Source organism: Cibotium barometz, chromosome 49, assembly GCF_041138505.1.
Source record: "Cibotium barometz isolate CiBa-2024 chromosome 49, ASM4113850v1, whole genome shotgun sequence".
NCBI lineage: Eukaryota > Viridiplantae > Streptophyta > Polypodiopsida > Cyatheales > Cibotiaceae > Cibotium > Cibotium barometz.
The window spans coordinates 642,253-714,341 of record NC_141094.1 but is presented as its reverse complement, the minus strand read 5'-3'; the positions used below and the strand labels follow the sequence as shown (position 1 = coordinate 714,341).

General features: G+C 41.3%; 2 protein-coding genes across 2 annotated transcripts; both read right to left on the bottom strand.

The window, feature by feature from the left end:
- Nucleotides 1-42,361: 42,361 nt before the first annotated feature.
- Nucleotides 42,362-44,861, bottom strand: LOC147610171 (uncharacterized). Its single transcript, XM_086786232.1, has 7 exons — nucleotides 44,641-44,861; nucleotides 44,338-44,543; nucleotides 43,910-44,245; nucleotides 43,735-43,807; nucleotides 43,503-43,651; nucleotides 43,177-43,411; nucleotides 42,362-42,791 (listed from the first exon to the last, which is right to left on the bottom strand). The coding sequence occupies exons 1-7, from the start codon at nucleotides 44,859-44,861 to the stop codon at nucleotides 42,515-42,517; spliced, it is 1,497 nt and encodes a 498-aa protein (XP_086642358.1). The 3' UTR covers nucleotides 42,362-42,514.
- Nucleotides 44,862-65,170: 20,309 nt separating this feature from the next.
- Nucleotides 65,171-65,569, bottom strand: LOC147610170 (uncharacterized). Its single transcript, XM_086786231.1, has one exon. It carries the CDS (start codon nucleotides 65,567-65,569, stop codon nucleotides 65,171-65,173), a length of 399 nt encoding a protein of 132 aa, XP_086642357.1.
- Nucleotides 65,570-72,089: the final 6,520 nt, after the last annotated feature.

Below are 72,089 nucleotides of genomic sequence, written 5' to 3'. Positions count from 1 at the left end.
CCTCCAAGAAGCCCCAGTCCACTCTTCTGTCATAGGCCTTCTCAAAGTCGAGCAAGAGAATCACCAAGTCATCCTCCCATAGGCGAGCCAGGGAGACAGGCTCCCAAAAGGTGAAGATATTGTCAAGGATGCTATTACCCTTGACAAAGCCAGTTTGGGTGGGATGGATCAGAGTCTCCAATAAAGGATGCAACCTCAAACTCAAAGCCTTCGCCAGGATATTGTAGTTTGAGTTTAACATTATGATGGGCCGCCACTGTCGCACCTCCTCCGAGTTCCCACCCTCCTCGGGGATCAAGAAAATCAACCCCTCAGAGAGCAACTCTGTAAGAGATCCAGTATCCATAACCTCCTGAAAAGCCTACCGCATGCTCGGCCCAATAGTCTCCAAGTACCAAAGAAAGAGGGCGTAAAACCGTTCTCACTAGGGCAACTGTCCCGAGGGAGTGCTCTTAATGCCTCATAAAGATCACCCTCTGAAAAAGGGGCCAGCAATCTAGTGTGCATCTCCTCTGTCACAACCCTCCCGATATGCATCCACACTGCCTGTCGACAATCCTCTCACTAGGAAGAAAGCTCCTTGACAGAGAGCAGAGTACAATAAAAGTCTATTGCAATCCCCTGAATCTCCTCTGGCGGCTCAATTGCACAAGAGCCATCAGGCCTCCGAAGTCGTATGTCCCCTAACCTGGCATGGTGAGGGCCAGTGATCGCAAAGAACTCGCATGTGACTCTATCCCCTACGTGGGTCCATCCAATGGGATGACTGTCTGTGAAAAGAGAACTCATGGTGCCTCTCCTCAACCTGGCTGAGCCTACTCAACTCCCAACCCACATGCTATCGGGATGAGTCTCCAACTGCCGGCTGATGAAGCGAGGCCTCACTTCGATGCAAGCCGCGCTCTCTGTCCTTTGCCTGGGCTAGGCGCTCCTGTGACTCCTCCCTGAAAGCGGTACTCAACTCAAAAATAGCTCCTGAAATAGAATCAGCAACAACTCCATCGATCTTTTGGGTGTGGAAGCCCAAATAGTCTCTACTATAGCTAACAAGTCCTCATCTAGCAAAACACTCTTAGGGATTCGAACAGAATGAGAGGTGGTACGCATCTCATCAGTAATGGTACATGATCAGACATTGTAGTACAAGCAAGAATCCCAGTGGATCTGCCATGAGTCCCAAGCCAATCACTGACATAACATCGGTCAATTTGGGAGAGGTTATCACCTCCAATGCGCTGGTCATATCAAGAGAACAAGAGACTATCTTTCTCCCTACCAAAACTCACATGGTGCCATACATCGCCAATCCGTAGAGTCATACAAAACCTCTCCCAGACTACCATCTTAGCTCCCTGCACTGTGGCATGACTGCCTCCCAGATGGTTAGAAGGTGCCTCAATCATGTTGGAGTCACCCCCTACACACCAATGCTCCATAGCCAACAATGCATCCACAATTTGATCCCAAAAAATGACTCTCCCACTAGCAAAGTTTGGGGCATAGAGATTCAGGACCCCCATAATGATCTCCCCCCAATGCAATACAATCCATTGTGCACACCCAGGAACTATAATGCCCCGATCTACAATGGCATCCCGCCATAGCTCCGCAATGGACAACATATAAGATCTTTTATTATTCTGAAAAGGGGATTGATTACATGGGAAGAAACTGGACATCTTGAGGGGCTGGGGAGGAATTCTACATCGTCATATTTGTTTGCTTTTGTATTCATTGTTGTATTGATCCTAGCCAGCATGCCTCCACAAACTGCACACAGTCTCATGTGCTACATCCTGACATATCTCATCCGCACGAATATACATGTAGCATGGGTCAATCTATGTGTCCAAAAACAAGTGCCACTCTTCCATCCCTTGGGAGGCAGCCAGAAAAGAAAAGTTGGCTAGCTTCCAAAGTCTAGAGAGAATATTCGGGACCTCTGCATTACTCAGATGATGTGAGAACTCAATGACCTATGATCTCAAAAAATGCATAGCGGACTCAAGAGTCCACTCCACATCTCAGTCCCCACAAAGTGAGAAAGATAAGGCAACTGCTGAGTCTAGTGCCTCCCCCCCCACGGGAAGAAAGAAATCATAGTGTGAACCCAAAGGTGGGAAGCTGCAGCATCTGCTTCCTGGTCCCCAAAGTATCTGGTGAACTCATATCCAAACCTCTCCCCCCTGTGAAGATAATCAAAACTCACCAAGCCAGGAGGAATGACCGAGAGAGGGTAGGTGCAAATCTCCAGGCGAGGGTGAAGACCCTCCCTGGGCACTCAGAGAGCGTGGCTTGTTGTAAAAGTCACTTTGAAGTGAGCAGTGCATTCCCCCAAAAGAAGATCAAGTAGGCATAGAGGCAGGGGAACAGAAGGTGGATGGGAAGTAGGAGGGGTGGAAGGGGATAGTGAGGCAGGCGGCAATGAGGCAGGTGGCGACAAAGGCAGATGGCGAGGAGAAGCAAGATCAGAAGGGTGGGCGGAGGGAGGAGGAGCAGAAGAGGTGGAGGTAGAAGGGGGAGTGGGAGTGGGAGTGTGAGTGTGAGTGGGAGTGGAAGGGGTAGCGAGAGCAAGAGCGGGAGCGAGAGCAGGGGGGCATTTGAGGAGGAGGGGCGGATCTGCACCAAATCAGGAGGTGAAGAGGGTGAAAAAGTCAAGCAAGGGATGGGCCCCTGGCCCTTGAGGTGTTGGCCACTGGATCCTCCTACCAAACACTGAACCGGTTCCCCATAAGAACCCACTGCTGAGCTGAGGCAAGAGGACGGCCCCTGGGAGCTGATGGACGTCCCTCAGCCTCAACTCTGTGTCTTACAGTGACATGATGCCACTCAGCCACCACCGGATGCTACTGAGTCTCTGAGTCTTGGGCAGCCGTCCCACTAGTGGAAGCTTGAGTCCGGGAGACTGCTATTGGGTAGGTTGGTGTTTCTGAGTCCTGGCAGCCATCCCACTAGTAGATGTTGGAATTAGGGTTGCATGAATGCACACAAAGCTTGAAGAAGAAGAAGCTCAAGACCACACAACAAGAATTAGTATTACTTAGTGTGCAAGTACAAAGATAAGATGCCCTAGAAATAAGAGTGGGCATATATACAATGCCTGGGGGAAAAAACCTCCCAGAGAGGGAAAAAGTGCCCCGGTTGTCCTAAGTGTGCTCACACACATCACTACCGTATCATCTCAACAAATCCCCCCTGGAAGTGATGCGGTCAACAAGAGCTGGCACTCAATGTATAGGGAAGTGCCAAGCCCTATGAAATGTGATCAATCCACAAAGGGAAGTAATCCCAAAGATTTGTGAAAAGCTTTGAACTTCTCACGAGGCAAAGCCTTTGTGAATAGATCGATGACGTTGTCCTGTGTTGGCACATAAGCCAAGCTGATCTCTCTTACAGAGAGTCTCTCCCTGACATAATGATAATGCACCTCAATGTGCTTTGTGCGAGCATGAAAGAGTGAATTTCTCGCAACTGCCAACGCACTCTGACTGTTAGTGTAGATAGTGGTGGTAGAGACTGTTGTCCGACACCCAAATCAGCTGCAAGGCATCTGAGCGAAACACACTCAACCGTAGCTGTGAAAGCTGCCCTGTACTCAACCTCACAACTAGAAGTGGCCATGGTAGGCTGCTTCTTGCTTAACCATGATATGCATGAGTTGCCAAGCATGAAGCAAAAACCACTTGTGGACATGTGTGTGTCATAGCAACCAACCCAGTCAAAATCTGAAAAAGCATGCAAATCTGGCGGCAATGATGTCCCCTTGGATAAAACAATCCAAGGTACTTAGTGCCACTCAAGTAGCGAAAGATCCGCTTAACTGCCTGCCAATGCTTAATGCCTGGGCTATGCATAAATCTACTCATCTGTGAGACTGCAAACTAAATATCCGGCCTTGTAATACATACATAAATAAGAAATCCAACACCCTGCTAATAGAGGATAACATCAAAGTAGTCTCCGGCATCATGAACACTAAGATGTAAACCTGTCTCCATAGGTGTAGCAATAGGTTTACAATCCTCAAGGCCGAATCTATGTAGCAATGTCTCAATGTACTTTGTCTAACACAAAGCAATATCTCCATCACATTGCTTAAACTGAATGCCCAAAATAATGATGCACGAGGCCCAAATCTGACATCTCAAAAGCTGAATTTAATTCAACCTTAAAATCAGCAATATGCATCTCATTAGGTCCATTAAGCAGCATGTCATCCACATATAGGACAATGATCAGAAGTACATCACCCTCACATTTAACATACAAGGTGCTTTTAGTTGGACTGTTACAGAAACCATGCACAGTCAAGTATGCATGTATTTTCTCATACCAAGCACGAGGCGCTTTCTTTAAGCCATACAATGCTTTCCGCAACCTATGCACCTTGTTTTCTTGCCCTTTCTAAACAAAACCATGAGGCTGCGATACATACACTTCCTCATGCAAGTCACCATTCAAAAATGTGGTTTTAATATCTAACTGATGTACATTCCAACCATGATGTGCTGCCAATGCACAAAATGCTACGAATCGTTGTCATACGGCAAGTGGGGGCAAAAGTTTCATCAAAGTCAATGCCCTTTTCCCGAGCATAACCTTTTGCAACTAATCTAGTCTTGTAGCGATCAATGCTACCATCCAACTTACGTTCTAGCTTGTATACCCACTTTGTACCAATTGCCCTTTTTCCAGGAGGCAAATCACATAGGTACCATGTCACAAATCCCTATATTCTAGGGACATGCGGATGCGTGTAAGGCCTAGAAACATGCGGATGCATGTATGTATTATACCTGGGCATGTATATGGATCATATGAGTGGATGCATATGAGTCCAAGGACATGGCAGGACATTTGTGGACTTTCGGGCGGTGCCCGTGTGGATTCCGGCCATGCACACATGGTGTGTTACGATGGCAGGCGGAATATTTTCAAGTACAAGAATGATGATAGGTGGTTCTCCAAGTTTACATGTGCACAATGCATAAATGATGCATGCCATAACTTTATTTTACTTTGTGTGACATTGTCTTGCTGCCTGGACAATGCTTGTTATTTTGGCTTGTGAAGTCCGAGGGACCGGGGACGCCCGGGCACCTTGTGGACACGTGTGTGCACTCCTGTTTGGGCCTAAAACTGTGGGCTTATGGGTTTTGCAAGTGGTAAGTGCGTCCACACTCAATTTACATCTTATTTCATTTACTACTAAAGTTTATTGGTTTGCAGGTCCACACTCATTAATAAGTGGCCGGACAACTTATAATGCGTTCGCATTTGGTTGGACCAAAATTAATGAAGTCCGGACAGCTTATGGCCATTTCCCATTTGGTTGGACCTAAACTTATACAAACAGGACAAATGGAGCACTATGGGCTGGACACCTACCTGGACACCTTATGGGGACACATGTCAGCCAGTATGTGTACCCACCAAGCCCATAGTGCTCCACCTAAACTTATACAAACAGGACAAATGGAGCACTATGGACTGGACACCTTATGGGGACACATGTCAGCCAGTATGTGTACCCACCAAGCCCCTTAGGTGGCACTGGAAAAAGGCGCCTCCCTCAAGAGGCCTTTTGGGCTGTTTTATTCATTATTCAACACATTGGAGAGCTGGTTGGAGCTTTGGGAGTTGCTACAGGGCTGGTTGCTTGCTTCCCGGACTCACACAAGCTTGGACAACGATCCCCACACTCTTCTAAAGGGCTGGTTGGTAAATTTCAGACCTGAAATTTCTGGTTATTGCGAGTTTTGGGCTGGTTACAGGTGTCCAAAGTCAACTTGGACAGTACAGGACAGCTCTAGGGACCTCCACAGGGCTGTAGGACCCTTTACAGGTGGATTTCTCGCGATAGAAAGTTGCTGTTTTGGACTGGTTATTGCACAAAACAGGCCGGACAGCAATGGAATATGTGAGCATGGATGTGTCTCAAGGATTCCTGGTATAGCAGGTGCTTAGGGCAAGCATTGGGGATACTTGCTCGCGGAGAACACAGGTTTTCTGGATCAGTTTCTCGCGTGGAAACAGGGCCTAAAGATCCATTTACATCTTGTGCAGGGCGGAGTACCTGTGAGGATTGTGATACTCTTGTGCGCAGGGCGGATGTACCTGTGAAGAGGCTTGTGCAGGGCGGATGTACCTACAGATTCTCTTGTTTGAAATGTATTCATTCATGATGTATTTGGAAGAATCAGGTGCAGGCTGGTGGTGAATCCCCAGGCACCCGTAATCTTGTACTTTGCAGACTCTTTTGGTAATATAACCTAAAGGGGGGGGTCAGCCTATCATCGGCCCCTTTATGTGGTGTACTGTCATTTTTCAGCTTTGTGGTTGTAATGCTCAAGTGTTAAGTGCTCAGAATCTTGTTCACATTTATACGATTCCAATACACGCGTCCGCCTCCCGTTACATACCATGTGCCATTCTTGACAATAGCATCATATTCAACTTGCAAAGCAACCATCCAATTTTCTGAATTTTGTGCCTCATTAAATGAAATAGGCTCTTCTTCATCACACATACTCAAAACAACCAATGCATAACAATTCGGTGCATATGATTCATGCTAAGAACCATAACGAGTGCGACTAGACAAAGGTGGATCCAATTTATTGTCACGCAAAGTCTGTACAAGCCATTTAGGCATTGTTCTACACTCCTCAATTTCTGTTCTCTCCTCATGAAGTGCATCATGGATATCAGCATCAGTACTGGGCTGATCTGTGGATTCATTAGAAACCTACGTAGGCTGCACATGTGCCTCATTTGGTTCTACATTTGACTATCCACCAGAAAATAGAGGCAACAAAGTATCATACATGTCTTGTGAGCGTATATTTGTCTCCTTGGTACATGAAAGCAAAGGCTGCATAGCATCTTCCACAAATACTACATCTCGACTGACCAAGATACGTTTGGTTTGTGGATTATATAACCTATAACCCTTACTTTCAGAGTTGTAACCAACAAAAATATATTTTACAGCCTTATCATCCAATTTCCTACGATGTTGCGGCGACACAAGAGCGTAAGCCAGGCAACCAAAAACAGGCAAGTGAGCAACGGACGGCTTTCTGCCATGCCAAGCCTCATATGGAGTGATAGACTGCAATGCTTTGGTGGGACACCTATTCAGCACATAGGGGAATAAGGGTCAAATGTGAATTATTTTGACTTTGATATTTTCTGCAGGAAGCTTTTGTTTTTTGGCGTCTGCCATCGTTTTCACATATACCTAATATGCTATGTAGTGTGCCTAGCTTGATGGTTTTGTTTCTGGCACATGGCTGAGGAAATTTTCAAGCTTGTGGCATATGATTTTATGCTACTGCTACGGTACAATCCTATGTAATGGTTGCTTAGGTTTGGGTTGTGTAGTATCATCATGTGCCTTATGGGAGTGGTGCTGTAGACTGTGGCTCACGATGACTTGACTGTGGACATTGTTTGCTGTAGTGAGACCTCATGACATAGTCATGCTTCTACATAGCTCTCGGTACATGGATGTATCATTATTAGATGTCAGTGTATGCAATGTGCTCCATTAGGCTAATAGGTTTTGAACCTACGACTGGTTTTATTGGTTATTACTGCTGATATGGCTCTGTTGGAAGTACAATTATTTCTAAATGATTTGTGTCAAAAGTTGACACCATATGCTTATGAATTTGATGGATGTTTGGCTTTAGGCCCATCTTTTGATTATTCTGTTGCAGCTTTTTTCACTATGTTTGATAATTATTGTAGAGCTTGGTTTTTGGGCTATTAGGCTGCTACGTGATTTATTATATACATTTTCCTATGCTAAAATTGCGATGAGGTTTTGCTTTAGTAGAGCTTTTGATATGGACTTTTTGGGCCTAGTGCTTTCTGATAGATAATCATGTTGATGTAGGTTGAGGGCTTGTGGCTGAATTTTTGGTTGCTCAACACTTGGATATCAATAGAGATATCTATATGGTATATTTGTCCAAGATTTTATTTACTCTGGAATTTTCTTATTTGGTTTGGGCCCATCTCACGTATGTTCTATCCCTATCTTTGACAAAGAGGTGTATATATAAAGCTCTCGCTTGTTGCTGCTGCTTTTCCCCCGCCTGCTTGCCCTTCGTGCCACCCATCTTCCCTTGCAGCCCTGCCGTCCCCCCCTCTGCTTCTCTTGCCCACCCCCCCCCCCTTTTCGCGTTTTGTCCCAGCCCCCTCCCCTCCCCCATCGCACTGCTCTTTTCCCCCCGCCGCTTCCTCCCTCGCGGCACTTCCTTCCCCTGCCCTCTGCCATGTTTCTACCCCCTTCGTCCCTACTGAGTCATTTTCTGTTTTCCCCCAGTTTCTTTGGTTTTTGTTCTTCTCTTTGTGTGTGAGTTTTTTCTTTCTCTCTGTAGTTTTTAGCTTTCTCTCCTTCTTTTTTGCTCCTGCCTTTTAGAGTTTTGTTGAGTTTTGTGATTAGTGGCCTTCTTGCGTGGGTTGGTCTCTGCGGGTGCGCCCACTCCTGGGTATTTTGGGTCCTTGGATGTGGGTGTGTGTGTTTGTTGTCAATTTGTGGGTGTGTTGGTCTGTGTGCGTGTGTCTTGGTCTATGTGTTTGTGTCTAGGTCTTTGTGTTTGTGTCTAGGTATCTATGTTTTTCCTCCTGCTCCTTGTGTCGTTGAGTCTCCCTCAAGTATGCTCCCCCCCTCTTCCTTGCTGTCCCTCCCCCTTCTTTTCTATAGCCTCCACTCTGCTCATAGTAGCAGTAGACATGAATGGATTCGACAGCTGCCCCACACAAGGACACTCCAACAATCCCCTTGACTGCCCTTGCTGATGACTCCATTCGACTTTCTCTATCGGATGCAGAGAAAGCGAGCCTCGCCACTGAGGTTGATCGAGTACAGGCCACTTCAGTGGTCTACAAGGTAGTTGGCATCTGTTCGAGTAGTGGGGAGATTAGTGACCTCCTCTAGGCCAGCATGACAAGATAGCAAACATACAGACATTGGGCAGAGGCTTCTATCAGATTGAGTTCGAGGCTCCTCAGATGGTACCTCAGGGCGCTCTAGCAGAGTCCTTTATCTCTCTGGGCTGTGTGCGCGTACTTTTGTCCTTGGTAGCATGGCTTTGATCCTATGATAGAGGTGGTAAAGGAGGCCGTATTTCCAATGTCGGTGTGTCTCCTTGGTCTACGGAGGGAGTAATTGCATCTTTTACCACAGATTGGTGGGGCTCTCGGGACCATTCTCAAGACCTCACAGAATGTAGCCTTGATAGCCACAGAGACGGCAGGTCTTCCTTCGGTGCGAGTCCACTTGTCTGATCCTTCCTCTTTACGGAAGGAGATCCTTCTCCCCACTGTCTTGGGGGGATGGGTTTGACAGCGATTGGGGTATTTGGGGCTCCCAAACTAGTATTTTATTTGTTGCAAGGTTGGCCACTTTGTGCGCGCTTGTCCCCGATGATAGACTTCTTAGGCTCATCAACCAACGATCAACATTCTCAGGCTGACTAGGGACACTGACCTACCCAGCACTAGCCGCCAGGGGTAGTCCCTAGACTCAAGCTTGTACTGTTCATATGATACGGTAGTGATGTGTGTGAACACACTTAGGACCGTCGAGGCACTTTTTCCCTCGTGCATTGTATATATGTCCACTCTTATTTCTAGGGCATCTTATCTTTGTACTTGCACACTAAGTAATACTACTTCTTGTTGTGTGCTCTTGAGCTTCTTCTTTTTAAGCTTTGTGTGCATTCTTGCAACCCTAATTCCAACAATTGGTATCAGAGCAGGCTTCTTTACCTTGTGCAAGGTTGCCTCTACACCGCCTCGGAGCAGGTCTATCTTCATCATCTTGAGGAGTCCTCTTTGGTGAAGGTAGATCTAGGTACTGTAGTAAACATCACACAGTAAACACAGTAAACATGTTTACTCTGTGATGTTTACATTGTAAACATCACACAGTTCATCGTAAACAATGTTTACCACGTAAACATAGTAAATAATTTTTTTGTAGTTTTCGGGCCGTTTCGAGCGCGTTTTGGGGGTCGTTTGCACACTACAAGGTTTCTGTAGAGCTTTTCAGAGCTCTCGATTTTCTCTGTTCTTCACCGCAAACATTAGATTTCTTAGAGTTTTGCTATTTTGGGACTGTGTGTGTCCCTACAGGTTACGTCAGTGCTTTTTGTCTTCTTGGCAGGTCATTGCTTTATTCATTACAGGCTTTCATCGAAAATGTCTGATAATGAGGTATTTCGCATGTTGTCTTCTGATGACAAACTTGATGGCACTAATTATCCATTATGGGCATATATGATGCGTCATGTATTGGGCTTTTGGAATATTGTGCAAGGTTTTGATGCACATCCAGTATCTGCGGTTGATTCTGGTACAGTTGAGGATGTTGCAGGTCCTAGCACATCCAGTGCTCGAGTAGTCTTACCCACTACTGAATAGATTTGTTGGGATGGTAGAGATGCACAGGCCCATGCCTTGATTGCATTATCTATTAAACGCACCATGGTCCCACACATTCGTTCAGCAAAGACAACGAAGCAGACTTGGGGCATTCTTGCTCATTTGTATGCAGGGCGCAATGAGGCACATGTTGCGTATCTTCAAAAACAGTTAGAGTCTAAGCATATGGAGGAAGGAGACTCTATGGAAAATTTCCTTATGAGATTAAAGATCTCAATAAGCAATTAATTTCTGCAGATGAGATCATCGCTGACAGTTCACTTGTGCAGACAATTCTTGATGGCTTGCCAGATTCTTATCAGAGTTCTGCTTCTACTTTCAGACTTGTGATGAAGGAAAATTCGGATGCTATCAAATTTGATGATCTTGTTGCTATACTCTTACAGGAAGATCAATCTAGGCAAAACAAGTCTAAACAACGTGTTGCAGATCAAGCCCTTTGTGGCTACTCAAAGAGGCAATCCAAATTTCTCTACGAGTAATAGGCCAAAAGCTGCATTTTCCAAGAGTAATGCTAAGTCTGAGAAGGTTGCTAAAAAGTCCAAGGAGAAGCTGTGATGTAACTAATGTAAGGCAAATGATCATCTCATTAAGGATTGTCCTAAGTTGAACCAGAAGGAGGTCGATATGACTATTCCAGATTCCTCTCCTTCTAATTTTGAATTTGCAAAAGTAGTGCAGGATGTAGAATGGGCTTTCAGTGTACACTACAGTGATAACCCATCGTTGCATGATGCATGTATGTCTATTGCGGATTCTCATGTGTGGTACTTTGATAGTGGTGCCACAAAGCATATTACTTTGCAACGTGATATGTTCACATCACTTGAATCTACCCCTACAACAAATGTTGTCACATGTGCCAACAACACCTCTTATCCCCAGTAGGAGGAGTTGGTATAGTACTTTCATACTTAAAGATACCTTGTATGTTCCTGGGATCAAAAAGAACTTATTGTCAGTTTCTACGCTTACTAGGTTTGGCCTAGTTGTAAAATTTGTGGATGACAAATGTACACTTCATGATCTCAGTTGTGGCATTTGGGTTCATTATGTCGTGGGCTATATAAGCTCAATTATTATGACAAATGTATGGAAGATGTGGCATGTGCAATTTCAGATTTGCAGGCAATTTCAGATGCAAAAAGTGTGCCTCTTTATCATGCACCAAAAAAGAACCATATGTCTTAAAAATGAACAAAGCAAGCCCCAATGTAGGGTTATCAAGCTATCATTTTCATAGCACTGTTTATAATGATCAAATTATTGTGCTTTAAGCTACGCCAGTTCTCTAAAGGCTCTCATATCAAAGGCGGCTGGAAGCAGTGCATTTTCCAAATGTGCTAAGAGACGCACTAAGGAGTCTCCTCTGTTGTTGTTCTGTCACCTCTTTACTGAGTGATAACACTTTCCATCTGCATCGGCTTCTAGTACTCCTCCTATCAATTCCGTCGCCATCTCTTTCAAAATCAATACTGTAGGGACCTTTGCTCTCTGAAGCATTATGTCTGGAATCCTCTACACGCTACATCTTTACGCTGAAATGCATCCATGTACTGCAACAGATTTGTGCACCTTTTTTTTCTACGACTCTGTATTTTTTGGCAAATCTGATTTTTTTAAATCTAAGGCATATGCGACGTATCTCCACTAAGGATCGACGTGAAGGTGCATGTGCATCAACCTGCAGTTTCTGTAATATTTTTGGCTCTTTTTTTTTGTCAGAAGGCTGCCCTTAGCCGCGTTTCTTCTACCTTCTCGAGTTCAACAAGCTTTTCGCGAGAGATTCTTCTGTGAGTCTCTCTTGTACTGCAACACGCGGACTAGGTAGTAGATATTCCATTGGCATCACTGCCTCCATACCGAATGCAAGGCTAAAAGGTGTGCAATTCGTAGAAACCTTGTACGCAATGTGGTAGGCCAAAAGAGCTACAGTCAGCTTATGCTCCCAGTCATTCCAACTGGCCTCCACGATATGGGTCAAGATGTTACATATGACTTTGTTAGTGCTCTCAGCTTGCCAGTTTGCATGTGGGTAGTAGGGGGTCGATTTCCTATGAATGATGAGAAATTCACTCAACAGGGTGGCAATGGTCTCATTGATGAAATGTGATCCCCTATCACTCACCAATTGAAGTGGCAACCATGTGATGACTTGTTCATATAAGAATTTTGCGGTGGATCTAGCATCGACCTTCCTTGTTGCTCGTGCTTCTGCCCATTTTTTTGAAGGGTTGATCTACTATTACCCCTGTTAGTGTCATCCTATTCTTTTGGTGTGGAATTTTGGCCCGTTGATAAGGATCACACCGTTTCACAAATTTGGCGGCATCTCCAAATAGCATCAGCCACCATAAGCATGCTTGTAATACCTTCCTAGATGTTATGTCAGTATTCAAAGGCCATTGAAGGCTGGTTCCTCAGGCGGTTCATGTTATGTGGATTGTACCCAAAAGGCTGGCTCTACTTCTGCTGATGCATGTTTACAGAAATTTATATATTTATTGTTTCTTAGAGGGGTCATCATGGCAATGTATTCCATAATTGCCTATCTATTGCTGCAATTGTTTACTAGTCCTTGAAGCCTTGTTTTGTTGAAGATCTGTCGCACTTTCTCAGGGAGGGATGCCCCTATTCCACCCAGGCACTTTATATCGTCGCTTGGTTTGCAGGAGGCAGTTTAATAGTTGCAGGAGCAATCTGTTGAAGGCTAAAAAAATGACTTGCAGTCCACATCATTGCGAGGATCTTCATCAACATGAGCTAGCTTCCATTTTTTTCTTTGAGTTGGGTTCTCTGCCAAAGATGTTCCCCAAAATGATTGTAATGCCTTGAGCAAGGGGGGTTTGGTTTGTTTGGTTAGCCTTTTACTTTTGACAGACTGTCGTTTTGAGTAGAAGTGCCTTTGTAAGAAACCCCTCTCTTTGTTTTGTGAGGGTGATTTCATTTGAGCACTCATACTCTTTGATCTTTTTGATTCTGACTTTGAGTAGGGAAACTCTCTTATTTTGAGTATTCACTGTTTGTCCCATTTTGATAGTATAGTCATTTTATGTAAACCCCTATCTTTGGTTTGAGGGGGGATTGTTGGGTACTCAAACCGTTGATAGGTGCGTGGTTGGAGTTGATAGAGCTTGGCTCTTCTTGGTAGGTGTGATGGAGTGATCCAAAGAGAGATTTATGGATCTCGATGCTCTACCATCGAGCTCATATCTGATGTCATTTCGTTGTATCTTTTGCCTACTTAAGGATTCATCCTCATGAATAAAGATATCTTGCATTTTGTGTATATCAACTTATCACAATGCTGCTCCACCTTCACCCTTCATAGTTGCACATACTCCAACAGTTGAGAAAGAGATCCATCGCGAAGGAAGGAGTTTTTTGCCTCTTGAAGCACTCCGGTTCGTAGATCTCTTGGTGCTGGTTTTGCTGTGATATTTCAGCAAGTAAAAGAATCAGATCTTGGGACGGGATGGCCAAGTCAGTGGCCTCTTCTTCTACTGCTAGTCCCCCCCCTTCTTCTTCTTATGTCCCCACTTCTTTCATCCCCAACTATCCCCTGTGGAAGTTAAAGATCCAAAGCCACTTGGTGGCCCGGAAGTTGTGGAGACTTGTGACAGGGGCAGGGCATCCACAACCAGTGGACACTGTGGATGCGAAGGGCAGGTGATTGGTGCCTGTCGACAGAGATGAACTCGAGGCGTGGGAGGATCGCGATGCTCATGCATTAGCGATGATCATTGGGACTACGGTTGATGCGGTGATTCCACATATCCAGATGGTAGAGACCTCGGTGGAGGCATGGGCCACTCTGAAGGATCTGTATGAGACAGATAACACTGCACGGATCCTCACGCTTCAACACCAGCTCTACAATCTGGACATGGCTTAAGGTGACGGAGTGCACGACCACCTTACGAAGATCAAGGTGGTGAGAGATCAGCTGGCGGCAGTTGGTCAAAAGGTAGACTCGAGTCAGCTTGCGCACCCAAGAGTTTCAAAAGCTTTGTCACGACAGTGACTGCAGGACAGCAGTCGACACCATTGACGTTTGACGAGCTGGGCCCCTTGCTGTTACAAGAGGAGGCTTGTGAGAAACTCTACAATGGGGAGGACGACAAAGCTCTCATTGCGAAGGACAAGCCTGGGAAGGGCAAGTCCAAGGATTCCAAATCAGAGACTGAGGCGGCAGGGAAGAAAAAGATCAAGTGCTTCTACTGCGACAAGCATGGTCACATGGCCAAGGACTACCGGAAAAAGGAGGTAGACTTGAAACGGAAAAAGGAGTCCAAGGGCAAGGAGGAGGCAACGTCAGATCGACGAGTCAGAAGCCGATGCTAATGTGGTAGAAGAACTGTTCTTGGTGACATCTCCGAGTGTTGTTGAGATTGGGTATGCTGACCCTGGGATGATTGTGAGCATGTTTGATATTGAGATGTGGGCTGATGAGGAGTCAGAACCAGTAGTGGCAGTGATGGATAGAAACGAGTGCCTAGAGACGTCTGGGGACCTATGTGATGTTGCTGACACACGAGATGGTGATGCCTCTTCGACGGATGCTTAGTCTTTGGAGTTAGACGGATGCTATAATTCAGAGGGGGACAGTTCAGGCCTACACATTGTTGGAGCTACCGGTCCAGGTATTCTGGAGTTTTGCTTGAGATGTGATTTTTTGAGCACGTTGGTTGGTTGCTCACGCTGCCAGGCGGAGGATGGGTTGAAACAAATCCTCGGAGCATGGTGCTTGGTGGACCCCAAGTTGTTCACTCATGGAGAGGGGGATAGTTGGTGGATGCCGGTATCTGGAATGCTTGTGACCAGAGGCGGTGATGTGAATGACAGAGGTGGCGCCTTTGGGTGCTACTAGAGACGGACCTGCATACCAGGATGGCATGCTTATGCGGAGCTGGACCTGGCGGAGCAGGAGTCAGACAGGGGGACTTGTGTACTAGGATGGCATGCGAATGCGGAGCTGGACCTGGCAGAGCAGGAACCTGATTGGGGAGGTGCCATTCGGTGCTACCGATGCTGTATTTGTGTGCCAGGATGGTGTGTTGATACGGAACTGGACTTGGCGGAACGAGCGGACATGGAGATCCGGGCTGTATCTACCAGCCATTGTGGAAGACGAAGGCTCTTCCTCGAGAGCAGCTGAAGCATCTCATTCAGCGCATGGGTATTGGCCCTCCAATGGGTCTTTGAGAGGGGGTGTTAGAACTTAGGGTCACTGCCCCATTTGTCGGGCTCCCATATGAGGCAGGCGCGGGTAGGGTTTTGTGGGGGAGGAAAGGGGGGCTAAGATTCAGCCGGCCCCAGCCCCAATCATGGGGAGTGTCGGCCATAAGTTGGCCAGGGGCCGACCAGATGTCGGCCACCATATTTGGCCGACCAGGGTCAGCCATTATGGCCAACCCAGGCAGCCATGGGGCTGCCTATTTGGCCGAGACCATATGGTGGGTAGTCTGTCCCAAAAGTAGGGGGTGCTGACACCTATTTATAGGGGCTGGCCTCCCCCTCCATTTCATCCAACTCCTCAGCCCCTCAGTCCCCCTCCCTCACCTCACTAGTGCGCCCTATCCTCAGCCCTCTGGCCCTATCTTCAGACGTCCTACCGGCAGTGTGGAGTGCTCCTCCTTTTGTACCTGTTTGTAGGCAGCTTTTGCCCTACTGTTTGCCCACGATTGTGGAGGATCTACCGGAGTATCGTTGCACTCTACCTCAACTTTCCTTTGCTGTACTATTTCTGATTATATTCCAGCACCTTTGCACATCCAATGGCTGCATTCGGGACTTGAATAATGAGCATAAAAACGTGAAAACCCTCTTCTTTCCTCCTACCCTCCCCCCACTATCCTCAATTATACTGTTCTTCAGTATGTTAAGAAGATTAAAAGAACATACAGCAAATTTGCACCAATACTTACTACATCCTGCACACATCCAATGCCATGGCACTGCTGATTAATTCCTGGCTCTCACAAACTGTAAACATATGAAGTAATTAAGGGAACCTCTATAGCTACCGAACACTTCAGTACCTTCGGTGAGTCCATAAAAAAAATGTAAGTTCTGCTCTACATATATATACCTAGATGAATCCCAAATTCACCTTTTATGAACGTGCATGTTATATACTCATGGTAGTCAACCACAAGACTCTATAACTATCAACTTCATTATGCATAGTATGGACTAGATACTATGTAACGGCATCAGTGCCCAATAGTGGGTGTAGACCTCTGTATCTAGATATGCTCTCACACGGTTATGCCATTAGAAACGTTTCACGGTTACGCCATGGTTGTTTGTAGGCCTTTGCGCTTTAGGCTTTTGCTGTGGTATCTGTGATGCACAATTAGATTTCCCTTTTACAGTCTTTATCTGTCTGGTTCCAATCAAGAGTCATTGAGCTGAATGTTTGTGCATCATTCAGTTCATTGACCTCTGTATCTAGATATGTGCATCATTCAGTTCATTGACCTCTGTATCTAGATATGCTCTCACACGGTTACGCCCACGGTTAGCGGCATTTTGGGGGGGAAAGGGGGGGGGGGGGGTTGTTTCTAATGGCGTAACCGTGAAACGTTTCAGCCCCCAAAACGCTTCATGTCGAAACCGTGTTCAAAATGCCGGAACGTTTGGTGCATACTGAAATGCCACACCGAAGCGCCCACATACATTCATACATAAATGTATGTATGTATGTAAACATTCATACATAAATGCCATACATACATAAATGTATGTATGCATACATACATACATAAATGTATGTATGTATGTATGTATGTGCATACATACATACATGTGTGTGTATGTGTGTGTGTGTGTGTGTGTGTCTCACTGAAACTTTAGGTGTTTCAACATTTCACCAAAACATTTTAGGGCCGAAACATTTCATGTCGAAAAAGGGACCGAAACGCATCTCACGGTTATGTTGGTTTCTAGTTTCTCTGAATTCCTAGCTTCACTAAAACTGTCCTCAAACCCTCCAAAACACAAATTGGCTGAGTAAAGAAGCTCAAATATGCACAAGCAAACAAGGGCACACTATGTCGAATGCAAGAGACCGTAACAAGCACTGAAATAAACACCACAAACTTACATATTTACAAGTTGGATGGCATTTCCAGTTCGCTTGGCAAGCCTACAAAAGACATCAACTGCCATCCCCAGCGCTTCCTCTTTCTCCTACAAACAAGAGCGATCATATATGCAAAACTCTCTCTCTCTCTCTCTCTCTCTCTCTCTCTCTCTACATACACAAACGCGCACATGCATACAAAGATGTACATGTGCACACACACACACATATATATATGAGACAAGGATACAGCTTGTAGTTTGGAACTGCAATGGAGCACTACGATTGGATCCAAGGAGGACAGTGGAGACACCCCAAAGGGAAGCATCATCCTCTTTACAGAGACACCCCAAAGCCCACACAGGGGATTGCCGCAGGGGAAGGGATACCAGTAGGAGTCCGCTTACAGAAGGAGCACTCGTAGAGATGAAGGATAAGGCGGTGTTGCTATTCTTTTCAGGAGAGGACTCACGGCGAGGATGAATTTAAGTGGTAGTAAGACGTGAAGAACTTCTTGGGGACTAGTTCACAGAAGGTGTGTTACTCTTCATCTTCGATGAAACTCATTTATACTCGCACCTACCACAAGAAGTTTTCAATATAATTCCCACTTTGCGGATTACGACAACATCATGGGCTTCTAGAGGCGAGGCGTAGCATACCTAGCTAGGTGCGGCGGGGGGCAGGGGCTGCCGGCCCTGCCTCCCACCGCACTAGCTAGGTATGTGGAGACTCGTCTGCAGAAGCTCATGATGTTGAACACTATAGGGAAACATAAGGGAAAGGAAAAACTTCTTGTGTACCAGCCTCTAGGATAGCTCGCAGGGTCAGAGTGTACAAGGGGGACGTGGGCATGATGACTGGGAATCGCCCACCACCCCCACTGTTCCAAGACATAGCCTCGCCTGTTCCGGCCCGGAACAGTGAGGGCGGTGGCGATTCCCCACCTCTTCCCCCATACAATTGGGACCCGGAATTTGGAAAGGGTAGTTGGCAGCTGAGAAAAATGACTTGCCCCTGGCACAATGAATACAAAATTGCATGCCATAGAACACAAAATCTGAGAAATGTTTTCGAACGCTTTTACTTTTTATTTTAAAATACTACTCCTAGCTAATGCAGCCATACATCTACCTGCAACTCTGGTAAAGGAAACGACATTACATAAATACCAGCTTTGTTTTCAAACACACAAGAAGACCCCAAGGTTTGATGGATTACTGGCTGGCCTTTTTATCATCTGGTGCTCTCGTAGAAGAATGCTTGCTCATCTCAGTGACAACAAAAGCGAAAACTGTCGTCAAAAAAATGCACCCACAAGTTTAGATATCTCCCTTTCCCCTGTTCTTCCCTACAGTGTTCAACATCATGAGAGGAGGCACCGCATAACCCCGGGGGCCGGCAGCCCCTGCCCCAACCGCACCAAGCTAGGGATGTGTTGCCTCCTCTGCAGAAGCTCATGATGTTGGAAACTATAGGGGGAAAGGGAAAGGGCCCAATGAACTACGTAGACCCACCTTCAACTAGTTTCAGCCTTTGATTTCAATAACCCAGGTTACACCAATTCCTAAGAGACTAGGAGTTAAAACACCAGAAATACAGCTCCGATGTAGCAGTACCAACAAAAAGACACAGCACACTCTATGCTGCAAATGAAAACATTTCGACAAGAACACACAGACCAAATGCAAAAAGCAAGCAAACAACACAGCCATGGGATGGCATGGGTAAACCTTCTCTTAGTCCCTCCTCTGCTATTGTGAGCTCGTGCTCTAAGAGTCTAACTGCTCGGTAAGGTACAATCTCCATTATCACCGTGACCTCATTTAACACATCTCGCAATCAATTTTACAGCCTACAACACATATTACTATGAGCAAGACCACAAAGGAAGAACAAACGTACAAAATCCGATTGAGCAAGGTATCACAGATTACATGTAGGGAACACCGACCCTTCTACAAACTTCCAACAGAACACGCAGGAATTACTATCGTTCTCATCTTTGTGCATCTACAGTCAAGCAAAATTACGCTTCCTTCTCTCCTCTCTATTGCTCTTGAAAACCTCTTCCATGCTTGTCTCTCTCGTCGACACATTGCAAACATCCTTTTCACAAATGTGCTTCCTCACATACAGTGCTGAAGTCCGTAAAAATGTTTCATTTAGTGAGCAGACTAGCTTTGACAAACACAAGAGACACGTGAAAGTAGTGATAGCAGCACAGCCGGGGCTTGTATCAACTTACACTAGAGAACTATAATTCCACAAGAAATTTTGGGTATCTTCCCACTATAAACCCCCCCTTTGTGGATTACAACAACATCATGAGCTTCTGCAGGCGAGGCGTAGCATACCTAGCTAGGTGCAGTGGGGGGCAGGGCTGCCGGCCCTGGGAGGCAGTCCCCCCACCACACCTAGCTAGGTATGCGGAGCCTTGTCTGCAGAAGCTCATGATGTTGAACACTATAGGGAAAAACATAAGGGAAAGGGGGCCTCTTTCCCACAAGGGAAACGTCCAAAACTTCTAGTGTCTAAGCGACTCAAACACATGCCCCTTTCCCTTGAGATCATGTATGATAGGTGCCTCAACAAGTACGAAGCTAGGTTTTAACTCACACACACCCCATTAAACACGCACACGCGCAAACCAATTATGACCCATTCATCCACCTCCCAACTCACATGCATACATGTGCTCAAAAGACAAATTCCAAAGCGGAATTCTTACTCTCTCTCTCCCTCCAGCTCCCTTTTACTGTAATTGACTTGAGACTTTTACTCAGAGCACTGGCTGCACACAAGCTGTATACAGAATTATTGCCTCGATAGCTAAACTCGATGCACATCATTGCCAACATGGCATTGCATATGTTCACAAAATTGCCTGGATACTTCACCGATTCTACCACAATACCACAATCAGACAAGTTCCAATCAGACAAGTTCCAATTGGAGGACTCACAATACCACAATCATCGACATGTAAATTCGCCCCCCCCACACACACACGAATTGTAATAATGGGAAAAAAATTTGTGACTAACATGCAGATAGCTAGAAACCCAAAAACAGAAAGAAAAAAGCCAAATAAGACAACAGCTGTGTGACACTACTGCAGCCATTTCTATTTCCAAAACGTTGCCTTATATAAAAGAGATGTGTAATATTTCTCACCACCCAATGGGACCTGGGGTGCTACAATCACCATTGTAATGCCTCCACATGTACTCTAAGAACAAGGTGCTATTTCCAAAGAATCCTGGAAAAGAAGCAACAGAAGAATTCGCAGATCTCCACCTCTTTCAACAAGACTCTCAAATGCTATGAATGCAAACTTTTACATTGTCCTAAAGCATTGGTCTTCCGACATTTAAGGTGCCAAGATTCAAGATTGGACCCAACATGATAGGCAACATCAACAAAAAGACGTCATTTGGTGATCTCGATTCTGTCACAATGCAAAAACATCTTCATCTGGCGCACACAACCACAACACAATGCATGCACACACACACACAAGCCAATGCATGCACTGAAACCGTGCAATGCATGCATGTGCATAAGGGTGTCTAAATATAAGAGTGGCTAATGCACATATGCATTGTGTTGTGAGTGTGTGTGCGCGCGCATTATGTTGTGTGGGGCAAGCCTCAAATTAAAGACACAACTCATGCCCTCATCCTTCTTTGCGATCTAAAAATCCAGACACATATTCCTTTGTTTAGAGAGCAGGCTCAAAACAAAAATGCATAAACCCATGGCTTTAGTTAGAGAGATGTGCGCCTTACCTCTCGTGAGATCTTGCCGTTGAAAACATATATTCAGCTTCAGCTTGTGGTGATCAAAGAGCAGATTCCCTACGCTACTCCGCCTTCCAAACACAAAAGCAGCATTATCGGGTGTCAACCTAATGTACACCCGTACCTTCAATAGACGACCTGTGACAAATTTGAAGACAAAACTTGTCACATATACTAAGTATTCGACATTTTCCCACTATAATTGCCACATTGTGGATTACGACAACAGCATGAGCTTCTGCAGGCGAGGTGTAGCATACCTAGCTAGGTGCAGTGGGGGGGGGGCGCTGGCATCCCTCTGCCCCCCACCGCACCTAGGTAGGTATGCGGAGCCTCGTCTGCAGAGGCTCATGATGTTGAACACTGTAGGTGAAAGGGGGCCTCTTTCCCACAAGGGAAAATGCCCAAACTTCTTGTGATAGTAGATATATAACCTTGCACACACACACTTTCAAGAATACAAGATCAAGATCACCCAACAAACCACCTACCACACTACACCATTGAGTTCACAACTCAGAGCGAAAAGGACACTCATATCCAGCAAAGTAAAGGAATCACATATCTGTAGATCATGAGAATTGAGTTCCCAGATGCCCAAATATATGATTTCCCTGTAAAATAAAAGTGGTCATTCAACCATCCCGTATGGGCTAGGTGCTGCTATACACAAACGCAAGTCCGTGCTGATTCCTGAACTCCCTGACAAGTACTGCAAGCTGCCAAAATAGAAAATTGCACTCACAGTGTAAATACCAAATCACATTAAGAAAATGAAGAACAAATGTCTCAATGGCTGGAAAGCTCCATAAATCAACACATCTTTCATAAAACCACTGACTAAAAGCCACAAGAGTTGCGAAGGTTCATAAATACAAGCACAAACTACTACAAACACATCCATGTGACAAACAACACTGGATATGTCTTTTACTTGTTGGTATTGCAAGGATGAGTCCATGGCTTTTTTTATGGATCTATTGGTTGATCTTGCTGATCTTCAATGAAGAGTCCATCTGGGTTTTCTTATGTGATTATATTGCCGGGTACTATGAGCTAGGAACTATTGAAAAGGCCCTTGAGTGAACAGGTGGTGAGCGTTATGGTTGCCAATGATGCCATAGGTACACCGATGAAGGAATGATCGGAAATTAGAATTCAAGCTAGATATTTTGGAGGATTATGATTAGTAATACTGTGGTTTCATTAAAAGATTGTTTTAAAGATAGCTAAATCTGTGAAAATAGGCAATTTCATATTGGGTGTGTAAGTGGTGTGACTATCTTGAAGTTTGCTTGAAGCATCGGCTAGGGGGCCTGGGAACTCTTTTCTCCCTGGTACTCGGGACAAAACATAACCAAATTTCTAAATGGATCTTGTCACTACAGTGGTTGGGCGGTTGGCTAACCCATGGGATTGGATGGGATTAGGCTGGACTGATGGACCCCTAAAATGAGACTCAATTCTGTAAGTTACGATAGTTGAAGTAAATCGCGGATAACCCTTGTTCTATGGAAAAGAATCAATGGTTGTGTCTCTTGATGAGGAAAAAATCATTGGACTCTATGAGCCAAGTGCAAGTCTTTTCCTTGATCTGACCATGAGACTTACGGGTTCAGTCGGATCAGTTTGGTTAGTGATGACCTTGACTACATTAGAATAAAATTATCCTGGAGGAATCACCTATGTCTTCTGGGCGAGAGAAGTTTTTTTCAAGTTCGGTTTTGGAAGAACTGAGGGATTAGTCTCTTGTCAGGATATTCGTGGGCGAGGCCCCGAGTGAGAGGCTCTGCCCTTCGCACCTCCATCTCCTCCTCCACCACCACCACCTCCACCTCCACCTCCTCCACCTTTGTTACGTCGCTGCTTGAAAACCTTCTTAGGCGTCTCCCACCCATCCTTTGAGTGCCCTTGAACACCTTCCCCTGAAGCCTTTCTAGCCACATATGATGTGTCGATGATGAGATATAGCTTTTCCTAGTTCATAAAAAAAAAGAAAATACATATCAATAAAAAAAGATTATATTTCAGATTATATTACACCCACAAGCTATATGGAGCTAGCACAAGAAGAAGTTTTAGACCTTTTCCCACTATGCTTCCCACATTGCTGATTACGACAACACATGAGCTTCTGTAGGCAAGGCGGAGCATACCTAGCTAGGTGCGGTGGGGAGGTGGGGGGCAGGGGGCTGCCGGGTTCCAAGCTAGGTATATTCCACCTTGCCTACAGAAGCTCATGTGTTGAGCACTATAGGGAAACATAAAGGGAAAGGCCAAATGGGAAAATGCCCAAAATTTCTTGTGTAAATTACTAAAAAGGGAACAACATATAAAAAACGATTACATTACACACACAAGCGATATGGAGCTAGATTACATTACACACAAAAGCGATTACATTATAGATTACATTACATACTACATTATAGATTACAATGTTACATTATAGATTACATTACATTACAGGTTACATTACACACAAATGCGATTACATTATAGATTACATTACATTTTACATTACACACACAAGCGATATGGAGATACATTACACACAAAAGCGAATACATTATAGATTACATTACATATTAAATTATAGATTACAATGTTACATTACAGATTACATTACACACAAATGCGATTGCACTATAGATTACATTACAGACAAAAGGGATGAATTGATACCTTAAGGGTTTCTTGGATATGCCCGTCACACACACCGAAGAAATTGTAGAGGCTTGAGCCTGTCCTTTGAACATGCTCCTCGACGATGCCATGCACAATCATTTGGGTGAACAGAGCTTAGTCTAACCCTAGCCAAGAGCTGGACAAGACATCCAAGTTATCATCTAGTCTCTCTACCACCTGCGGAGAGAAGAAACGACCCACAAAAGCCAAAATCTCCTCCTTGTTCCGTGTGCAAGGGACACCTTCCTCCTCCTCTGCTGCAACATGGATTTCATCTATGAGGTGGTTCCATATGGTTAAGGATGAGGGTGGAAGAGTGAAAGCTAGCTTCGCATACTCGGGGTTTAGAAGCTTGCTCAGCTTACTGGTGGCAGCCAAGCCCAAGCGGCCACTTGAAGCCATGAAGGGGGCTGTGCAGAGAATTAAACGCAGAGATTTCCTCTTTTGGTTAAGTAGTTTTGCCTTTTCTGTATGTACTTTTGTATTAAATACCCTTACAAGCACTCCAATGTGTTTATTATTGTGATTGTGGGTATCAAGTTTGTTCATGTTACAAGCACTCTTTGGGTGTGTGTGGGGGCAAGGTATCATGATCATAACACTTCTGTTCAGGGTTGCTTTTTGCCGGGCATTTCACCCATTTTTGGATATTTTAGCCATTTTTTCCGCGTGAAATTTTGCTCTACCCTTCAAAAAATACACTGAAATGTGTAAAAATCTATAAAATTCTGAAATTTTGAAGGGCAAGGGTGCCCATCAAAAATCAACACTGTGTCTGTTACAAGCACTCTGAAGGAGCAATTGGTTTGTGTGTGTGTGTGGGGGGGGGGGGCAAGGTATCGTGATCGATCCCTGTGTCCAGGTTCCATCCAAGAGAGCACACTTCTTGGTACCAATAAAAATCTCGCAGTACAAAAGAAGAAGGTTATTTGTGTTTTACTTACATATTCTGAATTAACTCTTTTTCTCTAACCATCACTCTCACCTATACTTCCTTTTGTCATCCCAACAATGGCTATCAAACTTTTTGTTATTCAAAAATCCCAAAACCTTCCTAGCTTTTCTACAAATGCATTATTAACCTCACTGTGTGAGTTGATCTTTTTACAGTAGAAAGACGCTTCTCATTTTGGGTAATTCCTAATATAAAGTCCATTGAGATACTCTATCATTTACCATGTGAGGTGTCTAACAACCCTTCTTGCACCCAACTTTGGGCTCTAATAACTCCAAGCTCAAGTGAGCTTTACCCATGCACCTAGGAGTCAACGGTGTTGTGCGACATCAAGGACCAACTCCATACCTGCAATTTCATCCCCATTAACCTCTGCATGGTCACTTCTAGCGACGATTGGAGCCAGATATGCTCATTTTTCCTCTCTTATGCATGCAAAATTGTGGTTTTGATGCTTGCACTGATGGTGGCAAATATGCATAATCAAGGCTTTATGATGCTTTAACTGCATGATGTGTTTTTGCTCTCGGTGTTTTTGCTCAAAAGTATGAAATTGATGCACAATTGGTCTTAAATGCATAGCAAGGGGATGTATTGCGCATGTTGGGTCAGTGAATGACAATTTTTGGCACTCATATGCAATGTATGCATGGTTCAGCCCCCACCATCAAATTTTCCTTGTGAACCAAAAGTGCAGAAATTGACTGTGGTTTGAATGCATCAAAAAGGCACATATGCGCACTCATGCTTGATGATTGAGGTCATATGCATACAAGGAAAGAGCATATGCCTGTGTAAATCCATGTAAATGCCTGTGTAAATCCATGTAAATAGCATTTGTGCATGAACTTGTTTATTTGTGAGTGTTATAAAAATTTATAAAAAAAACAAACCAAACCAAACCAAACCAAAATCATGGACCCAAATGAAGAAATGCAGGACCATGAGGTCCAAGATGAGATGCATAAGCATGTAGTTCAAGAGAGTGATATGGCAAGTTGCTTGGACACCCTCGAGAAGACACTTCAAGCTATTTTGACGCAAATGCAATCTCTCATTGAGGCAAGGCCTATTGACAAAGGCAGGTCTCCTATGGTTCCTGATGTTTTTGAGCATGACCATGACTTAGGGGCTGGCACATCGAATGAACTAGATCTTGGGCCACCCAATACAAGGGCCCGCCGATGGCAGCTCAAAGACCTCAAGCCGCCAAAGTATAATGGCACGCCCACTATGTATACTGCGGATCCAATCGAGCAATGGCTCTCCAAGTAGGAGCAATGTTTTCACTTGTGCCATATACATGATGATGTGGCCAAGATCCAGCACAACTTGCTAGATGTTGCTCGCTCACCGTTGGTGGCAAAAGATTGAGCAAGACAAGCTTGAGCCTACTACTTGGAAAGATTTCAAAGTGTTATTTTATAACAATTTTGTACCTCCATATGAGAGGAGTAGGGCTCTTGATGCATGGTTCTTTGTGAGCCAAAAGAAATTTTATGTGCAGGATTATGCCAACAAGTATAGGGAAATATTGCTTAAAGTGCCTGAGCATATTCCTGAGTTCCTTCAAGTGCATAAGTTTGTGTTGGGTTTGAAAGAAAGTTTGGGCCCGTTGGTGCGTAAAGAAAAGTGTAGCACTTTGAATGAGGCAATTGAATTGGCCTTGGTGCTAGAGGATGGCAAGAGGTTTCCAAGTTGGGAAGGACAGAAATCCTCGTGGAGCTGCTTTTCTAGGCCCACAAACAACCCTAACACTAGTCACCATTTTGTGGATGTGCCTAAGGAAAAAGAGGCACGAGAGATCCATATGATCAAGACTTTCGCAGGGGTCAAAAGAAAGGTTTCAGCCATGGCAGAGCGAGCCTTTACTCGATCCCACCTTACACCTCAACAAAGGGAAAAGGCAATGAAAGAGGGCCTTTGTTTACGGATGTATAGGACATCATAAGTTCAAGGATTGTCCCAAGAAGTCCAAGATAACGGCCAATATGGTTGTAAATCCCTTGAGTGAGGAAGAAGAAGACGAGGAGGAAGACCAGAGTTCAAATTCTGACCTCCTAGTATGATCTTGGCCATCTCGGTAACCAAGAAAGTGCCCACAGAGCCTGATGCTTTTCTATCTCCAAAGGCACAAAAAGGTTATCGTTTTGCTGACAAAGATTTAATTGTCATGAAAGGTTTAGTGCATGGGATGCATATAAGGATTCTTTTTTACACGGGCTCTACACACAATGTCATGAGTGCCAGGCTAGTCAATAAGCTTAAACTCCCTACGCAAGCATTGCAATATAATTATATGGTGGAGTTAGCTGACAGAAGCAAGGGGACCGAGGTTTGGGATCAGCGAGTGGTTGATCTCCAAGATCCAGTCCTACAAGGACAGATTGGATTTTGAAATCACGCGCCTAGCAAGGTTTGATCTAGTGCTAGGGCAGCAATGGCATGCTTGGAAAAAACCAATCATTGACTTTTCCACCCATGTCTATCAGTTCATGCATGAGGGATGCCGCTTATTGATTTGTGGGGAGTCGGACTTCTCACATAAGAAGCTGCTGAAGGCAACCAAGATGCTTAAACTTGAATGTAAGTATATTTAATTTTATTATATTTTAAAAATTTCTAGCGTAGATCCACGGATGGATCCGACAGTGGGAGGAAGCTCCTCCAGCCCTACTCAAGTTCTTTCTAATAAGATAAGAGCAGATTTTCACGATGTGTTTAAAACTGAACTCCCACCTGGTTTACCTCCACACAGGAACGTAGAGCACAAGATCGAGTTGATCCCGGGAGTGAATCCAGTCACAAGATCTCCTTATAGGATGAGCCTTCAAGAGGAACTAGGGACCTTGTTTCACGTTTTCCTCTTCTCAAAGCTTCAATGGCTTCAAGAGCCATGAATTCTTACGGAGAAAAGGAAAGTAAATGAAGAGGATGAGGCTTGGAACATGAGCTCGAAGTGTTCCATAACTAGGTACTTAGCTATGCTTGGTTTATACTCTTATAAGCACTTATGGGCTAGCATTAGAGGGCTTGAGGTTGAAGGTCTTGTTGAGAGCCTTCACTTGTGCTTTCTCCCACTCTAATTGCCTTCTTAATGAGCAAGATAATCGCTTTTTAAAACTCGAATGGCATATGAGAGTGAAGCTAGGGCTCAATTTAGTATCCATGTGGCTAGTGAGGGTGGTAGTAGCTGGGTGTATGTGGGGGAGGTTGGGGCGCCCAATTTCCAGCCCTTTGATTGGTGGAAATGAGTCCTTTTTGGGCTAAAAGAAGCCCACTTTCCCCTTTGATCATTTCCTTGCCCATGAGCCCCCTCTGAGCACCGCCCGGCCGTAAGCCGTAAATTAGCCGTTTTAGGTCCTTCGAAGCCCCATTTTTGCTCCGTAAAATCCTGGTGAGATCCTAGGAAAATCTTCCATGCACTTTTGAAGTGAAATTCACCTTTTGGCACTTCTCTTGCCATGATTCCACTTTTATACATGCCTCTTTGTCCGTCCATATGTGCTTTCATGTGCTTTTTCCCATCTCTAATGGCCACTTCTAGAGAGAGAAAATCTTAGTAAAGCACAATATTCATCAAACTTTAATTTTGATGACAGCTACCAAAGTAAAGCAGGATTGGGGTGCAGATAAAATTGTTATTAGAAGAGGCAAGAAAAAGGTTAAACTTTTGATGACCTCCAAAAAGAACTTACCAAGTGCCATTCAGGCCATTGTAGTTGGAAACTATCAATATGATACCTGAACTACTTGAGGATGAGGAGGGGGAATTTTTGAAAAGTAATCCATCAGTGGTACCAATATTTGAAGTGGATGTGGAGAATATCATGCAACAGTATGTTTTTCAAAAAAGAGAGGATGGGATTAAGATTCCTATCAAAATAGATAGGGAGCTGGATAAAAAGATGCAGGAGGAGTTTTCAGACGAGTAGATGGATGACAAGTAGGAGGCAACAAAAGAAGGAATTGAGTAGATGGATGACAAGTAGGAGGCAACAAAAGAAGGAATTGAGGCTGTTATTTAAGCAAAAAAGGATTATGAGGAACACATGACAAAATCAACCAGGGTTAAGGAGGATGATTTATAGGATCTAAACTTAGACACAAAGGATGATCCTAAGAATGTAAGGATTAGTGTTAATCTTACAAGATAGTTTGAGATAGATTTACAAGGATTGTTAAGGGAGTTCAAGGATATTTTTGCATGGCACTACACTGACATGAAGGGTGTGGACCCTAGATTCTATCAACATAGGATAAATCTTGAAAAAGATGCAGTACCAGTAGTACAAAAGAGATACAGGATAGATCCCAACTTTGCAAAATAGGTGAAAGATGAAATTGATAAGCTACTAAAAGTTGGCTTTATTTACCCTATTCATCAAGTTACATGGTTGTCACCCATAGTAATTGTCCCTAAGAAGAATGGGAAAGTTAGGGTTTGTGTGGACTAGAAAACTAAATGCAGCAACAACCATTACAGGTCCATTTCCATTGCCTTTTTGTGACACTCTTTTGGATGCAATAGTAGCAGGTCATGAGATATACAATTTTTGTTATGGTTTCAATGGTTACAACAATCAAGTATTGATGGCACCTGAAGATAGGGACAAGACAACTTTTATAACAGAATGGGGAGTATTTTCCACCAGTAATGTGATGACTTTTGGTTTAAAGAATGCTCCCCCAACTTTTCAGAAATGGGTACAAGAGGTCTTTGAGCCTTTTCTGACAACATTCATGAGGATGTTTCTTGATGATTTCAGTGTTTTTGGAAAGATGGTTGATCACATCAAGCACTTGAGATTGTGTTTTGAAAGATGCAGGATGGCTGGAGTAGCCTTAAACCCTTCTAAATGTGCATTTGCAGTAAACAAGGGAATTTTTTTTGGGACAAGTTATTTCCAAAGATGGGATGCAGATTGATGCAAGGAAGGTGGCTGCAATTCAAGATGCGCTAGTACCCAAAAATCTTAGGCAGATATCCAAATTTGTTGGATAGGTGAAGTGGCACAATAGGTACCTCAGATATTTATCTCATGTATGTCAACCTTTGACAAAATCGACCAAGAAGAAAGATGTTTTTACATGGGGACAGGAATAGGAGAGGTCTTTTATATTGTTAAAAAAGATGCTTGTGGTGGCACTTATTTTGCAACCTCGAGATTGGAATTTGCCATTTCATATATTTTTAGATTATCTCAAATTGCTATTGGTGTAGTATTAATGCAAGAGAAGACAAAGGGATGGTTTATACTAGTCTACTATGCTAGCAGAGTTTTAGCTACAACTGAGCAGAATTACACAGTGATAGAAAGGGAAGCATTAGGCATGATCTATGGACTGAAGAAGTTTAGGAATTATGTTCTTGGCAACACAGTCATCTTTCATGTTGACCACCATCAGGCACTGTTGTATATAGTTAACAAACTTGAATTGTCAAGGCGGCAGATTGGCAAGATGGGTACTGTTATTATAGGAATTTGATTATACAGTGATTCACACACCAGGAAGAAGCCACATAGTTGCTGATTATCTTAGCAGACTAGAAAATGGGGAACAACCAGAAGCAGGTTTGGATGAACTACCTGATTCGTACTCTCACTCCCTTTTAGGTAGATACACACCCTCTCTCTCAAACCCACCAGTTTTTTAGCCTAGAAGGGTGGAAAAGTGAAGCCATGTAAGTGGGCAAGTGGGCTAGCTTGACTTTTGGGCCACCTACCTCACTTACTCTCTCTCTAGCCTAGAAGGGGGAAAATGCATGGATTTGGGTCATCTCTCAAAAGAGAAAAAATTTCAGCCCTTCATGTCTTCTTGCAAGCTTCCATGGATGCTCTTTCAACCCTCCATCAGCCCCACAATTCATCTCCATGCTCATGGGTTCATTTTGCATCATTCTTACATGACTAGCTTCTTCACTAGCTCTCCCTTCTCTCTCCTCTTTCACTACACCATAGCTCAGCTCTTGAAACTTTCATGGCTGATTTTTCAGGCCTAAATCAATACCTAATCATGCTCTAATCATGCCAAATCCATCTCTACTTGAAGCATTTAGCTCTATGCACTCATACGGCAAGACTAGTTAACTAGTTACTAGCTACTAGTCAATTCTACACAAGATTTTGCATCATTTTAATCTCTGTTTTAATATCAGAGATTTAAAACCACATTTCAGCCCCAAATAATCATATTGGATGCTCTATTTAGCTACCCTAAGGCTCACATTGTATGGTGCTTCAATTGTCAATAGTGTCTACATCAAATCGGAGGCAACTACATCAATTTTGGAGGCGATTTCTACATCACAAAGGAGCTAGCTTCAAATCAGCAAAACAGCAAAACAAAGGGCTGATTTTATCATCATTCTGAGGCTCTACATCAAGAGGGAGAAGCTCTTCTCAAGTCTACTTCAACCCTGCATTGGATAGCTACATGTAGTAACAAGACTAGCTACATTTCAAGCCATTCCAAGCCTCTCTACTCTACTTTACTTCATGCAGTAACAAGACTAGCTACTTTACTTCATGCAGTAACAAGACTAGCTACATTTCAAGCCATTCCAAGCCTCTCTACTCTACTTTACTTTATTTTCATTTTGCTACATTGCCATTGCTTGATTTTAAAGGGTTAGACACCATCAAGAGAGTCTCTACCGAGAGCATCCACTTCGTTTCTTCCGCATCCTCCACTCTGTCCATCTCTCTTATTTCTAATAAAAAGCATGAGGGAGTTCCAAAAATGGCTCAAGCCAATCTTTTGAATATGATATTTATTAAATCAATTTTCATTTTGTAATTTCCCAACTTCTTATGTTGTATCCTTGAGTTGAAGATGATGTATTAACTTTATGACATCCATTATGTTGTATCAATGATGATCATTGGTGTTGAATCCATATGAGAACCACCATGAATCACATTAGAACCTTAATGTTGTATCCAACCATTATGTTGTATCAATGATGATCATTGTTGGTGTTGAATCCATATGAGAACCACCATGAATCACATTAGAACCTTAATGTTGTATCCATATGAGAACCACCATGAACCACATTCTTCTTCTTTCATGAGAACCTTAGGAAGTTAGAGCATGTGTTTAAGAGGGAGATTGTTGAGTAAACACATGTTGCTCACACTTCCTACTTAGCCATGTGGGAACTATGCCTAGATCATTCTAGAACCTCTATGATAAAGCCTATATAAGAGGACACCTCTCCTGCTTGTATTCATATCATTTTCTCTTATAATCAAGCTCTATTTCTCTAAGGCATTTTTCTCTTCTCTCACTACCCTTATTGTCTCATGAATGGTACATGTGTCCACCCACCATAGAACCCCAACATTATTGAGATGTCTAAGCAGAAAGGGGCAATGCACAAGAGTCCCAGAATGAAGAAGGTGAAGGAGGATAGCTCATACGTGCCTTCAGATGATGATGCACAGTCTATTGAGGAGATAACATAGAGACCGGGTTCAATTTTGGGAATTGCAATAGCTTCTTCCCTATTTATGGACTCAAAGCTAATTCTAGACTTAAGAAATGCTAAAAATAGAGCGTAGCTACAAAGTATGTCATCAAAATTAAAGTTTGATGAATGTCGTGCTTTATCAAGGCTTTTCTCTCTCTATAAAAGTGGCCATCTGAGAGATAGGAAAAAGCACACGAAAGCACATATGGAAGGGCAAAGAGGCATGTATGAAAGTGGATTCAAGGCAAGAGAAGTGTCAAAAGGTGAATTTCACTTCAAAAGTGCATGGAAGATTTTCCTAGTATCTCACCAGAATTTTACGGAGTAAAAATGAGGCTTCGAGGACCTAAAACGGCTAAAATACGGCTTACGGGGGAGGTGTCCAAAGTGGGCACATGGGCAAGGAATTATTAAAATTGGAAATAGGGCTTTATTTGATCCAATTAGGACACATTTCCACCAATGGGAAGGGTGGAAATAGGCGCCCAACCTTCCCCATGCGCTGCCCATCCTCCACCTCTCTCTAAGCCACATGGATGCTATTATTGGCATCAAAGCTTAACCTCCTCAACTCGAGTTCTTTAAAGAGGATTATCTAGCTCATTAAGAAGGCTATTAGAGTGTGGAAATGCACAAGTGAAAGCTCTCAACAAGATCTTCCAGCTCAAGCACTTCTATGATAGTTATAAACTTATGCTAGTGTTATACCTTGGTAGATAAGTACATAGACTATGGAGCACTTCTAGCTCATGCTCCTAACCAAATCCTCATCAAGACTCTCCTTTTCTCTGCAAGTACTCCTGGCTTGAGAAGCCATTGAGGCTTTGAGAAGAGGACAACGTAGCTTGAGGTTCTAAGCAAGTCCAAAAGCTCAAGGGTTATGGAGATCCTAGCCTCCATGGTCCAAGAGATGTATTAATCTAAGCTTCCTCTTTGTAAGAGTTCAAGAGCAAAGAATTAATACAAAAGCCTTTCGAGGGGGGGTCGACCTCAAGAAATTCGGCCCTCAATCTTGTTCATTTGTGTCAAGGTTTTTAGTTGCACCGGCAAGGATTGGCAAGGAAGACCCACAGGTCATCAAAAGATTTATCCTAATCTCTCCAAGAGGTATTATGGTCCATTTCAGATTCTTGAAAGAATCAATGAAACGTCTTTTAGACTCAAGCTACCAGAGCGTTGGCATATACATAATGCCTTCCATGTGAGTCTATTAAAGCCATTTAAAGGCACACCTCCAATGGACCCAATAGAAGAGTATCCTCCTGAGATTGAGGACCAAGAGGAGATCCTAAAACCTAAGGTCATCCTTAAGCATGAGGACAACATTCTTCGAAGTGGTAAGGTAATACGTAAGTATTTAATTAAATTTAAGAATTATCCTCTAGAAGATGCTAAATGGATGCAGGAACCCCAACTGAAGGATTCTACAACCTAAGGTCATCCTTAAGCATGAGGACAACATTCTTCGAAGTGGTAAGGTAATACGTAAGTATTTAATTAAATTTAAGAATTATCCTCTAGAAGATGCTAAATGGATGCAAGAACCCCAATTGAAGGATTCTCTTGCCTTACTGCAAGACTATAAGCTCCTTTATAGTTTGGATGATAATCAAGACATCGATGTATAAAAAGGTACAAAGATTTAATGCAAAGATTCTCTTTCTTTCTAAATGTGCATTAAAATGTTTTAATAAGTATACACTAATATTTTTAAGAAATGGTTTAGCGAGACTTATCTCCTAAACACCTGCTAGACTTACTATCTAGTTGAGGAATGTCAATATCACTCAAATGTGCATGCAGAGTGATAAAGAGTAACTAAATCTCAGCTTAGCGAGGATGACTTCGTCTCCTAAGCACCTGCGAGACTAGCCATCTAGTCCAGGAAAGTGAGTTATACTCAAATGTGGATCCAGAGTATAGATGGGCTTCCTTTCACTTAATACAAGTATAGTCAAGGACGACTATACTTGAAATCATAGTCGAGGACGACTATGATTTCAAGGGAGCGGTAATGTCATCAAAATTAAATTTTGATGAATGGTGTGCTTTATCAAGGCTTTTCTCTTTCTAAAAGTGGCCATCTGAGATAGGAAAAAGCACACAAAAGCACATATGGAAGGGCAAAGAGGCATGTATGAAAGTGGATTCAAGGCAAGAGAAGTGTCAAAAGGTGAATTTCACTTCAAAAGTGCATGGAAGATTTTCCTAGTATCTCACCAGAATTTTACGGAGTAAAAATGAGGCTTCGAGGACCTAAAACGGCTAAAATACGGCTTACGGGGGAGGTGTCCAAAGTGGGCACATGGGCAAGGAATTATTAAAATTGGAAATAGGGCTTTATTTGATCCAATTAGGACACATTTCCACCAATGGGAAGGGTGGAAATAGGCGCCCAACCTAGAGATGTATTAATCTAGCTTCCTCTTTGTAAGAGTTCAAGAGCAAAGAATTAATACAAAAGCCTTTCAAGGGGGGGTCGGCCTCAAGAAATTTGGCCCTCAATCTTGTTCATTTGTGTCAAGTTCTTTATTTGCATGATTGTTTTGCATATGCTACTTGTTGGATGTGTGTGTGAGTAGCCAAATAAATGCATATGTGAATCAATTATGTGAATGCATAAGCTACTATGTTATTTCTATCACATGCTATCACTACTAAGGGTGTAAATTAAAAGGCAACTAGTACTAAAGGAGCTTAAGTGAATATTTTGATATTTGCTATTAAAAGAAGCTTATAGTAAGCCTAGTTACAAAGTATTGGTTTGTTAGACTTTGCCACATTACTTTGGGAAAGTTGGAAATGCAATGCCCAAGCTATGCATCAGTTTAAATTTCTGCAGAGAGCAGTGATGGGTTTGTTTGCCAAAATGTTTTTTTTATGTGGAACTAGTCTCTTATGTATTCAATTTTTCTATGGAGGGTGAGACAAAGTTTGACAAAGCTTCTGTGAAGGTGCTAGAGAAGGAGTTTGGTGTCTCGGATAATGCAAGGGGATATTATGTGGTAAAGAAAGCTAAAGATCCGCATAGGAGAGTACAAATGGAATGGTTTTGGAAAATGTTCTCTTGCTTGTCAAATTAGAATATATGTTTGATAAGAATTACTCTTATCTACATTCTATGGAGAAGGGTAAAAAGGTTGCTTGGGCAATTGTGCAACATCAAAAAATTGATCTACAACTAGATGGAATGCCAAGATCAAGCTCTTTGTTGCTAAATACATTAAAGGAAAGCACTAGACTACCATCAACAAGATTCTCATACTACTACACAAATGGAGGACATAATACTACAAAATGGTTTTAAACGACTACCAGAGAACTTGTTTGCTACAACTAGATAATTGTGGATAAAAAAAAAACCGTTATCTCTTTGCATATTTATCATTGCTTGTGGCACGAGGGACCTTCAAGATGATCCATGTTAGGTTTCTCATGGTGGGTCACACACATGAAGACATTGATGCAATTTATAGCAAGTTCTCAAAGAAGCTTAGAACAAGCATGACATTCACTTTTCCTCACCTTATGCAGCATTTTCAGTTGTGCCAGTCAACAAGGTCTTCTCCATTTTTGTTGACACATGTACCAGACTTCAAGAGTTACATTGAAGGATACTTATGTGACACATGTACCAGACTTCAAGAGTTACATTGAAGGATACTTATGTGACTCCCAAGATGCACTTGTTGGTCACTGAAGACCACTTCACTTTCATTTCTACATGCAAGGGGATACTAATGCAATACAAGATCCATCCTAAGTCAATAGAATGGTTGCCAAGAGAAGGCGGTATTGAACTATGGAAAAGAGACTTAATAATAGGAAAGCCTACCCTTCCAAAGGGTCTTCCAACCTTGATACCCATCTCTGAGTATATTAAAGATCATCAAGAGGTGGTAAGTGGAATCAAAGACTATCTCAAGTATTGGGAAAGATGGTCAAGTGTACAAGGTCCCGAAGCAGATTACACAAAGTTCATAATGCCAGTGATTGATTATTGGAAAACCATGCTTGATGCGCTTCAAGCTCCAAATGTTCAAGAAGCAAGAGTATTCATGGACTTTTGGCCGGCCAAGGACACAAGGTGATACAGTATTTCAAGACATGGATGATGTGGATGACTTTCTTGGCTTGGAGGAGTTCAATGACCACTAGTGTGGTCCTCTCAGAGCAAGCGACCAAAAGATGCATTTCAACCAATGATAGATGTCAAGAAAGACGACTTTGTACTTGTTAGACCTTCAGATCCAATATATCCCAGTATGGCTTAGTGTTGCACAAAGTGAGGTTGATACAAACAAAAAATCAAGCAACTATCAGAAGATTTGTATACTATATTGTTGTGGGGCTACAGCTACGGCTACGGATGCAGAATGGAACGGAATAGATAAAGAGAGGTTACGGGAACGGATGCGGGAACCCACATTGCCCACATTGCTGCGGGAACCATTTTTTGAAGCTAAAGGCTTACCCGCATAATACATTTGTAACTCTTCTCAATTTTATGACTTAAATGGGGCCATGGTCTTCCAATTTGTACAAGGATTGAGCCCACAACCTCATAGCTTAGGTATTTAAGTCAAAAAACCCTCTTTTGCCCACAACCTCATAGCTTAGGTATTTAAGTCAAAAAACCTTTTGTTAATGTGAAGAAGAGGAGTGTACGTGTGTTGCAGCTATCCATATCCACATGTGAAGGAAGTTCTTGAGCTCATGGAGCACAAACATTGCTTGCCATTGTGTTTTTTGATCAGTTGTGAGTATTCTACTAATGCTTATCTCTTGATTAATGTCCAATTTATGTAGATTAAGCTCTCTTTGTTCTCTTGATTAGTAAGCTTAATCGAGGGATTTAGGGTCTTGTTTGCATTGTTTTTGATTGCTAAGTAGCTTAGGGAGCTTCTCCTCATTGCTCATGTGAAGGAAGTTCTTGAGCTCATGGAGCACAAGCATTGCTTGCCATTGTGTTTTTGATCAGTTGTGAATATTCTACTAATGCTTATCTCTTGATTAATGTCCAATTTATGTAGATTAAGCTCTCTTTGTTCTCTTGATTAGTAAGCTTAATCGAGGGATTTAGGGTCTTGTTTGCATTGTTTTTGATTGCTAAGTAGCTTAGGGAGCTTCTCTTCATTGCTCTAGTGACATTGCTTGATTCAAATCTCTGATTTTTGTCTATGGCGATAAGAAGTCGCGATTTCTGCATGCCTAGATTTCAGTGATTTGAGGTCATAGCAGTGTTCCCTAGTGTAATGTGTGTATGCTCACTAAGTTTCACAGCTATTTGTCGATGTTTGCTCATTGAAATAGCTTGTATGTGCAAGTAGGAAAGAGCATTGTGTTTATGCTTAACGGCTTGGACTCCTGTCATTTGGTTGTGTTGATGGTTGTACTGTGTTACTCTTAGACTCCATAGTGCCTGACAACCACTATGTCTGCCTCCATGCCCTAATCGGGTCACTTCCCCCTTTATTGACATATTTTATGTTAGTGTAAGAAAGCTATGCTATAGACGTCTGTCGCGGCGTTCCGCTAACATTGGCGCCGTTGCCGGGGATCGGTGTTCCTAGATTAGTGAGTCTACTCATCTTAGCATTGTCAAAGGTTCCTCTAGATTCATCTAGAGTACTGTTACGTTTACGATAGATTAGGTGAGAGATTGGAGTGGGACTTCAAAGCTCTCTCGAGGTAGCCAGAGAGTGGGACTCTCAAGGACCTCATAGGATAGAAAGGTTGTGTGTTGCGAGATAGTGCAATATGGGATGTTGCATTGTTCTGCTTCATTGAACCATGAGACTTTAGGATTTTAGACAACCCCTTTTGACTTTTTTAGTCTGTATTGTTTGTTTTTTGTAGTTTCTTTCTTAGTATCTTCTTTTTCGCAATAGGAGTAGATTAGGTAGGCCATATCGAACCAACGGATTGGTGCATAGACCATAAAATTGGCTTGTTGACCATAACTCAGAAAATAAGGCGGTCAATTAGAGTCCGATACTTGTTGCATGAGTTAGAAAAAGGGCAAAATCAGTTTAGGGTGCTAGAACATTTTTGATGTGTGTGTGAATGAAATAACTCCTACTGTCTTTTGTGATGAAGAGGGTTATGATCTTATGATGATCCGAGTAGTCCCAGAAACTGAAACTCGAGAAGGCCACGAGTGCATCGAGCCTCTAGAACGGGCCCAAAACCATAACAAAATGGATGGGGAAGTCATTGAAGTGATAATAGAATGTCCAAAAAGAATTTCGAGTTCAATAGAGACCATAATCACTTCGACAGTCAAACCCAACAAGGAGATCCTAATGCTAACATCCTCATCTGTTCAAGAAGAGGCACAACTTTGTGTCATTGCAGAATCAGGTATATCAGTAGAAACTTCAAGTGCCAACGGATCTCCACCCACTCAAGAACCTGCAAAATCAAGTCCAATACTAAAGAACAATCCACTGAAGGACTCAAGTGCTAGCTCACTAGAAGGTATGGAACCAACAAAGAGTCAAGAGCAAGCACAGGTAACACAACCAAAAGATGCAGTGGAGGTTGTAAAAGTTGCAAAAGCCTCTGTTCCACCCACAAGAATTGGTATCGACATACAAGGTAAGAATGGCTTTCAAATTCACAGTATATCTTTACTTGATAGAGGTGTGATGGAGAACTTAATGTCTTATCAAACTTGGCATTTTCTTGGCAAGCCAAAGCTTGATCCTGCACCCGAGTTTGTAAGAAGTTCACGCAACACTGATGGTGAATGTATCGGAGCAATAAACGTTGTTTTGAGCATAAACTCTCACTCCGAAAGTGGAAAGTTTTTTGTCATGTCTCCAAGTCATTTGCATGAGGAAGTCATACTTGGTAGGTATTAGATGGCGCAACGTCAATGCTACAGAGGAATAACTAAGCTTCTTCTATCGACACCCAATGACAAAGAATTGAGCATGAGTGTTCCACTTGTGCTTGATCACCCAACAACATTTTCAGGTGTTCCAAATGCTCAGGAGTCTCAAAGATGTAAGTCCAAGGCAACTACAAGTACATACGTGGATAAAGGGAAGACAAGAGCCGAGCAAAGCCAACAGGAGATATCAAAGAATCAAAAAGCAATATGGGTGCCTCGAAAGCTGATTAAAGCACAAGAGGGTCAACAGTTAATGTGGGTGCCGAAACATTTGTGTCCAGCACAGAAAACTTTACCCCCTTATGACACAACAAAGGTAACTAAGAAGAAACAAAAAAGGAAAAAACGGCAGCCCAGATCTTGCAAAAAGTCAAGGCAATCAACAAGGCCATGGTATGCTACAAAACATCCAACTACTCAAATTTGGGTACCAAAGGAGCTTCTTGCCGCACAGCAAAATTCAAGACTCAAATGGATCCCCAAGAAGCTTAGGACTTTAGTAGCAAGCCAACCAATAAGAGTCCTACCATCTAAACAGGAGAAGTCTCCTACAGAGTTACAAGTGCCAACAACTCGATGGATTTGGCAACCAAAAGTAACTATGATGGCCACGGAAGCCAACAACAATGACAAACAAAATGACCATCAACCAAAAAAGGGGATGAAGCAAGTATGGCGGAAGAAAGTGCCAGTAGTAGCAGTAGAGATGAACACTGCCAAGACACCTAGAAAGGAGGAAACAATCAAAGGGAAAGAAGCCTTAAAGGAGGAGGCAACCACTAGTAAAGAAAGGACAACATCTGCTTCCCCTCCTATCAAGCTTCCAAACAACTCCACGACTTGTGGCGGATCCAAAAGGGATGAGACACCAACCTCGATCCCTCTGCTTCAACTTCTACAATTTACGGTCTTAGACACATCGACATCGAGCATCACGACAAGAGCCAAAAGGTTAGTAATGAAAGTGACATGAGTGCACAAGCCTCGATAGCAAAAGCCCTTGGACCGAATTGCTCTAGGACCTGCTTTACTTGCACCGCATAATTCTTACCCATCCATTTTACTTCAAGCATGATAGGGCCACATTACAAGGCCTTGCACAGTCACTGTTTTAACACCCCATGCACGCATAGGTAAAAGCTCACATCTGTCGAGCCCCATGACTTAGAACAGGTGTGGGGGAAACCCTAAAAAAGCAGGCAAAGCCAGAAATATGTCCCACAGGCAAAAGGTGACCTAAAACACAAAAAACAAGCATAACAAGGGCTTCAGGGGGTCTTTTGAGAGTCAAAACATACCTAAGGAAGTCTACTAGACATGCAGAACAAGATGGTATCATCAAACACCATCACTATGAATCAGCTAAGAAATCGCGATTCCTTAGCTGTCAACATAATGGGGGTATTTGACATCATGGCTGTGATGAGCACATCAATTCTAAGCTATGGTTGTGCTTTGGCCCGAAATGAACTTCAAAACCTTGGTTAGAATATTGTTTTAGCACAAGTCAGAGCTACCAACTCCAGATATGGTCATACATAGGCCAAATGAGTTTCAAAGTTGCTCAAAGCTTCCAGATGAGCTCTAAATGGGCACCTAAGCATATGAGTGTCTTCTTTATACTATACTTAGAATATGTGGACGCAATGGATCAATAGAACCCTCATTTTGATGCTCCCAATAGGCTCTCAAGTATGGCCAATAATGCTTAATCAAAGTCACAAATGCACCATATGGATGCATACAGCTGTAATTTGGCATGGATACACCTCAGGGGACACTAATATCATGCTAACGGGGTGGGAATGCTAACTACTAACCTACAAGTGTAGGTACAGGTTATAAATAGACATTAGAAGGATGAGATACGGTAGACCGTCACAAATACCAAGAGAGTTCAAAGTCAATAACTCTACCAGAGGAGATCTCCTACTCAGGGAAATAAATTCATATTTGTGTACACCTAGACACAATCCAAGAAAGTCAAAGTTGCCACACAAACCAAAATGTGTTGGTAGGCATAAGAGTCAAGAGTCGGGCAGCCAAGCCACCAAATGAGCAAGGCGTCAGTCCCAATGTTTCAAGTCATATCTACTCTGTGTAAATAGTTTGCATGTGCTTAAAGCTTATTTCTTTTTATTCATTTGGTATGCAACTATGCTCAAGCTGGAGAGTTGAGCTAATATGTGTGTCGCTCATACTGGATGAGATGAGCATAAGAGTCAAAGTCAAAGTTACTTAAGTGTCGATGGAGTGGCGGAGAATAAACACTCATGCACCTTTGCACAATAAGGAGAGTGGAGAAACCTCGACATCAAATGCCCTTTTACGAGTAATGGCAGCTATTGGAGCACTTCCAAAGTGCTACATGTGCTACATTTACTTTTAAAAGAACCTATCATAACTCTTCTCTTACACAGCATATTGTTTTTATTGCATATTCTGTGAATGCATACTAGGGTGTCCCAACCTTGGACACATGAATTAAGCACTTTTAATTGCTTCCACCCATGCACAATCAGAGTGTGATTTTTTAGTGAGCTTTATGGTGTGAGCTTTTTTAAAACTCAAGTGAGCTTTTTTAAGACTCAAGTGAGCTTTTGGAAGCATTCACAAAGTTGTGTGAGTTTTTGTTAAAAAATTATGAGCTTTTACATAGGTAAATAATCTTAGAAGATAACCATTTGATCCACCTTAAGAATTTTTTTTGCATACAAGTAAACAATCTCATAGGACAAATATCAGATACATATGTACATAGACAGTTGAATAGATAGGTACACTCAATCTTGAGGATTATGTCACATTTTTCTTATCAAAGATTATGTCACATGATACATTAGCATAGAGGAATATAGTATCTTTGAATAATTATTGCATGTTGAAAAGAACCCTCTAAAAAATAACATGACGATTTCATTGCCTTATTCAAGAATAATTATTTACAACTAAAAACTGTTTGTTCACGAGGACAAAAACCCAAAAGAAAAAAGCATTTATGCCCCCAAACCAAAGAAGTTATAAGAAGGACTTAGGTTTGAGGATGGCATGACACAAGATCAATACCTTTCTCAAGTCCAAATCCATGACTATGGATTAAAAAACCCTTGGGGGGGCACAAGGGAAAAATCCATAATCCCTATAACTTCTAAGTTACTGCATTATGAAAGTGTTTACAATAAAAGACCATAATAGTCAACCAAATACAAAGCATGTGAAATGAAAATGTTAACGTAGCTACTAATCCTCCTCCTCCACATGACCACACACTTTCTTCTCTAGACACTCGAACGATGCAAAAAAAATCGCACTCCATCATCAAACAGTGGCGCATATCCTCGGCACAAGCAGCTCCCAATCCACCACACCCAGCAAAAACATCGATCACATGATCATCATAATACGTGAATGTCGCCAACAACCAACTGAAAAATATAAATATACAAAAAGATAAATTAGCAGGGCACATGAAATACTCTATGTCAATTCAAAGATATAATTGTATAGCCTCCACTAGTACCTGAAAAATGAGCTGGTGCGTTCAGCTCCCCCTCGAACCATATCCCCATCTACACGAGTGAAGTCGCTATCCACTCGCGCGCATTACCTTCTGTGATGTAGCTCTTTGTCGACGGAAATAAGATCGCTGATATCTCCTCACCTGCATTTCTATCGTAGTGGGGTACACTAACAGAATTGCGATAAAAGAGCCCAATTGTAAGGTCCATCACCTACCAGTTGACACTTCCTAGAAGTCAATACCATATAACATATGGAAAAATACAATAATACTTAGCTAGCTATACACACCTGCTCTCCTGTATCAGGATACAAATATCCACCCCATCACACACAAGTGTCCAAGAGCGGTGTAGTTGCAAACTAAAGTTTTCAGCATACTTCACTATCTCGCCCAAGTGATGGGCGAGAGACAGGGTGACAAGGAAACCCTCATCGGCCAAATGTGCGTCAGCTATCTGCATGACTCCTTTAACCAAAGAACTTGTAAAGTGATTCCACATAGGCATGCTAGGAACAACTCCATCTAGGCATTATATGAAAAATACAATACTACTTAGATCAATGAATGCAAGTAGCTATAAATTATTAAAAGCAAACGTTTGGCAACAACATACCTGCACCAACATCATGGATACCATGCACATGCATGGAGGTAGGAAAATCAACAAAGATTAGGCGAGCCACATATTCAGAGGACTCACCACGAATATGGTACATACGTTCCACAGAACTTCCATGAGTTCTTTGGAACCAATTTTCAATACTGGGTCAACGACTCAACACAAACGTTAGAATCATGCATATATTAAAGACCAATGTACTAGATGCAAATGTGAGAGGTCGCACCAATTCCATGCATAATCATCAATAGCTTCTACATCAAGGAGGAGCACATCCACAAACGTGGCAAACCGAACTCCTTTCCAAAATAACCAACAAAAAAACTAAATTATGGGATGGACATTCACATACAATCAGAAAACTAATCTCATTAATGCTTTTTTATAGCAGAGTTATATACCTGTGGCTCGTTTAGTAGGCATTCTCTGGGAAGAGGGACGTGCTAAAATAGATTCAGAGATAGCAGACCTCGATATGCTAGTGCTTGCATGTACAACCGGCCTGCTAATGGTAGGACTAGGCAAGCTCTCCTTGTCTTCCTTTTCTTCAAGTATTGGGCGTTCTTTGGTCACCTTCTCTTTTCCTTTCTTAGAAGTAGTCTTAGAGGTCACTTGTGGAGTCTCTACCTCTTTTCCTTTCTTAGAAGTAGTATTAGAGGTCACTTGTGGAGTCTCTACCTCTGTTGAAGGTGTAGTGGCCACATTTCTAACTAATGTAGGGTTCTCCTCAAGAAAACCTTTGTGCATAATCATTTCTCCATAGTTAAAACAAAAACACATTGTAATATTTTAAATAAATTCAATATGGCCAAAAGTAAACTTTACTTACGTGCATGCATTTGCTGCTCACTTTTAGGCACAACACCTAGGGGATACTCCAGCCACCATGGACAATGGGCACACTCCCATGCGGTGATTCCTCTCTCAACCAAGCTAGGCGAGAACATGGAGTACTCATCCTTGGGATCAACCCACTCTAAAGTCTCAAGTGGTAACTCAATAATAGACGAATTTTCTAAGCAATATCCAAGCCACCTAATATGCATAAATCAATGGTAAATATCACATAAACAAACAAACATTCTAATGAATAATTTATTATGACATGAAATCTGAGATATATTTTTAATACCTGTAGACCAATCTTTTAGTTGAAAATGATAATTCGGGCATTGCCACACTTTCAGCTGCACTCTTCATGCAAGTGAGAATATGAGAGAATGCCTCCACTACATGAATCTTCCGTTGAGCTTTGTACCAAGTCTCAAGTAGCCGTGGTCCCACCACCTCAAACTTTGCAATCAAGATGTAGGCCTCATTAAACATACTGTGCCAATACAACTCGTGTCTCATGTATGCTCTCATCCATTTATAGTCACCAAAATGTGAGGCTTTCGGATCTTTAGCCTTTGTAAGAGTCATCAGACATAAAATTTCCTTGCGTCTAAACAAGAATTACAATGATATTGAAGTGAAAAGGAAATTTACAATGATAGACGTCACCCAAGTGAAAATGTAGGATACTCTGTTGATTTTAGGAAGGACGTGGCGGCAAAGAAAACACTACTTCATCAACTGGGAGAGAAAGCTTGTACATTGTCAGAGTGCCGACAACAGATTGTGGGTACCTCTAAGACCACCAGATGAAGAGTATGCCGCAATAGTCCAAGAACTACCAGGTTCCTTGGAAATCATTACAAGTTCACAATCAAACACCATAAAAAATGAAGAACAAAAGAAAGAGGCAAAGATGCTTCAACAGCCACAAGTACCAAAAATGGTTAATGCCAGCAAAAGCAAAGAGGAAACTCAACTCAAGTGGATTTGGGTTAAGAAGGATGTGCCAGAGACAAAGACAGATAATGCTTCTGAGGCACTGAAGATCCCAAAATCCAAGAAAGCAGCTAAACCACCAACACGAAAGTCGCAGACAAATGGTCAACAAAGGTGGATTCCCAAGATGTTACTTCAAGCTCAATCAAATTCAACATATGTTTGGGTTCCAAAGATTCAAAGACCATTGTCAACGTCATCTTGCAAGAGGCAAAGAAATTGAAGAAGAGACTTCAGACCCAGCCAACAAATGCAAAGTGGTTCACATAGTCCATCAAGCAGGTATGGGTTCCGAAGGCAACTCTTCATTGCACAGTAGATGGGATGGCGTAGGTTCCAAGAAACTTGGTAACAAGTTCTACCAAGAAAGCTGCGAACAACCTAGTCAACAAAGGCCTTGACAACCACACAGCACATCCACAGCCGAATACCATTAAGCAAGTGTGGAAACCAGAGGCAAAGCCTCAAGAACAAAGCCAAAAAACCAGAGGCAAGTGTGGAAACCAGAGGCAAAGCCTCAAGAACAAAGCCAAAAACCACCAAAACCATGGAGGACTTGGCAAAGTAACAACGCTCAAGAGGTGTGGAAAGTAAAGACTACTTCGCCAAGTACTATTCATCAACAAGTAAAGACTACTTCGCCAAGTACTGTTCATCAACAAGTTGGGAAGGTCAAGAAGGACTTCACAAAAGAAGTCAAGGTTTGGAAGCCAAAGCAAGTTCAACCACAAAGTACAAACAAGCAGGCTCCAAATTCATCATTAAAGCCAATCAACTTCAAGGCACTGGACCTTCAACTTAAGCTGTTTGGATTTACGTCTGTGCTGTTGCCGCGTCGGACATGGTTAGATTTTGTTCGACAGTAAGGCTACTCCAAATTGGCATCATTCACGAAGCCAGCACGTCAATGCCCTAAGGAAGATGGATCTTCAAGGTCAATCAGGTGATGAGCACCATGAGACAACACTTGTATATAGTAGATTAGGTTAGTTAGGAATTAACCTCGTCAGCAAATGCCCAATCGGACATATCATACCATGACCTTGTTTCTTGCACAACATGTTTTTAATTGCATTACTTCTCAATGCATAATAGGGTCGCATTAAATGACCTTGCATAAGGCACAATATTTTGAAACCCTTGCACACTCCTACGACCACCATGACCGATCGTCGCACGTAGTGCTTCGATTAGGTGGGGGGAGCACGAGTGCGAGACAGGTCAACCGTGAGTTGAGTTGTGTGTGTTATTAGAGAGTTGTACTAAAAGTGTATGCACACACACGGGGCACTGTGCTGAAGAAGTTACTTATTTTGATTTTATTATTTTTCTTTTGTTCTTATTTTGTTTAGTGGAAAAAACAAGCCTAGATGCACAAAAATGCACAAAAAAGACACACAATTACGCCAAAAAGTGATGATATGGACTATTTCAAGAGTCAACTCGGTGGCTATAGCATAGTGCTTGTTGTGTACATACTTAGACTATTTTTAATATGAGTAGGTACAATTTTTAGAGATTTTAGCTATTTTTTATTTTTTTATCTTTTTTCTTTAAAAAATTAATAAAAAAAGCAAACAAGCTCAGAAAAAAGAACGGTCTTCAAACGCCGAACCCAAAAGACATGCAAGAGCAGTTGGTCAAGTTTGGAAGCAAACGGAAATAGTGCAATGAACAGCTGTTCAGTGGGGCAAAAGATCAAAAAAGAGTAAAGAGATAGCAAAACCACATATATTGGTGTATACAGTCAAACCTAGGGTTTTGCTAGGCAAGCAACTCAATGGTGAGGTTTAAATAGGCAAGTTGGGTAAGTGTCTATTGGGCTAGAGCACATAAAAGCCTTTTAGCTAGCTCATTTGCATTATTCTAAGTTTGAGAGAGCATTGTGTGAGAGTTTAGCACGAGACCTTCTGTGCTTGATTACTCTCTACCTGCTCTACCGATCTTAGTATGAGCTCACATACTTATTCATTATACTATATATTAGCTTGTGAGTGAGAGAGCACATCAGATCTGCTACTAGGTGAGCATATCAGACACAGAGAGTGCACGGAGACCACGGGCGACTTGGGAGTTCCTGAGAGCACACCGGCTACCAGGTATTTGCACAACCCATCTCACTTTGTCTATTAAACACTAGCACATGCACCAAACAACAAAGAAAGACCTAGACATTGTGCATTAAGTAAAATAGTTCCTGCAAGGCTAAAAAATCTCAGCAACAAAAATACAGCTCCAAATAAAGATCTAGAAGGGTTTTGAGTAAAGTAAAGACATCAGGGGACTCAGGAAAGCAAGAGGAACAAGTTGATGGCATCAAATCTGCAAAACCTACTGTCGTGACACAGTCGCGCTAGTCTCACCATGCTGGATCTGGGGAAAATAACATCATGAGTTTGTCTGACACACTTAGGGGATGATATCCAAGTGATTTCATGTGAGAAATCTTCTCTCTGGAAGTCAGAATTGTAAATTTTGTGTCGTACACACTCCGTAGCACACACTTCGTAGCACACAAATGCAGATCTAGTGAGATAGAGAAATGCAAACTCACATCCAACCACATAGGGGGTTAGGCCTAACATGGGTGGAACTAATCATGCAAAAATTTCCAAGTTGCCACCTCAGTTTGGACCTAGATCTGACAAAAACTGCTAAGACGCTCACAGAAGCAAAGTTGATGTTTGGAAGGGTTAGGGATGTTCAAATTTGACAAAAATTGAGTTAGAGCCTCTACATAACATAGCAAAAGAGATGATGCAAAAAATTTGCAATTCTGAGCACAGTCATGCCAGTCTCACCCTGTGTGATTCTGCTAGATTTGGGGTCATCTCAGGCATCAACAGGCTTAGGGGAGCTCAATTCTATCCTTACTTGCAAAATTGAAGAAGATTTGGGGGTAGAATTATCAAATTTGGTGTCGTCGACGCTATTTCCAAAGCAGCTTGTCGGGGTCAGAAAGGGAGCACCATAAACGGATAACAAAAGCATGCTAGAGCTAGAGTCAAGATGGACCAAGTTAGTGAAAGCAAGATACAGGGTAGCTATGTGCAAGATACAGGGTAGCTATGTGCAAGATACATGGTAGCTATGTGCAACCACAGGAATCAAAGAAGGATCAAATTTGGCTTCACTAACTTGCTAACATGCACATGTGTAAAGACTAACCTTCGAGACAGGGATGTTTGAAGAACAAAGACTAACGTCAAGGATTTACATACTTGTTTTGACAGGATGGACCCTGCTTCACAAGTAAGCTCAAGGTCTACGGCCTACAAAAAGAGAAAGCAAGAAATCACATCGACGAAGCAAACATTGCCACCATTCTCCTTGTACAGGAAGGAGATAAGACCGTATTAGGTAAAGTGGGAAAAATCCCATTCCCACATTGAAAAATTTAATGCATTTAGTCTAGAATCTACCTTTTTCAACCTATAAAAAATTTAAAAATGGTTTGCTTTATCAAGTGATGCTAGATTGGACCTAACTTGATCTTAGAAATAGAAAGGAGTTGAGAAAGGGATATGATATTTAAATGGCCAATTTTAGGCAATTGTTTCAATTTATCAAGTTTAATTACATTATAATATGGCCAAATATGACAAAACCATTTACATTCAATTACAAAAGGGAGTAACAAAATGTGATAGGTCATGGGGGTGTATTGGCTGCATAAGGTTTTGAGCTTCTTTTTAGGCATGTTCATTTTGTATACTCACAAGAACGCACGCGTAGATTATCCTCTTGATTGTTAAACACATTGTAGTAACTATCATTGAGTATCAATGTAATCTTGTTTTTGTACAAAAAATAAAGACCCCAAAAAGACTGAGGATAATTTTAACCCCACCATGTTGTATAGCTATACTTCATTTGATACTAGCTCCACCACATGTGATAGAGCTAGCTAGCTCCATAAAATTATAGAGCACGACTTCAATGATACTAGCTCAACTACATGGTAGGTCTAGACATAGAATCTAGCTTTACCATCTGAGCTATATGCCACAAGATACAGCTAGAATTCTGATCTAGCTCTACCACAAGAGGTTTCAAGATTTTTTAGATCCACCACTTGTACATTTTACAATTGAAGAGGATTTTTAGATCCACCACTTGGCCATTCTACAGTCCATAAGAACCCTGAATTTTCCAAGCTTGTTTTCTCTACTATAGATTTAAGAACTGCTTCATCTACATCCATAATACCTGTACTGCTTTTTGCCTTTTTTTGAACTGGATTTTTAGAGGGCATTTTCTCTTTTTTCTATTTGCCTTTCACACAATAAGCAATGGAAGCTCGCAACTCTTCAAGAGTTATTTCTTGACTTGCACAATCTAACTTCCACCCTCGAGAGAACATAGTATCTTGTTTATCTCTTACCATTCATTCAATACTAAATGCCTTGGGATCTAGTACTCATGGATCCCAGGTACCCCAATATTTATGCATTCAATATCGAGATGAGAATCAACTACAGAAATATAAGATAGAGTCATTGGTCCTAGATCCTCAAAAGTATCCACGCCCACATCACTAGCAACAAATAGATAAATTTTGTTGAATTGTGTACCCTGAAGACCCCAAATATCTAAGTACCACTGTCGTTGTTGATCAGAGGCAAAGTTAGCACTGATCGAAACTTCCACCACTTTTCTTTTCTGAGACATCTTTCACCTGCAACAAAAACCACAATTGTTAATTATAGTTATTGTACACTTTAAAAAAAAACTTAAAATATCATATTCAAAAATCACAATATGTATCCATGAAAACATTGTGGAGGAGATGAAGAGTATTTCCATCTTGAAGCTCTCAATACATTTATTAGTCTTGCTCTACCACATGGTAGAGCTAGATAAATGCATTCTAGCTGGACATCAAAGTATTCTAGTGCTGGTTTTTCAATGGATATTATCTCTACCAAGTGGCAGAGCAAGATTAATAAATGTATTGACCAGAATGCTTTAAAATCTAGCTCTACCATGTGGTGGAGCTAGAATGCATTCTTTTAGCTCTACCATGTGGTAGAGGTAGACTTCAATGAATGTAACCGGCTGAGGTTGAATGTAACTGTGGTAGACTTCAATGAATGTAACCGGCTGAGGTTGAATGTAACTGTGGTAGAGCTGTATTCTACCTAAACCACATTGTAGAGATAAAATGCTTTGAGGTCTAGCTCTACCATGTGTGGTGGAGCTAGAATCGTAGAGGTAGAGGTCTAGCTCTACCATGTGGTGGAGCTAGAATCGTAGAGGTAGAAAGCTTTGAGGTCTAGCTCTACCATGTGGTAGAGCAAGAATGCATCGATCTAGCTGTGTACCATACACATCAACAAAACAAATTACTCTAAGAAGAGACCTACTTCACATGACAAGAACCAAGGAGCTAGAATTGCATTTGATCTACCTCTACCACGTGGTAAAGCTGTATTCTACCTAGACCACATCATAGAGCTAGAATGCATTGAGGTCAAGCTCTACCATGTGGTAGAGCAAGAATGCATCGATCTAGCTCTGTACCATACACATCAACAAAACCAATTACTCCAAGAAGAGACCTACTTCACGTAGAGCTAGAATGCTTTGAGGTCTAGCTCTACCATGCGGTGGAGCTAGAATTGCATATTTGAGGTCTAGCTCTACCATGTGGAGCTAGAATGCATCGTAGAGCTAGAATGCATCGATCTAGCTGTGTACCATACAGATCAACAAAACCAATTATTAGAATTGCATTTGATCTAGCTCTACCATGTGGTGCTAGAATTCATCGATCTAGCTGTGTACCATGCAGATCAACAAAACCAATTACTCCAAGAAGAGACCTACTTCACATGACAAGAACCAAGGAGCTAGAATTACATTTAATTTAACTCTACCACGTGGTAGAGCTGTATTCTACCTAGACCACATCGTAGAGATAGAATGCTTTGAGGTCTAGCTCTACCATGTGGTGGAGCTAGAATTGCATTTCAGGTCTACCTCTACCATGTGCTGGAGCTAGAATTCATCGATCTAGCTATGTACCATGCAGATCAACAAAACCAATTACTCTAAGAAGAGACCTACTTCACATGATGAGAACCAAGGAGCTACAATTGCATTCGATCTAGCTCTACCATGTGGTGGAGCTAGAATGCATCGATCTAGTTGTGTACCATGCAGATCAACAAAATCAATTACTTCAAGAAGAGATCTACTTCACATGACAAGAAACAAGGAGCTAGAATTGCATTTGATCTAGCTCTACCACGTGGTAGAGCTGTATCCAATCTAGACCACATCGTAGAGCTAGAATGCTTTGAGGTCTAGCTCTACCATGTGGTGGAGCTAGAATTGCATTTGAGATCAAGCTCTACCATGCATCGATCTAGCTGTGTACCATGCGGATTACCAAAATCAATTACTCCAAGAAGAGTCCTACTTCACATGACAAGAATCAAGGATCTAGAATTGCATTTGATCTAGCTCTACCACGTGGTACAGCTATATCCAACCTAGGCCACATTGTAGAGCTATATCCAACCTAGGCCACATTGTAGAGCTAGAATGCTTTGAGGTCTAGAATTGCATTTGATCTAGCTCTACCACGTGGAAGAGCTATATCCAACCTAGGCCACATTGTAGAGCTAGAATGCTTTGAGGTCTAGCTCTACCATGTGGTGGAGCTAGAATTGCATTTGAAGTCTAGCTCTACCATGTAGTAGAGCTAGAATGCATCGATCTAGCTATGTACCATGCAGATCAACAAAACCAATTATTAGAATTGCATTTGATCTAACTCTACCATCTGGTGGAGGCAATCCTATTGTGGCACATAGGTAAAGGCATTTAGGGATTGGAATCAAGCAGCAAGGAAGATGATGTATTGGTTGTTTGTTAGTATACATGACATCATGATTGGGCATATTCAAGATGTTAGTTCACCAAAGGACACTTGAGATACACTAGTAGGAGTTGATATAACTCATATATCAGAGTAAGAAAAATGTAGCTAGAGGATGACTTGAATGGAATCAAGGAATTAGACATGTCACTCAATGATTACATATTGAAAGTCAAAGAAATCTATGAATCCTTGGCATCTATTGGTGTTATGGTTGACAAGCTTGAGGTATGCTTGCATGGCTTGGGGAAAGAGTATTAGCACTTCAAGGCCTTGATTCAAACACGAAAAAATATTTTCAATTTTGCAGATTTGATGCCCTTACTAGTTCTTCAAGAAAGGACTCTTATTGAATAGTAATCTTCATAGTGTAGAAATAGTTTTGAGTAGGTCTTCTACGCGAACAGATGTGGAGGTGGAGGATGTGGCGCAGGTACTTCAATTTTGAGTAGGTCTTCTATATGAACACAAGAAGAGGTAAAGGATGTGGATTTAAGTGCTTCAAATCATATATGACCAGCTATGAGGAATGGTTTAAAGAATTGCAAAATTTACAAAAACTTGGTTATGTGGAGATTGGGGATGCTACTACACACCCTATTGCACATATAGGAAATGTGGCATTGTTATTATAAGATGGAAATGTGAAGTACTTGGCTAATGTACTTTATGTTCCCAACATTATGAAGAACTTGGTTTCTATTGGACAAATGGTCAAGTAAGGTTTGTAGGTCAGGTTCAATTTAGATGGATTGTATGTAGAAGAGTTCAAGAAGAATGGAAAGTTGATTGTATAGGGAAAAAAGTGGGAAGAATGTTTACTCTTGATGTAGATGTGTCCGAGACAAGGTTCAAGAGTTGTTGCAGATGTCGAAATATGGCATAAGCAAATTGGTCATTTAAATAAGCAAAGGCTAAAAACAATGCAAAGACAAGAGCTTGTAACAAGTATACCAATGTTTAAAGTTGGTGATACGTAGAAAGTTTGTGAAGCATGCCAATTTGGAAAGTAAGAAAAAGGTGCTTTTTCACATGATAAGCATGTAAGTAGTAATGTCTTAGAATTGGAACACTCGGATATATGGGGTCTAACAAAGACTGCATCTATGGGTGGATACAAGTTTTATGTTACCTTCACTGCTGATAATCACACTTACAAGGTGTGGGTGTAATTCATTAAGGAGAAGACTGAGGTGTTTTCTCACTTTCAAAATTTCAAAGCTATGGTTGAAAAATAAATAGGAAAGTATGTATAGTGCCTAGGGTTAGATGGAGGGGGAGAATACTTCTCCAATGAGTTCAGTAATTTCCTAAAAAAGCATGGAGTTCGAAGGTAATTTTCATGTAGGTACACTCCACAATAAAATGGTGTTGTTGAGTGGAAGGCACATTACAAAAGTTGCAAGAGCATGGATGGTTGAAAAGGGCATGCCCATTGTTATTGAGTTGAAGTTGTTTCTATATTTGTGTACATTATGAAATAGGACTTCTACTGCTACTGCTGAAGTACATGATGTGACACTTGAGGAAAACTTTTCTAGTAGAAAATATGATTTGTCACACTTGAAAGTGTTTGGTTGCATTGCTTATGTGCATGTGCCAAATAAGCTACAAACAAAGCTTGATCCAAAGGTAGAAAAGTATGTATTCATTGGCTATTCCCTTAAGCAAAAAGGGTACAAATGTTACAACCCTATCATGCATCAAGTGAGCGTGAGTAGGAATGTTGTTTTTGATGAAATGTCAAGTTGGTATATTGATTTGAAGAATGATATTGGGGTTGATGTAAAGGAGAATGTGGCTACAGAAAAGGCACGCTAAATGCTTTGGGAAATTCAAAGGTTGGCATAAGCTAGTTGAAATCAAGATAAAATGGTATGTTGAATAAAAATCATACAAAACAAGGAAGGGAATTCACCTCAAATGAATTCAACAACTACTACAAGGAGCATGGCCGCCTAAAAAACTAGCTCACAATTTTACACATGTGACACAAGAAAATGATGTTGTTGAATGCCACAATCACACAATCATGGGATGGAAAGGTCCATGCTATATGGGAAAAAGCTTCCAAACTCTTTTTTTTGGGTAGAATCACTTAGCCTTGTAGTTTATATCCCACATATATCTTACACCAAAATGTTGGAGGGTACGACACCTTGCTCCAATACTTTTGTATAACTTGTTTTCTTATCTTTATTTTTGCTTGGCCTGGCATGCCTTAATGTATACAAACCATGGTTAAGGAATCTCAATCCTTACGTTGTGATTATCTTAATCCTTAGATTATGATTATCAACATGCTTACTCTAATAAAAAGCCATCCATTGCTCATTTTAGTATATTTGGATGTGAGTGGTTTGTTCATATTCTAGATGTTGCAAGAACCAAGCTTCAAGCCAAAATAAAAAAGTACATCTTTCCCGGATAGAGCCAAAAATCCAATGCAAGAGTGAGAGGCTAAGAAAGTGATTGTCAGCCAAGATGTGATATATTTAGAATATGCACACTTTGTAGGGAGAGCTCTACTTTTACTTCATCCATCAAATGAAAAAATAATCCACCATGTGTCTCACCCAAGTAAGGAAACAATGAAGGAGGAGGAGGTGTTAGAAGAAGATGGTGAGATTACCTTTCCCACAACTCCACCAACTTGCTTAAGTACCATAAGAAAAGCCACTTCCAAAGTGGGCTTGACAACTCTTTGATGAGCAAAATTCCCAATTTGAGGCTCTAGAATCTTCAGCATATGGACCTCATACAACACAAGAGATAGGGGAACAATGAAGGTCATCATAATACATAGTCAATATGGCCTTGATGGTTGAGCTTATGGGTTCTTTACATGAGGGACCACTTTGTTTTTAGAAGCACTTGCAGATCCAAAGTGGAGAGTGGCTATATAGTCTGAGTATGTGAGTGTCATGAAGAATGATACCTATGGGAGCTTGTAGACCAACCACCAAACATAAGGTAACTATAAAGGTTATGACTCTTTAGAAAAGTACAAGGATAGGTTGGTTGCCCAAGGATTTGTACATGTTGAAGGTTTTGACTTTTCTAAAGCTATTTCTTCGATAGCTTGAATACAATAATAAGGGTTGTTGCCCACTATCAAGAAGAAGACTCTTCCAAGAGAGGCAATGCACAAGGCTCTCCACCAATGTGTGTGTCCTAGTGCACTCTCTCTCTCTTTCCCGTTCTCACTCTATCCTTGCTCACTTCCTCTCTTAAAAACAAGTTAGCATGAGCATCTCCTAGAATGAGATTGCCTCATGGTTAGATACACAACAAGAACATACAGACAATAGCACACAAATATAGCTTGCCAATTTCTCATATTTACTCATTTTGAAGGTTACAACTTACAATATAAAAATCTCACTCAAAATAGTAGCAAACCTTTCTTCTTGCAAGGTCCTTCTTTTATATCCATTGCTCAGCATGCCAGCCTTGCTTGTCCCTTCTATGAATTACTGCACCTCTCCTACCTTCCACGGTGACAATGACAAGTAAAGGTACCTCCTTTACCTTCCATGGAGTCATTCACAAGATGTGCCATTGGGAGTCAACACTTGAGTCAACACCTGGCATGCCTGGTTGGGAACCTGAATCAAATGAAGCTGCCTTTTTGTGGTGTCAGGTAGATCGTTATCTTTTATCTTCTCATACGTACATTTTTCTTTCTTTGCTAGGGCTCACAAGACGTGGCTTTTGGATGTTTCTCTTGATAATCCTATGAAAATCTTTGCTTGAAATCTTGACTCAGGGGCTTCGTTAGAGTCTATGTGTTTACCTCCGGTAGCCTTGTGTTTGGTGGGTACCATTTGGTGACAAGGCATGCAACTTCTCTGCATAAGGGTTTTGCATGTAACTTCTCTACATATGGATTTTGCATTGGTAAGGGCTTCTCCTAGGTCTTTTACATGAGCTCTAGTCCTTCCTTGTATACAAGAGGTAATGGCCTATTGAGCCTGACTAGTCCCCCATTAGGTACATGAGTGGTTGTTCAATAAATCTCAGTCCCTTGATTGCTTTACAATACTTTGGAGCTCATTAGAGAGTTTGTGGTTTTTGACTATCTGCTCACCCCTTGTTTTTCTCTCTTGTCTTATAGAGATTTGATGATAGTCATTGTCAAAGTCCTAGACTATCTCAACCTTGGTGATGGCTACACTTAGCTTTGTTTTCAACTCCTTATCCATGGTCCAGAGTGCTATATTCTCTTTTAGTATTTTGAATGTACGTTTAACTCCTTCTCACCCCTCTTGTTGCAGTTCCCAAGCAATTGCTTCTTTTAACTTTGTTAGTGCTCCTTTTCATTTTCTAGGGCCAGATCTAACATAGTTGGTGGGAAGGTGGACAACTTCAAGTTGAAATCTAGCTATTGATCTCAAGGCTATCTCCACATCCCATATGTATTCTTGCTGGTATTCCCTTTCATACATCTCTAGTTACTCTTTTTACTTTTGTGCTTCTCTTGCTGTCTTTCCATTTTTAGATTTTTCCTCTTATAGGGTTCTAAGTATATTGGTATATTCTTGAGTGGGTACTTGGTTTGTAATGGTTTCTTTCAATTTCTTGTTTTCCTCTCTGGTGTTTAGAACCTCCTTCTTCCAATATTCTAACTCTTGAAGTCGAGGCTTTGTGAGTTCAAGTTCATCTTGATCTTGGGCTTTTGGTAATTCTTCCAATATGGGGGCTAGTTGGGAGATTGATTTGGGAGATTGATTGTGGTAAGTTTTGGGAGTACTCTATTTTGTTAGACTGTGCCAACTTGGTTTGAGTAATTTCCTATTGAAATTCACTCATTGCAACTAGGCCTTATCCTCCCAAGCATTGAGGATATATCTTTTGATGACTTGTGGGTCTTCCTTGCAAATCCTTGCCTATCTTTTGACATAAACGGACCTTGGGGAACTTAAGCAAAACCCATTCATCCTCTTTTAGCTCTAAAGGCTTTCAATGCTTATCCGCAACTCGTTTTTGCTTTTCTTGTGACACTTGAATAACTTCTTTTATCTTTTGAAAAGCTATCTTGATGTCATGCACATATTCATCAGCCTGCGAATATACTTGAATGCATTCTTAAGATTGGTGGAAGCTTTGGACGACCTTCCACAATCTCAAATGGAGCCTTCCCTGCTGTTAGAAAAATGCACCGTGTTATTGTATGCAAATTCTACTAGGGGCAAGTATTTCTCCCATAGTTTGCTTTGATCTCTCTCTCTCCAACATAGCTTTTGAGAAGATCAAGAATGATAGAGTTCACAATTTCTGATTGCCCATTCATTTGAGGGTGATAGGCTGAAGAGAAATTGAGCTTGGTGCCCAAATTTTCAAATAGTCCTGTCCAAAAGAGACTTGTCATTCTTGGGTCTCTATCGGAGACTATTGAACTTGGCATTCCATGGTACTTGAAAATTTGGGATATGAATATGGTAGCCATGTGGTGTGACCTAATAGAACTTTTAACGAGGCTATTTACTAAATCGGTCTACCACTATCCATATGCCCATATTTCCATGTATGGACTTTGGTAATACAAAGACAAAGTCCATTGAAATACTTACAAGCAGTTTCTAACAAGTAATGCTTCAAAGAATCTAGAACTTGGATAATTATAAGCAGTTCTTTCTCATAGATTCCTAGTACTTGTTCTTGTGGATTCAACCTTCTACTTTCATAAGCAAGGGGGTGTCCTCCTTGGGAAAGAACAGCCCCAATACTATCACCACAAGCATCACAATGAACTTCAAAAGGCTTATCAAAATCGGGGAGTATCAAGAGTGGTTTCGTCTCATAAGCCTTTCCTTGAGCTTTTTGAAGGCATTGTCTTCTTTTGTGGTCCACTGAAATTTAATCTTTTTCTTTGTCAAATCATGGAGTGGACCCACTATTATACAGAACTTTGATATAAAGTTTCTATAATAGGAACACATGCCAATAAAGCTTCTCACCTCATGGAGATTCTTTGGTTGTGGCCAGTCATTTACTACCTTAAGCTTCTCGGGATCCATTTGGATACCCTCCTTAGAGATAATGTGGCCAAGATATTTAATCTCTTGAAGGAAGAACTCACTCTTCTTCCCATTAACAAGCTTATTAGCATGCAATTCTTCAACAATTGCCCTTAAGTGATTTCTGTTCTTCCATTGTCTTTGAATAAATAATTATATCATCGAAGAACACCCCAGTGTATGCCCTATGTTTCCTAAACAATCTTTCCATTAACCTATTAAAGGTTGCTAGAGCATTTGTAAGACCAAAGGGCATCATTATATACTCATACAAACCAATCTGCGTATGAAAAGCAGTCTTGTGGATGTCATGAGGTACGATCCTGATTTGATTATAGCCACTTTTAAGATCTATCCTACTAAAGTAAGATGAACCTTGTAGCTTATCAAAGATGTCCTCTATGCGAGGGACTGGGAATTGATTTTAATTGTGTTCTTATTTAGTGCACGGTAGTCCACACACATGCAATAGGACCCATCTTTCTTTTGCACTAATAACATAGGTGAACAAAAGGGAGACGAACTAGGTCGTACCATCCCCTTCTCGAGAAGCTCATTGACTTGAGAGAGTATCTCTTCTTGTTGAGCATGAGAAACATGATATGGAGGCCTATTAGGAGGTGCACTACCTGGCACGAGCTCAATCCTATGGTCATCCTCTCCTCTTGAAGGAGGTAACTCACTAGGGATAGAATCTGAAAAACAATCACTATATGCTTGAAGAAAAGACATATAGTGCATTTCCTCATTGGAACTCATATTAGTATTAGCTTCTTGAGAAATTTTGTCATGAGAGTCTTTAACAAAAATCATGTACACAAAAAGAGAAGATTTTATTGACTTTTGTATGGCATCACTAGATACAAGAGGTATAGTGCTTCCCTTTTTCTCAGTTCTAATACTAACAACTTTACCCTTATGTGATGATTAAAAGGGATATCCCTATTAGGATAGGTGAGATGGATGGCCATGTGATGGAGCCATGGCACCCCCAAAATGACATCTTCATGCAACAAAGGAGAGATATAAAACTCCTCTTGATCAGCATATCCTTGAACACGTATCTTGAGCGTCCCAATCAACGGTGTGACAGGGACTTGTAGCCCTTTAAAGGCTCCGTCAACATCAAGTGCAGGTCCCATCTCTTCAGTCTTGATGCCCAACTTTTGGGCTAACTCAACTGAAATCAAATTATGGGATGAGCCAGGATCGAATAATATAAAAGCATCTTGATCCTTAACTTTTCCCCACGCATAGCATAATTGATTAGCATCTTTTTGCGTATTAGATGGGAAACTTACTTGTGTGGCTTGAGGAGGACCCTTCTTGATGGCTTTTGTGGGGGAAGTGTGGTAGGAGTGCCCTTGTTCCCCACATTTGAAGCATCGGTTCTCCTTCTTGTACCTTTCAAGCTCCTTGGTGAGAGCTTGTTCTGTCCCTTGTACACCCCTTTCTCCTTCTTCTTCATTTGACTTTTGAAGTCTTGAGAAGGCCGCTCATTGTGGATAGTCTTTTCACCTTTCTCATATAACTTAATAGTCATTCTTGTTGAAAGGGAAGAATTTTCGACCCACCAATGAGTGATGGATGACTTCGGAAATAGTTGCAGGCTTTTGTGCATGAACGTATCCACGCACATCTTTTGTGCATGAACGTATCCACGCACATCTTCATGGAGTCTAGCCAGAAATTGCTGCTTTTGCTCCAAAAAGTTGATCTTTTTAAAGATAATAGCTTTAAGATGTAGATCCCAAAACTTGTCTATGTAGTGCTTCATACTCTCTCCCCTTTCGAGCTTAAGAGCATGCCATGATGTTAGCACATCATCTTGAGCTTGGTCGCTTAGAAATTGCTTTATGAGAGCATTTCTACATTCCCGCCAAGTTTTGGGCCGCAAACCTTGAGCTCGAAGACTCGCCCACCATTGGCGAGTGGATCTTTGCATGTACATGGCCACATGATGAAGCTTGGACTGTTTGGTGAAGTGCTCTCCACTCACCAAAAGCCGTATCAAATTGTTGGATAAAGTTGAGGACTTTATCCGTGTTGCCATATGTACCATAAAATATGACAAAAGTCACATTATTTCCACCACGTTTGAAGCTTGCGAGCTCTCTTTTCAGCATAATGAGTCCTTTTGCACCTTTTTGGTATGCGAGTGCATGCGCTTGACCATTCTTGAAGAGAGATTTCTTCATCATCTTTTGAGAGTGAAGGGCTTGATGAAGGTGAAGGAGACCTCCTTCTTTGATGAAGGTGAAGGAGACCTCCTTCTTTGATGAAGGTGAAGGAGACCTCCTTCTTTGATGAAAGCGGCTTCTTTTGCTTCTTCCACTTTTGAATGAGGAAGACCCATCACTTGAAGAAGATCTTTGACACCTACATCGTTCTTGAGGAGCACTTGATGGAGATTGCCCCTCCCTTTCCATGGGCATTCTTACATGCTCACTCCCTTGTAGAGAATTGGCTTCTCTTGGAGGAGACCTTGTTGTAAGGACCATGCCATGCGCAAACACTAAGGCTTGAACTGTGGGCCTAAAGAAAGGATTATATTGTGCATCATGCAAGCTTTGAACTAGGTTCCTTAAAGCATGAGTTCCTTGAGCTGAAGCTTCATCTTCTTTGAAATTTACTTGATGCCAACTAGACTCATTGTGTGGGATGAAAGACATGATTCCTTCACAATGTTCACTACCTATTTATGAGAGTGCTTGGATCATAGCTTAATTAGAAATGCTAGTTTCAATTAAGCAACACCTACAATGCTCTGATACCAATGTAACTAGGCTTACTAAAAGCTTCTTATTAGCAAATAACAAGTATTTACTCTAGCTCTTTAGTATTGACATTCCTTTCAATTTCCACCCTTATTGATGATGGCGTGTGAAAGGAATAACTTAGTAGCTAATGCATTCACTCAATTATCTCACATATGCATTCATTTAGCTACTCACACACACATACTAACAAGTAGCAAATGCAAAACAAGCATACAACTAATGAACTTAACACAAATGAACAAGATTGAGGGCCGGAATTCTTGAGGCCGACCCCCCCCCCCTTGAAAGGTTTTGTATAAATTCCTTGCTCTTGAACTCTTACAAAGAGAAAGCTTAGATTAATACATCTCTTGGACCATGGAGGCTAGGATCTCTAAGTCTTTATTCCCCTCAAACTTATAATAGAGTTCCTCTCTCAATTAAAATAAAACTAATGTCACTTATAGAGAATTGAGCACTTATCAAATTGTACTTTGGTGAAACTATAGGATTTAGTCTTTATTCCCCTCAAACTTATAGTACTTTGGTTAAACTATAGTATTTAGTCTTTATTCCCCTCAAACTTATAATACTAGAGTTCCTCTCTGAATTAAAACTGTGCTGGATTAACAAATATGGAAAGTATACAAAACATATCCATAGTTGTCCAATATACTGTGAAGGAGAGAGAGAGAGAGAGAGAGAGAGAGAGAGAGAGAGAGAGAGAGCACTTGACTTTCCCAATTTCTTTACCTCCCTCTAGCTCTCTCTCTTCTCCTTCTCTCTTCTACCTCCATCGCTCCATGTGTATGCATGTCTTTCTTAATCTCTTTTCCTTGGAGGATGGAAGTGGGAATGGTAGACGATGGAGGCGGGAGGTGGGAATGGTAGACGATGGAGGTGGGAGGTGGGAATGGTAGAGGATGGACGTGTGGGTGCTATTGGAGGTTGACAAGATGGAGGAATGAAACAAGTGTGGTGCTCATAGAGGCATTATAAGAGAACCACAAGCCTCCTTTCTTAAGGCAATCATGGAAGCTTTATTCAAGTAAGAGGAAAGCAACTCTTTAGAATCCACTTGCCAATTTGCCGGAATTCACTTATAAAAACTTTGGCAAGTGCATGAACAAGAGCTTTCATACAATCATTCATGCATTATAGAACTCTTTGTATTAATCGTTTGGACCATGAAGGCTAGGATCTCCATAACCCATAAGCTTGTGGGTTTGCTTCTCCCTTGCCCTACATTGTCCTCTTCAAAGCCTCAATCGCTATTCAAGCCAAGAGTACTTGTGGAAAAAAGGAGAGCTTTGAAGAGGATTAGGGAAGGATCTTGAGATGAAAGTGCTCAGCCCAAGTATCTTACTTAGCTACCAAGTGGTAGTACATAATCATAAGCATATAGCTTGCATATGAGTACTTGAGCTTAAAGAGCTTTGTGAGAGAATTCCTCTTCTGCTCTTAATCACTCTAATTGACTTATTAATGAGAGAGATAAACCTCCTTGAAGTTCACGACTTGATGAGGTGTAAAGTGATGCCAATTGTAGCATTCATGTGGCTAGAGAGAGGTAGAGCATGGGCAAGTCATCCTAGTCCGCTCCCTGACTTGGTGGTGCCCCCTTCTCTTCCTTAGCTGCTAGAGTAGGCCTTTCCCTCTAGTGGTTCTTTTATGAGTCGTCGAGTTTGGTTGTGGGTGTTGAGGCCATCTCGATCAGATTTGCCGCCCTCATAAAATTGGTGCCCCCACTGAGGACGCCGGGGCTTGTAGACTTTCACTTTACAAGACTGAGTAGTTAAGCTAGTTTAACAAGCAACGTTGTCCATAGTTGCATGATTCTTTGGACGATGAAGAGACTAATGAAAACATTTGCAGGTACCCTCACCACATGAAAGTTTAACTTCTACTTTTGATATGACAAATTTTGGTTTATTGCATGCACACAAGCACCCACATTGAGACGACTCTCATGCATAATCAACACACCCAAGGGAGATAAGAACAATTTCTACCTATGCAAAAAAACCCATGTGGAAGAAGTGCCAAAACAAAAATGGAAGCAAAGGAAAACACCTTGTAGCATTAAGGGTGCAAGGCATTGGAGAAAAAAAAACATGGTTCCACCATGACATTGAGCAAAACCACCATACAAGAATGAAGATAAGGGCTTCCAAGGTGAGGCAAGTAGTGCAATGAGCTCTTGCAAATTCTCAAGAATTGGAGCATGAAGTGAGTGAGTGAGAGAGAGAGAGAGAGAGTTTAGCATGGCTAGGCAAAATACTCATTGTGGAAAGAACATGAGACAAATAAGAGGGATGCAAGAGCATGCAATGGAACTATCGCAAGAGGTTTCCAGGGTGCTAGTAGCTAAGAAAAGCACAAGGATAAGCAAGGGATGCATGGTTGAGCTTGGAGGATAGCTCATGCTACAATGCCAACTAGAGAGTGCTTAAGCCTCAATGGTGTTGGATAACAGCAAAAGAGTAGGGGCATCACATGGGGGAATCTCTAAGAGAAGGAGAGAAGCATGGGCCCAAGAGGCTAAGTGGAAAGGAGAGGCCACAAGGAGAGGAGAAGCATAAGCTATCTTAGCTTTGAGCTCCCAAGCATGGTGTTTGTTTGAGCCCTAAAAGGGCCCCATTTACAAAGGAAATGGGGGGGGGGGTTATTTATATAAGTGGGTAGTGGGGGGTGAATAGGTATGAGTGTGTGAGTGAGAAGATTTTTTTCAATTAGCATGTGGGTGAGAAGATACAAGGAAGAGGTGGGGTAATAAGGTAAGGTTGATATGGATAAATTACAAAATTGAGACTTTACACATTTTAGGGTTATTTCACAAAAAGCTAGGTTGGGGTGAATTACCTTGTCGCTGATGTCAGTGCACTCCAAAACTGCTCTTATTATTGCTGGTAAATAATGAAAATAATGTGAGTCCAATGCTTTGGACACTTGTTGCATGTGTCAAGAATTGTGTCACAAATCTTCTCTATAGATATTGTATGCCGACCATACCATTCATGAAATGACATATATCACTATGCTTTTTAATTTATATACATGGATGCGTGTGCATAGTTGTTGGGAGCAGGTGTGCTGGCATCATCATTCTCGCACTAAAAATTCCTTGAGAGAGTGTGTTTGTGTGTGTACTGCCATCCTTGTCATCTTCATTGCACGGTGCACATGCATGAGAGAGAGTGTGCATTTGCATCATTATTTCCATTGGTGTTTGTGTGTGCACATTTATGCCATGATTTTGTCCTTATTGCCTACTACTTTTGTGATCTAGAGTGGGATAAATCATGTGTATGTATGCATGCATGCGAATATGTGTGCAAACATGTGTGTGTGTGTGTATCCAAGTGTGTGTGTATAATTATGTGTGTAAGGGATGAGAGAGAGCATATATACATGCATGTGTGTAGGTGTGCAATTGTGGGAATGAGAGAGTGTATACATGTGTGTGTGTGTGTGTGTGTGTGAGAGAGAGAGAGAGAGAGAGAGAGAGAGAGAGAGAGAGAGAGAGAGAGAGAGAGAGAGAGAGAATACACTTTTATTTAAAAAATGATAGAATTCTAGAGGCTTTGAAAAAAATGGAACTTGATTAAGTGCCAAATTCCTAAATTGGTCTTCGCCTTAGTTGTCCTCCCCCCTCCTCCAATCTGCTTCTTTGTGTGTGCGTGCGTGCGTGTGTGTGTGTGTGTGTGTGTGTGTGCGCGCGCGCTATCTCTCATGCCACTTATCTCTTTCTCCCCTTCTCCATCTCTCATACATTCTTGTCCCCTCCCCCCTATGTTTGTGTGTGTGTGTGTGTGTGAGAGAGAGAGAGAGAGAGAGAGAAAGAGAGAGAAATAGAGAGATCACAAGCATGGAAGGTTGAGAGAGCTAGGACTATAAATGCGTGCAAACACACACACAAAGACTAGAGTCAGGGGTCATTTTTGTGTGTGAGAGAGAGAAAGAGATCACAACCATGGAAGTTTGGGAGAGAGTAAGGACTATAAACACATGCAAACACACAAAGACCAGCAAGGGGTCACTTCTATGCGAGAGAGAGAGAGAGAGAGAGAGAGAGAGAGAGAGAGAGAGAGAGAGAGAGAGAGATTTTATTATCATCCTTGGAGGTCAAATATGACCTATGGGACCAAAGATACATGTCACGTATTATGTGTGATAGTGCCGCATACGGAACGCATTAACCGGAGATGGCAGCACTTCGCCCTTTAAATTCGCCAGAAAGTAGGAGGTTGGTCCGCAAGCAGCATATACCCAGAATGGACCGCTCCACCGCACTGTTAGCTTGGCCGGCTTCTTAAACATGCGAGCCGTAAAAATAAGAACTAAATGACCCCTCGCAAAAATGCGTTTCCTCAAATACCGATCCACTATTTTCTTCCTGCGTTGTTGTACTTCCTGTGCCAAATAGAAACTCTTCATGCGGTCTTCTTCTAGTTCCTGAATTGCCTCCAAACGATATGTCAGAGAGTCTTCCGGTAGCAGCCTATCTGCAATTGCCAACCGCAAGCTAGGCACTATAAACTCTAATGGGGTAATAGCTGCCATCCCAAAGGCTAGCTTGAAGGGTGTCAAACCTGTTGCTACTTTAAATGCGGTGCGATAAGCCCAGAGTGCCGCAGGTTATTTCTCATCCCAGTCTGTTCGGTTGGTGCAGACTCACCATCTTGGTGATGATGTGCAATATCTGCTTATTTGAAGATTCTGCTTGACCATTTGCTTGCAGGTAATACGGAGATGATTTGTGATGCAGCACCATGTAAAATTCCGTCATGCGCCGAATGATTTTGTTGATAAAATGACCACCACGATCACTCACTAATTCCACTGGGCAGCCAAACCTTGTAAATACATCTTTAAATAAACATTGTGTGACCGAGATTGCTGCTGTATTATCCTTAAGAGCCCATGCTTCCACCCACTTTGTGCAGTAATCAGTGGCAGTAAGAATGTATCTGTTGTGTGATTTCCACCCACTTTGTGCAGTAATCAGTGGCAGTAAGAATGTATCTGTTGTGTGATTTCCACCCACTTTGTGCAGTAATCAGTGGCAGTAAGAATGTATCTGTTGTGTGATTTAGCTGTTGTTGCAGGTGTTATTGGGCCAATAAAATCAAGCCCCCATTTTTGAAAGGGCTCTAGTGGAAGAGTACTTTTACGTATCTTTAACATGCATTCCACAACCCTCTCCATGCCCCCATAACCTCAATTACAAGAGATCAAGACTCAAGAAGAAAAGGCATATACGATGTTTGTGCCTTTACTTGGAGAAATTTTGTAAGAAAGCACTTTTGGACATTTTCAAATTATTTTCAAGTAGACTTTGAGATGCTCCCACCCACACTTCAACACCATAAAGAAGAACTGGTGTCACCAATGTATCAAAAAGGTACTCCTCGTTGAGAACCCAACATTTGACATCACCCACATTACACATGTTCTCAAATGCATAGTATGCTCTCCAGCTTCCAAATCGCATAGCAGATTCATGCCACTTGTAATTGGCTGAAAACTCAAGGCCAACTATACTTGAAGCTCTCAACCACTTCTAGTGTCTCATTGTGTACACAATGCATGGATTCTCCTTATGGTTAGTTTTCACAAGCATAACCGTTGTTTTTGATTCATTCATAAATAAGCCCTCTATGCAAGCAAAGGTTAATGACAACCATAAGCTTTTGTGCATCTTCTAAAGTATGTGCTAGAAGCACTACATCATCCCTCCGCATACAACAAAAGCATCATTACCACATTGCAAATAGTAAACTTTTCAATGCCTTCTTGTTGCATAGGCTCAAGTATCATTTCTTCCAATTGATCAATGCATAGCACAAAGAGAGTTGGTGATAATGGACATCCTTGCTTAACCCAATAGTGCGATAGAGAAAAGGATAAGCCAGAGGTCATTTACGTGCATATGCACAAGTAGGAGTGAGAGAGAGACATAAGTTTTTAACATCATGAGAACAATCACAAGAGATGAAATTGATCCATCATATGAATCTTGAACTCAAATGTTATACTCTAAAGAGTGGTAGAGAGAGAGAGAGAGAAGTTTTAAATGTCATGGAAACAATCCCACGAGACCAAATTGATCTATCAGATGGGTCTTGAACTCAAGATATTGCAAGTGAGAGAGAGAGAGAGAGAGAGAGAGAGAGAGAGAGAGAGAGAGAGAGAGAGAGAAGGGGCTATAGCACAATTTCCTTCTTTAGGGAGAGAGGGGATAGAGAGAAGGGCAACCGACCAAATGGAAAACATGCATTTGTGCCATGAAACCATCCATTTTTATGAATTTTGATCAATAAGCACTCACCAATTCAAAACAAGCATGAAAAACCAATGTTCAGGTGTTCTATTGTGATGATTATTGATTGATAATTTTTGGGTGCCTTATTGTGATGATTTTGGATTGATGTGTGCTAGAAAAAATCCTCTTTCAAACCCTAAAATTTAAAGGTAAGGCTTGAATATAGACCTTATTTTTGTCTATTCACACTAGGCTCTTTCAAACCCTAAAATTTAAAGGTAAGGCTTGAATATAGACCTTATTTTTGTCTATTCACACTAGGCCCTTAATTAAAAAAGCCATGGTGGTATTTTATTAAAGTTCCTAAGCCTAGTTGGTGTGACCCCCTCACCGTAATTCCCTAGCCCTCTCACTCCAACCTCTAGCCCTCTCCTCTCACTACTCTTAGGCTCCCTCTCTTCTCATCTACTGTAAGATTCCTCCCCAACCTCTCAAAATGTCCAGCATCTTCCCCTGTAATCAATCCCTCTTCAGAAATATAAAAGACTTGTTTCTAACTGTTTTAATCTAGAGAGAGAAAATATTCTAGAGAGAGAATATTTAAAATTTTAATATTTTTGGATAGAAAATTATCTCATCTTATTAAAATAAGTTCTCCCGAAACAGAAATTCAAAAAGAACTTTCCAATGTGTGCAATTGGAATTAATTGGAAATGGGTATAAAGGACCTTAGCCTAAGGGTCTAGATTTTCAGAAATTTTTGGATTATGGTCCAATTAAGGTTCCTATGGGCCAATAGCATCAATCCATGTGTAGGGAGGAGATAAATCCAATTTGTAAAAGAAGATACCCAAAAATGAGTAAATGCTCACATAAGATGAAGAGTTGAAAATGTACAAGGTTTATTAGAGAAAAGCTATGAGCAATATTAAAAATATGAGATATTTTGGGTATAATGATTTCATTTTGACACATATGTAAGGAAGGGGAGTTCTTTAAAGGAGGTGCATATTTCACATGCTTGAATGAGTTTTAAACTAAAAAATAATGTGATATTTTTATCTCTCCTCTCTCTTGAACCAAATCAAATTAAAATGGAACCAAACCGAATAAAAAAGTAACCAAACTAGGTCCAAATCTAGTCCAAATTCAATCAAACTGAATTTGGAAAATTCTAGAATTCAGTTAGCTTTGGTTAGAGCTTCCCTCTCCTATAAATAGAACATCAGCCCTTTGAAAAAAATAGAGGAATTTTACTATACTAGAGTTATGCTGAAATAATGCTAATTTCTACTATTCTCTAAAATTCTCTCGAAATTGAAGAAATTTGAGCTTCCCTCTTTCTTCAATCCCCATTAGTGGCTCCATCAACATACTTAACCAATTGATTGGTTGGGGGCCTCTACCGTGAACAAAGAATCAAGCAATTTGTAAGGTAAATGGTGAATTTTGATCTTTTCTATAATTTCTCAATGCTTCTCTCTTCTCAACCCCTCTCAAGCTTGAGAAGCTTAATTGGAATGGTTTTTGAATGCTATTGAAGTTAATTGATGAATGGTAGTGAAGAGTTACATAATTTGGTGAATGCTATTGAAGTTAATTGATTAATGATAGTTAAGAATTACATAAATTTCTATTTATGCTTAATTCAAATGATTTTTATGTAATTTCTCTCTCTCACTCAAGAAATAGTCATACTCATGACCCATTCTCAATCCAAATGAAGCTTTTCATAAAGCTTTTCCTTAATCCAAGATTAATCTATGTTTGAGGTCAAATTAATGGCTTTTTTCTATGCTTTTAGTTTATGTATTTCATGAATATTGATGATTCAATTCATTATGGATTAATGATCCAATTAGGGATCATTCTAATTATTTTCTTAAGGATAAGCTTTATCCCTTAGAAAAATTGAGATTTATCAGTCATCATAGCAGCGGAGCTATGGCAAAATTTTTATAAAAATTACGCATAAAATAATTTCATTCAAAGTATGAAACGAGAACTTCCTACCATATTCTAGGAATTATCATCTTAGATTAATTAAAAGATATTCATTGTAATCTTAGAGAAATTGATTTTTATATTATGCATAATTGATTTTCATGCATAGAGGTATGCATAAAAGATTGTTATTTTAACATAAAAGTGTTACTTTTATCATAATTAGATTTCATACATAGAGGTATGCATAAAAGATTATTATTTTAATATAAAAGTGTTACTTTTATCATATATGAATTTCATGCATAGAGGTATGCATAAAAGATGATTATTTTATTATAAAAGTGCTACTTTTATCATATTGAATTTCATGCATAGAGATATGCTTAAAAGATGATTATCTTATTATAAAAGTGTGACTTTTATCACAATTAAATTTCATGCATAGAGGTATGCATAAAAGTTGATTATTTTATTATAAAAGTGTGACTTTTATCATATTTAAATTTCATGCATAGAGATATGCTTAAAAGATGATTATCTTATTATAAAAGTGTGACTTTTATCACAATTGAATTTCATGCATAGAGGTATGCATAAAAGTTGATTATTTTATTATGAAAGTGTGACTTTTATCATATTTAAATTTCATGCATAGAGATATGCTTAAAAGATGATTATCTTATTATAAAATTGTGACTTTTATCACAATTGAATTTCATGCATAGAGGTATGCATAAAAGTTAATTATTTTATTATAAAAGTGTGACTTTTATCATATTTAAATTTCATGCATAGAGGTATGCATAAAAGTTGATTATTTTATTGTAAAAGTGTTACTTTTATCATATTGGATTTCATGCATAGAGGTATGCATAAAAGATATTCTTTTTATACTAAAAGTGTGATTTTTCATCATAAATGGATTTTATGCATAACTTAGATGCATAAGAGAAATTTTTTTATTCTAAAAGTGTAATTCCTATCAAATTGAATTTATGCATAAGAAGATGCATAAAAGATTCATTTTTAATTCAAAAGTGTCATTCTCATCTAAATTGAATTTATGCATAGGAAAATGCATAAAAGATTGAAATTTAATTCAAAAGTGTCATTTTTATTTAAAATGAATTTATGCATAGGAAGATGCATAAAAGATTGATTTTTACTTCGAAAGTATTAATCTCCTTAAATAGAATTTATGCATAAATAAATGTGTAAAGAAATCTTATATCAAATATAAGAATTCTCTTGTATTCTATAAATAGATATGAGATGTGATAAGATGTGATAAGAGGTGTATAAGATGTGATAAGAGGTGATAAGATGCTTATGAAATAAGTTAGGAGGTGATAAGATGAATTAAGATGTGATAAGATGTGTATGGGATGAGGTAAGAAGTGTATGTGATAGGATAAGATGTATATGGGTTGTGATAGGGCGAGAATGGATGTGATGTAAAAGATTAGATGTGAAGGCATATGGGGTTATATGAATGGGAATGTGGAAATGGATGTATGTATGTGGATGTGGATGTGGAGATGGGAGTGTGGATGTATGAATGTGAAAATGGATGTATGCATGAAGATGTATATGCATAGATGTGAATGTGGATGTAGATGTGGATGTATAGATGGATGTAAATGTGAATGTAGATGTGGATGTATAGATGTGAATGTGGAAGGTGGATGTGGATGTATGTGAATGTGGATGTAGATGTGGATGTATAGATGTGAATGTGAAATGTGGATGTGGATGTATGTATGTATGTGGATGTAGATGTGGATGTATAGATGTGAATGAGAATGTGGATGTGGATGTATGTGAATGTGGATGTAGATGTGGATGTATAGATGTGAATGTGGAAGGTGGATGTGGATGTATGTATGTATGTGGATGTAGATGTGGATGTATAGATGTGAATGTGAAATGTGGATGTGGATGTATGTATGTATGTGGATGTAGATGTGGATGTAAAGATGTGAATGGGAATGTGGATGTGGATGTATGTGAATGTGGATGTAGATGTGGATGTATAGATGTGAATGTGGAATGCGGATGTGGATGTATGTATGTATGTGGATGTAGATGTGGATGTATAGATGTGAATGGGAATGTGGATGTGGATGTGGATGTATGTATGTATGTATGTGGATGTGGATGTATGAATGTGAATGGGAATGTGGATGTGGATGTATGTATGTATGTGGATGTGGATGTATGAATGAGGACGTGATAATGGATGTATCCATGTGGATGTGGATGTATGGATGTGGATATGGATGTGTATGTATGAATGTGGATATGGGATGTGGATGTATAAATGAGGATGTGAAAATAGAGGTAAGCATGTAGATGTGGATATATGGATGTGAATGTGGATGTGGATGTGGATGTATGGATGTGGATATGGATGTGAATATATGATATGTGATGTGAAGGAATCTGAAGTGAAGAGATGGAAAATGATGTGATTGGATGAGTACACATATAAATGGAATGTGGAATAAGTAATGTGGATTAATGAGGGATAATGTAGAAAAATGAGAGTTAATATAGAAACTATATTTGTAAACTGTTTGTAAATGCTGTTTGTAAATGGTTGTTTTATGTCAAGAATGCTGGGGAAGCATTTTGACCGTCTTGTGATTAAGGTCGTGGAGACCTAACTGATAAAGTTGTAACTGTTGTGACGGAGAGTCAATGGAGGACGTCTCGTGTAGCAAAGTCGGTCGAGGTCTTGACCAGCCTCGGTTCGATTAAAATGGTGAGCTTCCGGTATGGTGGATGAGGGACCAAGGAAGCGGCCTATGAGTGAAGCGCTAGGTCACCTGCGAAGGTTCCCAGAGGGTACTGACCATACGGTGCTAGGCG

What these genes read in the sequence shown, in the direction of transcription:
- LOC147610170 (XM_086786231.1), bottom strand. Translation starts at nt 65,569, where the DNA reads ATGGCAGCTATTACCCCATTAGAGTTTATAGTGCCTAGCTTGCGGTTG.
- LOC147610171 (XM_086786232.1), bottom strand. Translation starts at nt 44,861, where the DNA reads ATGAGACACGAGTTGTATTGGCACAGTATGTTTAATGAGGCCTACATC. An exon ending in ACTAAAAGATTGGTCTACAG is followed by an intron (nt 44,544 to 44,640) that starts GTATTAAAAATA and finishes TATGCATATTAG; the next exon opens with GTGGCTTGGATATTGCTTAG. An exon ending in ATCCTGATACAGGAGAGCAG is followed by an intron (nt 42,792 to 43,176) that starts GTGTGTATAGCT and finishes TATATTTTTCAG; the next exon opens with TTGGTTGTTGGCGACATTCA.